Source organism: Salvelinus sp. IW2-2015, linkage group LG30, assembly GCF_002910315.2.
Source record: "Salvelinus sp. IW2-2015 linkage group LG30, ASM291031v2, whole genome shotgun sequence".
Taxonomy (NCBI): Eukaryota; Metazoa; Chordata; class Actinopteri; order Salmoniformes; family Salmonidae; genus Salvelinus; species Salvelinus sp. IW2-2015.
The window spans coordinates 14,253,652-14,324,130 of record NC_036869.1 but is presented as its reverse complement, the minus strand read 5'-3'; the positions used below and the strand labels follow the sequence as shown (position 1 = coordinate 14,324,130).

At 41.4% G+C, this 70,479-nt stretch overlaps 5 protein-coding genes across 11 annotated transcripts; 4 read left to right on the top strand and 1 right to left on the bottom strand.

Moving 5' to 3' along the window:
• The first annotated feature begins 601 nt into the window (after positions 1 to 601).
• On the top strand, positions 602 to 7,390 carry si:dkey-266f7.9 (phosphatidylinositol-specific phospholipase C). Of its 2 annotated transcripts, none has more exons than XM_023975339.1 (4): positions 602 to 725; positions 5,122 to 5,215; positions 5,516 to 6,086; positions 6,165 to 7,390. In XM_023975339.1, exons 1-4 carry the CDS (start codon positions 620 to 622, stop codon positions 6,429 to 6,431), a joined length of 1,038 nt encoding a protein of 345 aa, XP_023831107.1. In that variant the 5' UTR covers positions 602 to 619; the 3' UTR covers positions 6,432 to 7,390. The 2 variants fall into 2 exon arrangements, with proteins under 2 accessions (XP_023831107.1, XP_023831108.1); XM_023975340.2 differs by lacking the exon at positions 602 to 725 and adding an exon at positions 3,644 to 3,740.
• A 3,441-nt stretch (positions 7,391 to 10,831) lies between these two features.
• On the top strand, positions 10,832 to 17,410 carry mrpl9 (mitochondrial ribosomal protein L9). 2 transcript variants are annotated; one of them, XM_070436232.1, is made up of 8 exons: positions 10,832 to 11,122; positions 13,133 to 13,292; positions 13,399 to 13,523; positions 13,678 to 13,731; positions 13,951 to 14,052; positions 14,668 to 14,751; positions 17,148 to 17,289; positions 17,338 to 17,410. In XM_070436232.1, exons 1-7 carry the CDS (start codon positions 11,024 to 11,026, stop codon positions 17,286 to 17,288), a joined length of 765 nt encoding a protein of 254 aa, XP_070292333.1. In that variant the 5' UTR covers positions 10,832 to 11,023; the 3' UTR covers position 17,289; positions 17,338 to 17,410. The 2 variants fall into 2 exon arrangements, with proteins under 2 accessions (XP_070292333.1, XP_023831317.1); XM_023975549.2 differs by having other exon boundaries at positions 17,148 to 17,382.
• A 1,357-nt stretch (positions 17,411 to 18,767) lies between these two features.
• Positions 18,768 to 26,866, bottom strand: LOC111955127 (proline-rich protein PRCC). Of its 3 annotated transcripts, none has more exons than XM_070436231.1 (8): positions 26,778 to 26,866; positions 25,370 to 25,616; positions 25,199 to 25,246; positions 22,130 to 22,609; positions 20,408 to 20,506; positions 20,000 to 20,146; positions 19,681 to 19,746; positions 18,768 to 19,397 (listed from the first exon to the last, which is right to left on the bottom strand). In XM_070436231.1, the coding sequence occupies exons 1-8, from the start codon at positions 26,849 to 26,851 to the stop codon at positions 19,311 to 19,313; spliced, it is 1,248 nt and encodes a 415-aa protein (XP_070292332.1). In that variant the 5' UTR covers positions 26,852 to 26,866; the 3' UTR covers positions 18,768 to 19,310. The 3 variants fall into 3 exon arrangements, with proteins under 3 accessions (XP_070292332.1, XP_023830991.1, XP_023830992.1); XM_023975223.2 differs by lacking the exon at positions 26,778 to 26,866 and adding an exon at positions 26,133 to 26,334; XM_023975224.2 differs by lacking the exon at positions 26,778 to 26,866 and having other exon boundaries at positions 25,370 to 25,949.
• A 7,628-nt stretch (positions 26,867 to 34,494) lies between these two features.
• On the top strand, positions 34,495 to 45,731 carry LOC111954932 (hepatoma-derived growth factor). Its single transcript, XM_023974870.3, has 6 exons — positions 34,495 to 34,981; positions 38,419 to 38,495; positions 38,844 to 38,988; positions 39,282 to 39,440; positions 44,492 to 44,683; positions 45,101 to 45,731. The coding sequence occupies exons 1-6, from the start codon at positions 34,895 to 34,897 to the stop codon at positions 45,119 to 45,121; spliced, it is 681 nt and encodes a 226-aa protein (XP_023830638.1). The 5' UTR covers positions 34,495 to 34,894; the 3' UTR covers positions 45,122 to 45,731.
• A 10,107-nt stretch (positions 45,732 to 55,838) lies between these two features.
• On the top strand, positions 55,839 to 65,323 carry LOC111955363 (membrane-spanning 4-domains subfamily A member 4A). Of its 3 annotated transcripts, none has more exons than XM_023975580.2 (9): positions 55,839 to 56,014; positions 56,847 to 56,978; positions 58,515 to 58,628; positions 59,064 to 59,120; positions 59,392 to 59,529; positions 62,669 to 62,716; positions 63,181 to 63,297; positions 64,343 to 64,426; positions 64,647 to 65,323. In XM_023975580.2, the coding sequence occupies exons 2-9, from the start codon at positions 56,883 to 56,885 to the stop codon at positions 64,746 to 64,748; spliced, it is 756 nt and encodes a 251-aa protein (XP_023831348.1). In that variant the 5' UTR covers positions 55,839 to 56,014; positions 56,847 to 56,882; the 3' UTR covers positions 64,749 to 65,323. The 3 variants fall into 3 exon arrangements, with proteins under 3 accessions (XP_023831348.1, XP_023831350.1, XP_023831349.1); XM_023975582.2 differs by having other exon boundaries at positions 64,616 to 64,699; XM_023975581.2 differs by lacking the exon at positions 62,669 to 62,716.
• Positions 65,324 to 70,479: the final 5,156 nt, after the last annotated feature.

Below are 70,479 nucleotides of genomic sequence, written 5' to 3'. Positions count from 1 at the left end.
GTCATGACAGTGTTATGACCATATTGTGACAGGTTATGACAAGTTACGACAGCTGCTATGACATATTATGACATGGTTATGACCGTGTCATAACGTGTTATGACGCTGTGCATCAAGTAAAGTGTTACCAAAAAGTTAATATTCACTTTATATATTTCTATTTGGCACTAAGGCACAATTAAAATCACACAACCACAGCAAACATACGAAGATGTGACGAGACAGTGAATGATAAACATGAGTTTGCTAAACTTACTCCCAAAAGTTAGCTGGAATGACAGGTTATTGTGTATTGAATTTTAAACCATTGTTTATGGTTACGCAGTTCCTGGGTTGGTTATGAATTGTGATGTGTTGTGTTTGTGTGTGTGTGTGTTGTGTGTGTGATGTGTGTGTGTGTTGTGTGTGTGTGTGTGTGTGTGTGATGTGTGTGTGTGTGCTGTGTGTGTGTGTGTGTTGTGGCTGTGGTGAATGTGTGTGTGTGTGTGAGCACGCCGAACAGTTAGTCTGAAACAACAGTGGCGTGATCGGTCAAGCGAGCGAGCGCCCCCCTCTCACACACTGATGTTGAACCCACATAGCTTTCCTAGGATCTGCTACATCAACATCCCCCATCAACATGCCCCCTCACTCGTTCACTCAGTCCGTCTCTGTCTCTCTCTTGCTCGCTGTCCTCCTTTGGCTGCAGGGTTGTCAGGCCGAAGACCCCCGCCTTTTGGGTTCAGGTAACAAGGGCATTGATACTGTGGTCGCTAGAATAGAGGAACTCATGTTTGGATCTGGGCTTAGAAAGGTTTAGCCTGCCATAGAAATTCCTTGTGGGGTGAACTGGGTTCACATCGAATTCATTCATTGCCTGTACTTTGCCCGTATCGCTGCCAACTTTTTCATGGGCTTGCTTGCTTTTATTACGCCTACTGTACATCTGTGCTGTTTTTTAGCCACATGCAATTGCATCCTAGGTTTATATTATCTTTAAGTCTGGTTTAGAGGTTAACCATATTTTTGAAAAGGAGGATATATTAATTTAGGGATCATCTAGGAAATTGCTCTGCGGTCAACTCTGACAAAGCAAGTAATAACTGAAAATAAACTACTGTAGGTTAAAACAAATCTATAAGCACTTGTATTGAAATAGGTAACAAGTTACAAATAATTTAAACTAGCACAGTCAGCATAACAAATAAAGTTGTTATGCTTCTATTTATGTAACTTACGTTTGACAAGAGTTAGATAATCAAAAGTGTGATCTTTATCTTTTACAGAACCTTTACCTTTTGTAGTGGGAAAACTACTCTAGGTTTCACCTGTGTCCACAAGTGCATACAGTATGCACTTCAGAAAGTATTCACACCTCTTTAATTTTTCCACATTTTGTTGTGGTACAGCCTGAATTTAAAATGGATTACATTTAGGTGTTGTGTTACTGATCTAAACCCAATACCATATAATGTCAAAGTGAAATTTTGTTTGTAGAACATATGTAAAATTATTATAATAATTTTTTTAAGCGAAATGTCTTGAGTCAGTACGTATTCAACCCGTTTGTTATGGCAAGCTTAAATAAGTTCAGGAGTAAAAATGTGCTTAACAAATCGCATAATAAGTTGCATGGACTCATTCTGTGTTCAATAATCGTGGTTAACATGATTTTTGAATGACTACCCCATCTCTGTACTCCACACATGTAATTATATGCAAGGTCCCTCAATTGAGTAGTGAATTTCATGTTCTGATCCAACCACAAAGACCAGGAAGGCTTTTCAATGCCTTGCAAAGAAGGGCACCAATTGGTAGATGGGTAAACAAAATATAAAATAAGCACATATTGAATATCCGTTTGAGCATGGTGAAGCAATTAATTCGGCTTTGGATGGTGTACCAATACACCCAGTCACTGCAAAGATTCAGGCATGCTTCTTAACCCAGTTTCCGGAGAGATTTCATGGGATTTCATCATGAGGCCAATTGTCATTTTAAAACAGCTAGAGTTTGAGAAAACTGGGGATGGATCAACAACATATTTACTCCACAATACTAACCTAAATGGCAGAGTGAAAAGAAGGAAGCCTGTAAAGAATTTAAAAAATTGCAAAACATGCATCCTGTTTAGTAATACTGGAAAGATATTTGCTAAGAAATTTGCTTTTTGTCCTGAATACAAAACGCTACATTTGGGGCAAATACAACACATCACCGAGTACCACTTTCATATTTTAAAGTGTTGTGGTGGATGCATCATGTTATGGGTATGCTTGTCATCAGCATGGACTAGTTGTTTGGGGGGATAAAACAAAACGGAATACATGTAGGTAGGCTCGAGTCACTGAGCAGCTCTCGGCTGTGCTTCCCTTTGTAGTCTGTAGTAGCACAAGCAAAATCCTAGAGGAAAACCTAGTACAGTCTACTTTCCAACCTTTCAGAAGGACAATAACCTAAAACACAAGGCCAAATCTACACTGATGTACCAAATTGTTAGATACTACTGCACTGTTGGAGCTAGGAACACAAGCATTTAGCTACACCCACAATAACACCTGCTAAATATGTGTATGTGACCAATAAAATTTGATTTGATGTTGCTTACCAAGACGACATTGAATGTTTCTGAGTGGCCGAGTTACAGTTTTGACTTAAATTGGCTTGAAAATCTATGGAAAGACTTGAAAATGGCTGTCTAGCAATGATCAACAATCAACTTGAAGAATTTAAAAAAAGAATAATGTGCAAATATTGTACAATCAAAGTGTGCAAAGCTCTTAGAGACTTACCCAAAAAGACTCACAACTGTAATCGCCAAAGGTACTTCTACAAAGTATTGACACAGGGATGTGAATATGTAAATTAGATATTTCTGTATTCCATTTACAATAGATTTGCAAAAATGTCTAAAAACATGTTTTCACTTTGTCATTATGGGGTATAGTGTGTAGATGGGTGAGAGAAAAAACGATTTAATCAATGTTGAATTCAGGCTGTAACACAACAAAATGTGGAATAAGTCAAGGGGTATGAATACTTTCTGAAGGCACTGTAGATCCAATTGAGATAACCACCTGATCTCCTCCCATTTGCGCCTCTTAAGAAAAACAAAAGAGCAACAGGCTGACAATAAGTTGCTTGTGTTGATTTCAAATAATACGTTTTGTTAACATTTTATAATAACTTTCATGAATAAGCATTCATAAACCCCTTAATAGTTGACATGCTATTGATACAATTTCTTTAATAAATAATGGCATTGTTTTAACTTTAACAGAATGCTTAAATCAATTCAATCCCTTCCTCAGTAGATGGAATAACTTCCCAGTTGCTTTAACCAGGAGAATATCTATTGTCAAATGAGTCTACTGCCACGGCTGAATTTCTGTAGTTCAATGGTTCCCATTGCTCCCCCTTCTGGCTATTGGGACAATCTACATAGTGTGGTATCTAAATGTATATGGAAAGATAAGCAATCCCGGCTACAATTAACAAACTGACAAGGGAAAGACGTACCAAACTTTAAATTGTACTTATAACTTTAAATTGTATTTCCAGGCACTAGCATTTCGTCCCATCCTAAATTGGTTTAGACATGATTCTACGCCCCCTGGCTGAGTATAGAGAGACATATGGTGTCTCCTATCTCCTATCATTACGCACACCTGGTCCCTATTCCCATTTGATTAGTAATTGTATAAGTGTGCCCTTTGTTCACCATTGTCCTGTCGATTATTGTTCCAATGTCCGTTGGTCGTGTGAGTACCTGTGTTGTGTTGTTTTGTCTTTCGTGCCACGTGTAATGTGCAGATGATTACGGTCTCGTCCCGTGTGATAATCATTGTGCGATTGTTTATTTATTCGAGGTACTCCTCGCTCTTTTGTTTGGGTTTCAACCCTATGTTTTGTAAACGTGTTTGTTTGGTCTTCGTCCCCGTGCCATAATTTGGGTCAATAAAAACCCCTATTACCCATTCCTGTGCATGTCTCCCGATCCTTTATACCGCCGTGACATTAAACTACGCTTTGGTCCTATTATTGCTCACACAATCTCTATCTGGTGCAAAATTGAAAACAAAGGAACTGGGAATCAAAATGGCATGCCCATACTCCAATATTACACAATAATGACTTGTGCATCCCCCCGAATGGTCCAAATGTGGAATCTGTTCCCTTGCCAGTATCATGGACAGTAATGGTTTGACAAGATTCACAGATTTGAAGGATCTATACACATTACCAAGTAACTCATTTTCTCAATATTTATAACTTAGGGCAGCTATGCTGGCCTATGGAGTCTTTTGGGAAACCCAACTACCGAACCATCCAATGATGGTATTTATAAATGAATGATCTGGGCTCCCGAAAGGACTGATCTCTATAAACAACTTTGGGAAAGCTCATATTCTGAACTAGCCATTAAAAAAGTATTGTCCAGAGATATAATTGAATCTGAACAACCCTAATATGGAAAAATATGACCTTGGTATCTGTATTTAACACCAAGGAAAGGTTTTACGATGAAATTGGCCCCAACTGTTCACTCTGTCCCCTGAATCAGGTAGGCACATTCCTTCATATGATGTGGGAGTGCCCTGCAGTTAATTGCTTCTGGGGCAAAGTGAAAGTTACAAAATAAATGTTTTAATGCATCATTGTAAATATTCAATACTTTGCATCTATTATGTTACTTAATGAGAGCGCAAAAAAATATGTTGGCTCTTAGATGGCAATGACCTCACTCTCTCCCAGTTCACCAGTGGATACCGTTACTATTAGAACTGATAACATTAGAATTATCGACAGCGAGAATGAATGGTGCTGCTAGTCAAGGAATAATTGAGGCCTGGACAAATATACCTAATTCTGTAAATAATGATGTCAATGATCTTTTCCTGTTTATACTGAATTTATTATTACTTAAAACTCTATGTATTTCTTGCTTGCGTTTTTCTTTTGTGTGGCAGCCCACGGGTACAATTTATATAAACTGATTATAATGGAAATGGATATTGTACCTGTAACCCCCCAAACCAAAAATGACAAAAAAAATCCTGTATTGCTGCTATTCTAAAACTAAAGCACCAAACAATTTCCCTGAGATTCATCTGTGCTTCCTTTTCTTGCCCCCAAACTCAGTCCCCATTAATATAACTGAAGAATCAGACATGGCAAGCACCAAAGGAGTCCCCAGGATGGGGAAGATGCTTATCGAGCTGATGACCCTACTGGGGTGAGTATCTTATGTCAAAGGTAGTCAGGGGTTGTGTCTCAATAGTCTTCAATAGTTTAAGGAGACTCAGTCTTCTTTCCTTCATTAGCACTAATCTGAATGACTGGAGAGGACAGAACAATATAGAAGAGGCCAATCTAAGACTTATGAAGCAAAGGAGATAAGGAGAGGACGTCATTCAGGAGAATTTAGACACAACTCTAGAGAAGTAGTGTAAGAGTGGTGTGAGAGTCAGTTATGAGTAATATAATTAGCTAACTTTGGGATTAGGTATTGACCTTTGATGTAATTACCCACCAGGGCTGTTGGCTTGAGCAACAGCGCCATCCAGAGGCCTGACTATGATGACACTCCGGCCCCCGAGTTCCTCAACCCCTCCTGGATGGCGGACCTCCCGGACAGCCGCCCGCTGTCCGAGGTCACCATGCCTGGCACCCACAACACCATGGCCATCTACGGCGGCGCCTTGGCTGAGTGCCAGTCCTGGAGCCTGGCGTCGCAGTTGCGTGCCGGTGTGCGCTTCCTGGACGTTCGTGTGCGCCATGTGCGTGGCAACCTCACCATCCACCACGGCGTGTCCTACCAGCGGGCGCACTTCGGTGACGTGCTGGAGGGCGTGGCTGACTTCCTACGTGAGTACCCCAGCGAGACGGTGCTGATGCGGCTCAAGGAGGAGTTCAGTGAGACCTATGACATCTACGGGGCGGTGGTCAGCTACATCCACCTTTACGCTGACTGGGACCTGCTGTGGCACAGTCGGCTCATGCCAACTGTGGGACAGGCCAGAGGGAAGCTCATTGTCCTCCAGGACTTTGGCGGGCCTGACCTCGGCATGCGCTACGGCTCCCTGGACATTGCAGACGACTGGAAGGTAAGGAGAAGGTCATTTTGAAAATTAAATTGTGGCTAAACATTTGTATTGAGTCTCATATGCTTGTTGTCTCCCTAGGTCCCCACCCTCCTGCATGTGGCTGAGAAATGGCAAAGTGTGCACGAACACCTGGAGGCTGCCCCTGTGGGCAACAAGGCCTATATCTTCCTCACCTATGGCAGCGGAGCGGGCATCTTTGCCTACCCCAACGCCATTGCCCAGCGAATCAATGCCCGCCTGTACGACTACCTGATGGCACTGATAGGGCAGAACAGGCGCTTCGGAATCATCACCATGGACTTCCCCGCCGCTCCCCTCCTTCAAATGATCATCAACTTCAACTGAGAGAGAGGTCCCTCATCTACTAAGCCTGCTACCATACAATCAACATAGATACCCTCAAATTAAAATTGTTGGGACACTACATGAGGATTGGGAGTCCATTTTGCTCATTGTATGCTTATTTTCACCATGCCTTGCCACTTAATTAAGCAGTTGTTTATTGGTGAGGTTCGTCATCTCTCTTGACTTTCCAACAAGCGGGCAAAACTGTTTGCAATGATGTCAGACTGATATATTTTCTGACGTCATGGTCAGGTTGTGTACTAACTGTAAAAGGAAGTAAGACATCATAAACTGGTTTCCACAACCAGAAAACCAGATACAACCAGAAAATGACGTTAAGATGTCCAATACCAAAGTTTGACCGCTGGCCAGGTGATCATGGACGAGTCGCAATTCTAATTTGTGTAGCACCTCATCAAGAAAAGAACTATAGGAGTTGACTATCACTATTTAAAAGAGCTAGTTCACTCCAAAATCAAAGTTTGCCAGATATGTTTGGATGTCAAAAGTTGTCTAATGTCGAGATTAATCTATGTCCCACACCATCCGTTGTGTAAATCCAGCTACAGCCCTAGTATGCCTATGGTGCCCATCATTCTCATTCATATTGGGATTGATGCATATAGCTGGACCTTCACAACAGTAGATCTGAAAATGTCTGAAAAACTTTAATTCTGGAGTGAACATTTACTTTAAGTGTTAATGCTCAAAGAAAACTGACACATTTGGGAAAAATGCCACACCACAAAACATGAACACAAAATGGAAAACAGTTAGGACATCTTTGAGTTATTGATTTCAATCCTTACATGTGGTATTGTTTAATATCTGTTGGACAGTGATGTCATTAAGATATTAACCCCTTTCAAACCCAGCAGTGTTTCAGTCACAACACTGACACAATGGCTGTATGATTGGACAGGCTATTCAAAATTGTCAATAGAAATAAATTGCTTTAATCCACATAAAATGTATGTTTTGTTTGTGAATGGACTTGAATTTACTGAATGTGAAGATTTTGAAAGAAAACAGCTGTAGAAATAATTGAACTGTGTTCAAGCAGGTGTGATGACAGCAACTTTCACACAATGAAACCATGGCTTTTATCGTTAAGAATAAGTAAATAAATATCATCCCTAGTTTGACCAAAAACTTTACTATGTAGAGGTACCATGACCTGTGTCCCAAGCAGGTGCGATGCTAGTATTTTTCCCACAATGAAACCTTTGATTTTATCGTTATGAATCAGTAAATAAATAACAAACCTAGTTTGACCTACAACATTACTATGCACAATATACACTGCTCAAAAAAATAAAAGGGAACACTTAAACAACACAATGTAACTCCAAGTCAATCACACTTCTGTGAAATCAAACTGTCCACTTAGGAAGCAACACTGATTGACAATACATTTCACATGCTGTTGTGCAAATGGAATAGACAAAAGGTGGAAATTATAGGCAATTAGCAAGACACCCCCAATAAAGGAGTGATTCTGCAGGTGGTGACCACAGACCGAGTTCTCAGTTCCTACTGTCCTGGCTGATTTTGGTCACTTTTGAATGCGGCGGTGCCTCTCTAGGTAGCATGAGACGGATCTAACCCACAACAAGTGGCTCAGGTAGTGCGGCTAATCCAGGATGGCACATCAATGCGAGCTGTGGCAAGAAGGTTGCTTGGCTGTCAGCGTAGTGTCCAGAGCATGGAGCCTACCAGGAGACAGGCCAGTACATCAGGAGACGTGGAGGAGGCCGTAGGAGGGCAACAACCCAGCAGCAGGACCGCTACCTGCCGCCTTGTGCAAGAGTAGCACTGCCAGAGCCCTGCAAAATGACCTCCAGCAGGCCACAAATGTGCATGTGTCTGCTCAAACGGAGAAACAGACTCCATGAGGGTGGTATAGGGCCCGATGTCCACAGGTGGGGTTATGCTTACAGCCCAAACCGTGCAGGACGTTTGGCATTTGCCAGAGCAAATTCGCCACTGGCGCCTGTGCTCTTCACAGTGAAAGCAGGTTCACACTGAGCACATGAGCCACATGTGACAGACGTACAGAGTCTGGAGACGTGGAGAACATTCTGCTGCCTGCAACATCCTCCAGCATGACCGTTTGGCGTGGGTCAGTCATGGTGTGGGGGCATTCTTTTGTGGGGCCGCACAACCCTCCATGTGCTCGCCAGAGGTAGCCTGACTGCCATTAGTTACCGAGATGAATCCTCAGAGCCCTTGTGAGACCATATGCTGACACATGCACATTGGGCTGCTGGGGTCATTTTGCAGGGTCTGGCAGTGCTATTCTGCACAAGGCGGAGGTAGCGTCCTGCTGCTGGTTGTCCCCTAGCGGCTCCTCCACTCTCTGAGTAGCTGGTGTCTCCTGGTAGCGCTCCATGCTCTGACGACTACGCTGACAGACACAGCAAACCTCTTGCCACAGCGCGATGTGCCATCCGGAGGAGCTGCACTACCTGAGCCACTTGTGTGGGTGTAGACTCCGTCTCATGCTACCACTAGAGTGAGAGCACGCCAGCATTCAAAAGTGACCAAAACATCAGCCAGGAAGCATAGGAACTGAGAAGTGGTCTGTGTCACCACTGCAAATCACTCCTTTATTGGGGTTGTCTTGCTAATTGCCTATAATGTCCACCTTTGCTACATTCCATTTGCACAAACAGCATGTGAAATTATTGTCAATCAGTGTTGCTTCTAAGTGGACAGTCTTGATTTCACAGAAGTATGATTGACTTGGAGTTACATTGTGTTGTTTAAGTGTTCCCTTTATTTTTTTGAGCAGTGTATATACAGTGCCTTTGGAAAGTATTCAGGTCCCTTGACATTTCCACAATTTGTTACGTTACAGCCTTATTCTAAAATGGATTACATTTTTAAAAAAATGCAATCTACACACAATACCCCATAATGACAGAGCTAAAACAGGTTTCTAGAAATTTGTGCTCATTTATTAAATATAAAAACCAGAAATACCTTATTTACAAGCCATGAGGTTGAATGAATTGTCCGTAGAGCTCTGAGACAGGATTGTGTCGAGGTACAGATCTGGGGAAGGTTACCAAAAAATGTCTGCAGCATTGAAGGTCTCCACGAATACAGTGGCTTCCATCATTCTTAAATGGAATACGTTTGGAACCACCAAGACTCTTCCTTGAGCTGGCCCCCGGCCAAACTAAGCAATCTGGGGAGGAGGTCCTTGGTCAGGGAGGTGACCAAGAACCCGATGGTCACTTTGACAGAGCTCTAGAGTTCCTCTGTGGAGATGGGAGAACCTTCCAGAAGGACAAGCATCTCAGCAGCACTCCACCAATCAGGCCTTTATGGTAGAGTGGCCAGACGGAAGCCACTCCTCAGTAAAAGGCAATAGAAAATGCAGTTATAGCATTAAGGGCATGGTCGACCTGGTCTTTGTCTCTTAAGAAACGAGTAGTATCATCAGCCAGTTGAGAAATGTTGATTTCTTTGTTAAAAATGGTTAAGCCATACAAATTTGCATTATTCAGAATATCTAGAGGTAGAAGTTCCACAACCAAAATGAATAAAAATGGCGAAATTGGGCATCCCTGTCGTACACTTCTGTTGATACTGAATCTTTTGGAAGTATTAAGGTATAGTAGCACAGAACTATTTATATCTTTGTAAAACATGCGAATTACTTCAATAAAATGTTCACCAAATCCCAAAAGTTTAAGAGACCTAAAGAGAAATTCATGTTCAATTGTGTCAAAGGCTTTACAGAAGTCCAAAAATAGGACAACCGCATCTGAGTCAATTGCATCTGAATGATCTATAAGGTCCAAGACTAAACGAATGTTAGAGCTTATGTAACGGCCCTTCATAAATCCTGTTTGAGTCTCATTTATAATGGTATCTATTCCTTTCTTTAATCTTTTGGCATAAACCAGAGCAATCAATTTGTAATCAACATTTAATAAAGTAATTGGTCTCCAATTGTCAATGAGAGAAGGGTCTTTATCGGGCTTCGGAATCAATGAAAGAAGGCCCTGTTTCATAGTGGAGACCATTTCCCCATTTTTAATGCAATCTTGAAACATATTGAAAATCGATATAAAAACATGTAAAGAATGTCCTCCCTCATCTTAAATGCGATATAAAAATATGTAAAGAATGTCCTCCCACATCTTAAACGTCACTGGTGAATTCATAGCCTACACCAAAACACATACGCACAACCTATCTTTCTCTCTCACACACACACACGTTTGTTTCTTTATGAAATTGCATAAAATAATTCCAACGTTTTCATTCAAATCATTCCTAATATAAATGACGCTTAAACATTTTGACGGAAGATAGAAGTTATTGCAGGCTTCATTTAAGAAGCCTATCTGGGGTCCTTTCCTTCGTAGTCGCTCATGTGACGCACATCAACAGCGCCTAGTCAATGGTAACCAGCGAGCCGATTAGCATTAATTTCAAGATCTTGTTTGATTCATAACATCAAACTTCTGGTTTACATTAGGTGCACTAACGCCACCTTGCTTTAGCACAATTTGAAAATAGCAGTTGTGCAGTTTTGAATACAAACTTGACCTTTATAGGCAGCTAATCTGACAACCATGTGGAGCACCAGCCGTCATGTCCTTCAGGATCTAGTCCGGGAGTTTACGAAAGTGACACATTCCTCGGTTCAGTGTTTTTCACAAACATCATGCAAGGTAAAGGTAGTTTTGATTTTGAGTGAATGATTTAAAAAAATCTTTTTTTAAAACGTAGGCAGGAATAATATATAAGGTTGCAAGCTAAATGGGTGCTGCTAACTATAGCCAACACAGGAGGTTGGTGGCACCTCAATTGTGGAGGATGGGTACTTGGTAATGGCTGGAGCAGAATGTGTGGAAAGGTATCAAACACATGAGCTGTGTTCGAATACCAATAATGTATATTACATAATGAGTATATACTACTAGTTAATTATAGTATACTGTAAATTAACATTATCCTTTCAATTGAGTGTACTAACGCTTCGCCTGTCTACTGGAAGTTGATGCTGTTTCTATGTATCTTGTTAGAATAAAAAAATACTAGTTAGAGATCTGACGACTTCATTAAACATGTCCATTGAGAACACACAACGACTATACCACTTAGCTAAGCTAAGAATGACGTGAATAATCAAGTCAGTAAACTTTGGGTAGTGTAGATAGCATATAGTTAATATACCAGCAAGTTTGATGTATTAGTAGCCAACTATTGTTAAGTAGCTAACTAACAACGGTACATACAAGCAACTGCAGTAATGATATGCTATGTGGTTTGTAAGGCTAGCGTAGCTAACAAATTGTCAGCCAACCTAATGTGTAACTTATTTGAAAAGTCATTACTTTGACATTGCTTAAAAAAAATCTTAATATTTGTCATAATTACCTAAAGCAATGTATTTGTATTTTCTGCCATTTACTTCATATCTGAAAATGAAACCATGCCCATTTCATGAAGAATTGCATTATGGGCGCTAAATGCACAGAAATAGTGTCCACTGCTTGTATACTTCGTATTTTGGTTAATGTAGTACGACATCCGGGACCTTTTGGCATACAGTACTATGTCCAATAAGCATACTACACACTCAATTTACGTCACAAATAGTATGGTTAGTATGAGTATTCAAACACTGCTAGTGTTTTCATGTGTTTTGTGCAATTCCATTTGCTCCGTTCGAGACATTATTATGAGCAGTCTTCCCCCTCAGCAGCCTCAAGTGAATTAGACAGAGATATTAGAGAAAGGACTCAGGAATCCAATTGGACAATGAACAACCTCGTCTCAGAGCATTTCGTATTGTTCTGTACGTAAAGCCAAGTCTCTCCATTTTGTATGGTATGTATTAATTTGTGGATGTCCATTACCCATTTCGTATGATATGGGAATTACAATTTGGATAATGTTACGAATTTGCAAAATGTACAATGGGTTACGAATTTGCTCAATTTGTTATGTTATGAATTCTAGCTAGGTAGCTAACATTTGCTAGGCTAGGGGTTAAGTTTAGGAGTTAGGTTAGGGGAAGAGTTAGCTAAAAAGGATAAGATTAGGGGAAGAGTTAGCTAAAAAGGATAAGATTAAGATTAGGGGAAGGGTTAGCTAACATGCAGAGTAGTTGCAAAGTAACTAAAAAGTTGTAAGTAGTTAAAGTTGCTAATTAGCTAAAATGCTCAAGTTGACCATGATGAGATTTGAACTCGCAACCCCCACCTATCTACCCGACCAACCACCCTCCATTCATTTTTACGTAAGCATCTGTCTGTAACCATACGAAACGTAACATATCATACTAAAATAATTATCTCGGCTTTACATACAGAATAGTGTGAAGTGCCCTGAGACCAGGTTGCAACGAATGGAAGAACGTATAACACCCTGCCAAGCAGACTATTGACCAATCGTGTTCACGTTGTCATGCTGCATCGCATGGTTGCTAAGCTAATTGTCCATCAATCATATTTTAAAGTCAGGGTTTGAGTTGAGAAGCATGCCTATTTTCCTCAAGTACACAATGTCATGATTCCTAAACAAGAGTTTGTTTTGGACAAATTCAGGTATGTCCCTCCGCGTTTTAGTTACGTTTTCTCTGTTTGCTCCCATTTGGTTCTTAAACGGTTTCTGTAATGAATACACCCCTGGGGAACCAAACTCTCCTACTATACCTCATTCTCTCTCTTGCACAGAATACAGTTGTAGTAGAGCGTTGGTGGCAGGTCCCATTGTCCAAAGAGGGCCGCCCACCAAGACTATACCCTCGGCGACATCGGGTCTACAAAGTGGTAGAGGACACAAAGCATGCTCCTAAGGAGAAGATGGAACTCATCCTCGCACAGACTGTGGCTAGTACGTATGCCTGTTTGTTCTTCTTCCAATATCCGGACTAGGATATTACTTAGCATGAAGTATTGGGCATGCATGCATTCTAATGTATTTGTGGCTTTATTATCAGAGCTTGGTGGGCGAGGTGACACTGTGTTTGTGAAAAAGTCTGTTGGACGCAATAACCTCCTGGCCCAAGGCCTGGCAGTCTACCCATCACCAGAAAACAAAGCGATGTTTGCAGAGGAGCTGAGGGTGAGTGTTTTCTTCTGAGTTTTTAGATGTATTGGGGGTATGGTTGTGAGTCTGCCATTTTTATTGTAGGGTTGATATAACATGGCTGGATCCTATGTTATATGCAGTCCTTATATTGCACCTCCTTAAACAGACGTATCATTTCCCTCTACAGCTTTTACATGAAGGGAGGCCCGAGGAGAGAATCCAAACCCGCACAGGACAGCTGGTGAGCAGGGCATTCCTTTTTCCTTTAGTTCATCTCATTTCTAAGGCTAACCCCTGCTTAAGTTGGTGTACTGTGGCTGTGTTGCTCATCACCAACCGTTTGTCTGAAACAACTAGAATACTATTTAATAGATCCTATTTGTACTTCCAAATGAACATCGCTCCTACTACCCATTAGTCTGTCAGTTGTCTACAACCGAGCTGTGTGTCTTGTTTGCAGACGGTGGAGATCCTGAAGGATATGGAGTTGAAGGTTGAGAAAAGAACCTCCATTGAGTATGACATCACCAAAGAGATGGTCTGCAGACAGATTCTCCAGAAGGTAAGACTGGGCTTGTAGATTATTCAGTGAAATGGAGTACATTCATCCTTCCTTGAAGCAGTCACGGATCTGCGAGGGTTGGATTATCACCATTTTCATCAAACAGACAGTAATGTAGCAATTTCACGGTTGAAAATGTTCAACAAACCATACAACTCTATGCACAAGGACTACTTTTAACAATTTTCACTGAACATTTACTTGAAAAAAAAAAACACATTTACTTGAAGAACAGGGCAGATGCAAAGTTGGGTAGCAGAATGATGGCACAAACCGTCATTCTGTTACCAAACTTTGCAAATGTGTTTTTGTAAAATTGTTGAAATTGTTAAAAGTTGTACTTGTGCATAGTTGTATGTTTCAACTTTTCAATGATTGTTTTTTGTTTGACATTTTAAAGTAAAAAAAATCGGGAGTCTCCGCAACACTGTTACTGTGGAATTGCCCACATTCACTCATGTCTAATCATCCTCTACTGATTAAGTGGTGTCGGTTTGGTAGCATTTTCTACCATGTTCTGTAACAAAGGTTGCCAATGATGACTGAGAAGCCGTCATTGCTTTCACTTCAATCTTTTGATTTCGTCTTCTCTTCTCTCATATTTTTCCTATTCAGCGGGGCATATTTGTGCCACCTCATGCACTGAGACTACCGGAAGAGTCAATCAAAGACCTGGGAGATTACTGGTGTGAGGTCACGGTGAGGGCACAACTCCATATTTCACTGTGTTGACAAAATTGTATTTTCATTTTATTTTGTCTGGTCTAAATGCATGGCACTGTGGGTTTTATTGGTAATTTTCTCCAATGAAAGCATTGGCTTTTTACTACCAAAATAAGTATTCTCTTTCATTACTAAAGAAGAGAGCAGCAGCTCAAATGGCTCTGGTCTGGTATCAGACAGGATGAGCATGGTTGCATCCCAGAAACTGGAGACTGAGGAGCCAAAATTGTTGAGATGATTTTAAAGGCATTCCATTAACACTAGAACCGCCACTGACGACTTTTGTGAATAAAGAATTGTAGTATCACTGCCATTTTAAAGTTGTCCCCCTCTGTCCTTTATTTTAACTAAAAAGTATATTTAACACACTGACGTTGTTAGAATTTAGATATCAGTTTGTTCTAAGCAGTTTTAGGAGGACATGTCATTCCCCGCCCGCCCTTCCTTCCTTTACCCGACAGTTGGCTGCCCATCTAGCAATGGCCCATCGAAACTACACCTATATCAAAACTATTTTCACACATATACAGTGGGGAGAACAAGTATTTGATACACTGACGATTTTGCAGGTTTTCCTACTTACAAAGCATGTAGAGGTCTGTAATTTTTATCACAGGTACACTTCAACTGTGAGAGACGGAATCTAAAACAAAAATCCAGAAAATCACATTGTATGATTTTTAAGTAATTAATTTGCATTTTATTGCATGACATAAGTATTTGATACATCAGAAAAGCAGAACTTAATATTGGTAAGAACCTTTGTTTGCAATTACAGAGATCATACGTTTCCTGTAGTTCTTGACCAGGTTTGTGCATTTTGGCCCACTCCATACAGACCTACTCCAGATCCTTCAGGGTTCGGGGCTGTCGCTGGGCAATACGGACTTTCAGCTCCTCCAAAGATTTTCTATTGGGTTCAGGTCTGGAGACTGGCTAGGCAACTCCAGGACCTTGAAATGCTTCTTACGGAGCCACTCCTTAGTTGCCCTGGCTGTGTGTTTCGGGTCGTCATGCTGGAAGACCCAGCCACGACCCATCTTCAATGCTCTTACTGAGGGAAGGAGGTTGTTGGCCAAGATCTCGTGATACATGGACCCATCCATCCTCCCCTCAATACGGTGCAGTCGTCCTGTCCCCTTTGCAGAAAAGCATCCCCAAAGAATGATGTTTCCACCTCCATGCTTCACGGTTGGGCAATGGGTTCCCTTGGGGTTGTACTCATCCTTCTTCTTCCTCCAAACACGGCGAGTGGAGTTTAGACCAAAAAGCTCTATTATTGTCTCATCAGACCACATGACCTTCTCCCATTCCTTCTCTTGATCATCCAGATGGTCATATATATATATATATATATATATATATATATATATATATTAGTCAGATGGTTGACAATATGATCAAGGTTCATGCAGGTCAGATGACTTCAAAGGTTCCTAAAACACCTACATTTGCCCCAATTTTTTTTTTTGCAGATGGGCTCTTTCAAAATAACTTTTTTTTGTAGAATTACTGCAATTCCATGCGTTCCACACGGCAGCACTCGTGGCAACATAATATATTATGCTATTCTGTTCTTTGTTGCATGTTTCTTAAGACCTGCCTAAATGAAATAATAATGGATTTCTTTGCAATGGTGTATATTAATACTTCAATTGTTTTTGTTGTGGTTTTTCATTTTACATATAGTCTACAGCAGTTTCCCAAACTCTGTCCTGGGGACCCCAAAGGTGGCATGTTTTGGTTTTTGCTCTAGCACTACACAGCTGATTCCAGTAATGAACTCATCAAGCTTTGATTATTTGAATAGCTGTGTAGTGCTAGGGGGAAGAAAACACAAAACATGTACGCCTTGGGGTCCCCAGGAAGGAGTTTGGGAAATGCTGGCCTGGAGTAACAAACTAATGAAAATGCTATTGTGTTTTTTGAAATAGATTTTTCTTTTGTATTCTGTTACATAAGACCTTCATAAACACAACCAAATGATTATTTTTGCGAGAAATACATTTCATATATGCTATTAGGCAATTGAATGTTGATTCCCCAAAAGGTGCGGCATTGGCCATAATTGGTATGCATGAGCCCCCCCCCCAAATCTGGAATGTTTTATTTTGTATTATTTGGGGAAACTAATTTGCTGCAATTATACAGTTTTGCCGTGGTGTAGAGAAATTTGCAGTTTTACAGCTACACATTGCGGTGAGGCTGAGAGATTTGCTTTCTTATAGCTAATTTCCTACAATTCTACACATTTTGCCATGGCTTATGATGTTCATATGCTATCTGGGGGGTTAAGGTTAGTGTCCTGCGTACCTGTTTGGTAATCTGGCCCTGTAGTTCCAGTGTTAATTTGCCTTTTCTCATCTCCCCAGGTTAATGGGATAGATACTGTGCGGATCCCCATGTCGGTGGTGCCCTTTGAAGACCCTACAGCGACTGGGCGCAAACTGTTGAAAAAGCAAAAGCAGGAGGAGACCATTGCAGCTGCAGTACAAGAGGCCCCTACAGTTTGAGGCCCCTACAGTTTGAGGCCCCTACAGTTTGAGGCCCCTACAGTTTGAGGCAGCTACTGTTCCAGAGGCTACCATTCCAGAAGCTGCCCCAGCACCAGAGGCAAAAAAAGTTCCACCCACAGAGAAACAGGGAAAAGACAAAGAACCCCACGATTGAGGACTAAACTTTAAATGTAGCTTTGGAGTACTTCATGTCATTACTAGATGCTCACGGAACAGTTTACTCTGTTTGACTCCTGACAATAAGTGTAAATAAATGATTATAGCATCTTTGGATCTGTTTTGAAAGTGCAAGATTGAGTTATTTCATGACAAACTCATGGTTGTATATTGTATTCCATTTTCATATGCATGCCACCACTTTCACTGCAAAGTCAAGTTTATATGAAGAGTAGTTAGTGCAACTGCCTGGGATGGAGCTGTTAACTTGGTCTGGTTTTCCAGGTGTCAGCACCATCGACTGATTTTTATTTCGGTTTGTCCTTAATGTTAAGAGCTGAGATATTGGACAATACATATCAAATCTGGCAAGTCAGGAAATTAAATTCATTTTATTGTAACAGCACAAAACATGTAACAGTATAGGGTAAAACAAAAAGGTATTTCCCCTGCCTCTTACATAGATATACAGTATTGAAATGCCTCCTAATGAGCTTGGCAAAGCACAGACCTTTGTAAGATCTGAGTGCCTAAAATAGTTATCCGTAACACCTTTAGAAATCTAGCAGTCTGTCTGCTATACCATTGTCCTCAATGGGGTTCTTTTGGCAGTGCCAGTCTTTGCCAATGCCAAGTTGTGAACATGGTAACATTTCTGCTTTTACTTAATGGGAGTGTCAATATACAAAACACTTGAGCTAGTTTATCACGAAAGGTAGAACCGAGATCCTTGACTGCTGGTTTTCTGCATTTTCTTTGGGGCGGGGGGTTAATCCAGGTGTAATGGGATTAGTAAACTGCCCTTCCACGTTTCATTTCTCTTAATTCACACCCTTGAAGATCTGCGAGGATTGGGTAAGTGTAAGCAAGGAATGCACCATAGCATATTTCTTAAACATACAGTATCTGATGCCTTTAGGTCCAGAATTGCTATCACCATATAAAGCTACAACAAAACCAGCAGAATGTACCCTTCAGAAACATGGATTCCAAAATCCTCACTAAATGTTGGTGTCTGGCAAAAGAGCCATTTAAAAACCTGGTTAGCTAGCCAGGATGGTAAAATACAAAACTGATCCAATTTCACATCCATGCTCCCTCTGAAGAGAAAGCAACATCCTACAAGATTCTCCACAGGCTGAGCAACAGGCAGTATTATTTTATTCAAATTGCACAGTTCATTATAATTCCAATAAGTCTCATCACTGTATATGATTGTGTTTATTGGCAGACAGGAGATTCTGCCCTCCTTTAAAAGACTAACTCTCCCCCAAAATCCAGTAGAGATGTATTACAAACAGGTCAGGTTGAAGCATCTCCACAACAGGGAAATTCCACCAAGGGAATAAAATGTGTTTCCTAACATTGAAAAAAACTAGGGGAAGCTTGTGGTTGGATTGACAGAATTTAAGAGCAGGTCACTGTCCCACCATTGGAAACATACAATATGGATTCCGCAAGGAAAACATTCCTCTTATTCTCAGACTGGAACGACCAATTATCAGTAATGTGAAATACCACCACAAAAAATTGCATTTAAATACAATTTCCCAGGAAAGCATGTGTGCAGCAGTCTGATTAGTTTGATTTCCTATGCAGCCAATAAACAAATACAAAATAGACCACCAAAACTACTGTTTATATCAGCAATGTTTTAAGTATCAAATCCAGGGACGCCCACAAACAGGGTGGACAAAAAGGAAAGTCAGTGCTAACATCTCCAAGGATGGGTCTATGAGGTGTGTAACCCCTCCCACACAGCAAGGGTATAGTATGCCCCATGTTGAGAAAATCTTCTGGACTGTACTACTCTAAATCTCCAGGGGGGGGCTATGCATGTCACCAAGCCTTCTGTTACGGTTCTTAAAAGCCGTATTTGGCCTGTGTTTGCCGGCGAGTCAGCTTGTTGTCAGCCCAGTTGTTCTTCAGCTCTAGCTCTCGCTCCTTTGCCTATAGGTGATCAGAATTACAAGTTGACACATTTTGCTTAAAAAAAAAAAATCACATATCTGGTCAAATCCAGGTCTGTTGATATGAGGCCAATAACCATGCATGTTAAGTGTTTCCAAAATGATTGCCAGTGATAGGTGTGTTCAGTAGGCGCAAAACTGGGAAAAACATTTTTTGTCCAGTGGGAACACATTTTGTTTTACTCCGGTTTGAGTCTACTGAATGGGACCTTGTTGTTAGGTTCCAAGACAGTACTGTAGCAATGTAAACAGTATTTACTCACCTGGTGGATGAGGTATGTGATCTGGTGCTTGCGTCGCTGTTGCCCTGTGGGTTGGTCTCCCTTTTTCTACAGACATAGGGAAGAGGTTAGGGAGTCAGCCCAAGCAAGGTTGAGATCAGATAACAAAATCCTCACTAAGCGACATGAAAACAGTCCTACCCTACCAACTCCTCCACTGTCGCCTTACATTCCCCTACCCCATCATCACTACTACAATCCAGGTTCCAATTTAGCCCCTAACCATTTGATGTTAACAGATCTGAAAAGAATGGACAAGTGTAAGCAATAAGGGGATGGTTCCAGTGCAAATCTCCCTCACCTTGCTGAAGGATTTGCGCTCTTGCTTCTCTTCCGTCATGCTCTTGGTCATCCACTGCTGGTTGCCGCTCAGCTGGTCATCTCCCTTAATCTCCAGGAACTTCACCTCTTCCTTGCTCCTGTTCCTCTTCCCCTGCAGCCTCATGAACTGCAATCAGAAAATATCATACTCTTCTATATCTTGAAGCAGCAACCTCTATTCAGTGTATGAACTATGCTGACAATTATGGATGCAATCAGGACAATATAAAACAAATCAAGAAGAGCAGGATATTGGTTTCGGGGTAGGTCAAATTCAGTGATATACAGAATGTCAGAAAGGAAGGACTTCCTGATTGATCAGGGAAAAATCACATTCCTGATCAATAACAAGCCAACAGACCAATGTCAAGTCGAGAAACATTCTTACCGCTTCATCATCAAACAGGGCGGAGGAACTAGGTTGCTCTGGCTCAGGCAATGCTGGGTCAGACTCTGGATCCTGGTAGTAAGCCTCGTTGTAGTAACCCTATCCAACAGGATAATGTTTTTGTTAGCCTGTATCAATGCAACATGACATAAGAGCATTACACCACCCTGAGTCATCTCAACGGATGAGAACAAGAGATTGTACAGCGAACTGCTATATGCCAAACTCACAGGGGTCAATAAGGATCCATTCTGGGCACAGTACATCTGATGTTTGAAACTGAATATCAGCTTGGTACGACTGATATCCATAATATTCTCTCATCTAAAATAAGTTGTAGTTGGACATTTGAGTAGGTAATGCACAGCAGATCTATTGTATTTGGTCTATTGTGGAAGTTGAGTATTATTGTAGTTTATTTTGATGTATTGGCAACATAGTTTTACACAATGCATTGCTAAGCTTTAAAGCTTATATCTGTCCATCTAGCTAGCTAGAGGGAAAAAGAGCTATACACTATATATACACAAAAGTATATGGACACCCCTTCAAATGAGTGGATTCAGCTATTTCAGCCACACCCGTTGCTGACAGGTGTATAAAATTGAGCACACCGCCATTCAATCTCCATAGATAAACATTGGCAATAGAACGGCCTTACAGAAGAGCTCCGTGACTTTCAACGTGGCACCGTCATAGGATGCCACCTTTCCAACAAGTCAGTTCGTCAAATTTCTGCCCTGCTAGAGCTGCCCAATCAACTGTAAGTGCTGTTACAACGGCTCAGCCACGAAGTGGTAGGCAACACAAGCTCACAGAACGGGACCGCCGAGTGCCCAAGCATGTAAAGTAGTTTGTCCTCGGTTGCAGCACTCACTACCGAGTTCCAAACTGCCTCTGGAACCAACGTCAGCACAAAAACAGTTTGTTGAGAGCTTCATGGTTTCCATGGCCGAGCAGCTGCACACAATCCTAAAATCACCATCCGCAATGCCAAGCGTCGGCTGGAGTGGAGTAAAGCTCGCCGCCATTGGACTCTGGAGTAGTGAAAACACGTTCTCTGGAGTAATGAATCGCGCTTCATCATCTGGCAGTCCGACGGACTAATCTGGGTTTGGCAGATGCCAGGAGAATGCTACCTGCCGAATGCAGTGAAAACTGTAAAGTTTGGTGGAGGAGGAATAATGGTATGGGGCTGTTTTTCATGGGTCGGGCTAGGCCCCTTAGTTCCAGTCAAGGGAAGTCTTAACGCTACAGCATACAATGACAGTTGAGACGATTCTTACCTTCCAACTTTGTGGCAACAGTTTGGGGAAGGCTCTTTCCTGTTTCAGCATGACAATGCCCCGTGTACAAAGCGACGTCCATACAGAAATTGTTTGTCGAGATCGGTGTGGAAGAACTTGACTGGTCTGCACAGAGCCCTGACCTCAACCCCATCAAACACCTTTGGTATGAATTGATAAACCCAACTGCAAGCCAGGCCTAATCGCCCAACATCAGCGCTCAACCTCACTAATGCTCTTGTGAATGTAAGCAAATCCCTGCAGCAATGTTCCAACATCTAGTGGAAAGCCTTCCCAGAAGAGTAGAGGCTGCTATAGCAGTAAAGGGGGACCAACTCCATATTAATGCCCATTTTGGAATGAGATGTTCCACAAGCATGTGTTCACATACTATTGGTCATGTAGTGTATCCATTGACCCAACATTTTCTCCGTACCTGAGGCTCTGCCGAGGGCTGCTGGTACACCCCTAGCTGTTGACCTCCCCAAGCTCCCTCTTGGTTCGCGCAAAAGTCCAGAGGGGCATCTGACTGGAATGTACCACGCTGCATGCCTGGAGGAGCGGGTAGCAGGCCTGAGGTGGGGACAGGCTCTGGGTTCAAGCTGGGGACCACAGCGGGGAGAGGCTTGGCGCTGTCTTCCAGGGAGAAGTAGTTCTCGGGGGCCAGTTCTTCGTCACTTTCCTCAGCAGCTATTTGTCTCGCTAGCTGCAGGGCAGCCGATTTAGCTGCTGCTTTGATGGCGGAGGGGGATGCACTGGAGCTGAGGTGGCCCTGGGAGGCCACTAAGGAGGGCTTTGTGGGTTTCTTTGGCTCAGGCCGCTTGGTGAGGGTATGCGGCACTAGGGCCCTCTGCATCTCCTTCACAACCATGTTTTTTGGCTGAGGTAGGAGGGAGGAAAGGCCAGTGCCAGGACCCTGAGATAGAGATGGAAAGAGAGAAAGAAAACATGTCCTCAAATCAAAGTTTGTTGGTCGCATACACAGATTTACAGATGTTATCACAGGTACAGCGAAATGTTTATGTTCCTAGATCCAACAGCGCAGTAATAACTAGAAAAACAAACAATACACACAATCTTGAACATTTTTAAATAAGTTATATAGGATGAATCATGACTAAAATACTGTATATACATATAATGTGGGTGAAACCGTATGTAAACATTATTAAAGTGACCAGTGTTCATGACTATATACATCGGGTAGCAGTCTAGGGTGCAGGGTAGAGTACCAAGTGGTAGCCGGCTAGAAAAGTGAATAAGGTTCAGGGCAGGGTACTGGGCGGAGGCCGGCTAGTGGCGACTTAGATGAGGGGTTAGATCATGATAGGTATGGTTGGCAAGGCCTACGTCCACATTTCCAGGCTGTATCACGCTTAACACCCCGGCCATCCTACAATCTAAGCTTGATGCCCTCAATCTCACACAAATTATCAATGAACCTACCAGGTACAACTCCAAATCCATAAACACGGGCACCCTCATAGATATCATCCGAACCAGCCTGCCCTCCAAATACACCTCTGCTGTCTTCAACCAGGATCTCAGCGATCACTGCCTCATTGCCTGCGTTCGTAATGGGTCTGCGGTCAAATGACCTCCCCTCATCACTGTCAAACGCTTCCTAAAACACTTCAGCGAGCATGCCTTTCTAATCGACCTGGCCCGGGTATCCTGGAAGGATATTGATCTCATTCCATCAGTAGAGGATGCCTGGTTATTCTTTGAAAGTGCTCTCCTCACCATCTTAAATAAGCATGCCCCATTCAAAAAAAATTGAACCAGGAACAGATATAGCCCCTGGTTCACTCCAGACCTGACTGCCCTTGACCAGCACAAAAACATCCGGTGGCGTACTGCATTAGCATCGAATAGCCCCCGCGATATGCAACTTTTCAGGGAAGTTAGAAACCAATACACACAGGCAGTTAGGAAAGCAAAGGCTAGCTTTTTCAAACAGATATTTGCATCCTGTAACACAAACTCCCAAAAGTTCTGGGACACTGTAAAGTCCATGGAGAATAAGAGCGCCTCCTCCCAGCTGCCCACTGCACTGAGGCTAGGAAACACTGTCACCACCGATAAATCCACAATAATTGAGAATTTCAATAAGCATTTTTCTATGGCTGGCCATGCTTTCAACCTGGCTACCCCTACCCCAGTCCACAGCCTTGCACCCCCCACAGCAACTTGCCCAAGCCTCCCCCATTTCTCCTTCACCCAAATCCAGATCGGTTGAAGATACATCACCTATCGCTGCCCACACCTGCCCGCCCGTCCAGCATCACTACTCTGGACGGTTCTGACTTAGAATATGTGGACAACTACAAATACCTAGGTGTCTGGTTAGACTGTAAACTCTACTTCCAGACTCAAGACTCATTAAGCATCTCCAATCCAAAATTAAATCTAGAATCTTCTTCCTATTTCACAACAAAGCATCCTTCACTCATGCTGCCAAACATACCCTCGTAAAACTGACTATCCTACCGAACCTTGACTTCGGGGATGTCATTTACAAAATAGCCTCAAACACTCTACTCAGGTGCTTAACACAGTGCCATCTGTTTTGTCATCAAAGCCCCATATACTACCCACTACTGCGACCTGTATGCTCTCGATGGCTGGCCCTCGCTTCATACTCGTTGCCAAACCCACTGACTCCAGGTCATCTATAAGTTTTTGCTAGGTAAAGCCCCGCCTTATCTCAGCTCACTGGTCACCATAGCAGCACCCACCCGTAGCACGCGCTCCAGCAGGTATATTTCACTGGTCACTCCCAAAGCCAATTCCTCCTTCGGCCACCTTTCCTTCCAGTTCTTTGCTGCCAATGACTGGAACAAACTGCAAAAATCACTGAAGCTGGAGACTCATATCTCCCTCACTAGCTTTAAGCACCAGCTGTCAGAGCAGCTCACAGATCACTGCGCCTGTACATAGGCCATCTGTAAATAGCCCATCCAACAACCTCATCCTCATACTGTTATTTATTTTGCTCCTTTGCACCCCAGTATCTCTACTTGCACACTCATCTTCTGCACATATCACTTCAGTGTTTAATTGCTATATTGTAATTATTTCGCCACTATGGCCTATTTATTGCCTTACCTCCCTTATCCTACCTCATTTGCACACACTGTATATAGACTTTTCCCCCCCTATTGTATTATTGACTATGTTTGTTTATTCCATGTGTAACTCTGTGTTGTTTGTGTCGCACTGCTTTGCTTTATTTTGGCCAGGTCGCAGTTGTAAATGAGAACTTGTTCTCAACTAGCCTACCTGGTTAAATAAAGGTGAAATATATATATATATATATATTTTAATCACCTCAGGTCACGATTGGGAGTCCCATAGGGCAGCGCACAATTGGCCCAGCGTCAACCGGGTTTGGCCATCATTGTAAATAAGAATTAGTTCTCAACTGATTTGCCTAGTTAAATAAAGGTTAAATATACTGAGAAATTGTCACTGAAAATTATCTAAAATGCAAGTCATGTTTTACCTGGGGCAGGGATTTCTTTCTCCTTGGTTCATCTTCATCAGAGTCTGACTGTTGACAAGATATAGGATCATGTTGAAATCAACACTTCAAAACAAGCACTTGTTATTTGGTCTAGCTAAATTAAATGTTTAAAATCTAGCATGGTTATGAGGCTGTGGCCCTGTTACTTACATCCCCTCTCTTTATCTCAGGTATAGGGATTTTGACAGGCTCTGTTCGCTTCTTCGGTTTAGGTAAGTCGAAAAGCAACCCTCCCTTGGAATGTTGAGAACGGGTAACTGAGTCCTCGTCCCCATCGTTTGACACAGTGTTCCGTGAAGAGAAGTGTGATGTCCCTTTGCTTGGTCGCACGTTTCCTAGTGCCTCCGAGGCAGATCTTTTGGGGACAGGGAGGCGTGCGAAAAGCCCCCCACGTTTGCTACCCGGGACGATGGAACTGACGTTAGACGTTTCGTCTGAATCACTGTCATCACTGCTAGCATACGCTACCAAAGACATCGTTGATGTTTCTGGAGCAGCTTTGGCATAAGTAGCGGGTAAATACTGATATGCCTAACTAGCTAGCTGCACCCACCGACCCACACCTGCCAAGTTTACGATAGCTAACGTTCGCTAGCTAAAATTGTTTGGCCGTACAAGTATATGAGGCTTACTGCATGAGAACAACCAATAAATTGTGGACAACAATTTAAATTTGACAAACTTTATAGCTAACTTTCAAATTGAAAACAATTGACTCGCCAAAGGCTAGCTAGAGGCTAAATCCTGCGGCTCAAGTCGAGCCACTGCAGAGTAAGTTAATAATGTTCCAAACAGGCCGATTAATGACTAGACTCGAAGCAAACAAGGCCTCAGCAGGTGCTTAACATACCTTTAATGTGAATGTTAAGCTAGTTCTAGTTTAACGTTACACTGAATATTATGCAGTCAATACCCATGGTTTCTTTCCTCCACCAAAATAGCTAGTTCCATCCAATAACAGCAATCGCTAGCATATCCTTTTGGGGTCTCTGATACCATGGATGCGTGCAAAACATAAGTGTTCAAGCTGCTACTAATTGCGCAGCTTCGACGCAAATCCACCTTATTCGTTTGGTTTTCCGGCAGACTAGATGCTTTCTTTGTTGGGTGTTGCTGCCTTTCATAGTTTGGAAAAGGGATTGCACATTTGTTCATGGAAATGGGGGGAAAAAGGACATTGCACCGCCATCTATTTAAGCAATAATGCCCGAGGAGGTGTGGTATATGGCCAATATACCACGGCTAAGGGCTGTTCTTATGCGCAACACAGAGTGCCTGGACACAGTCCTTACATGGAACCCAAACCGGCTGCGCACGTGCGCCATCGTGCATAAATGTATTTTGTCCCCCCACACCAAACACGATCACGACACTCAGGTTAAAATATCAAAACAAACTCTGAACCAATTACATTAATTTGGGGACAGGTCGAAAGCATTAAACATGTATGGCAATTTAGCTAGCTAGCTTGCACTTGCTAGCTAATTTGTCCTGTTTAGCTAGCTTGCTGTTGCTAGCTAATTTGTCCATGGATATAAACATTGAGTTGTTATTTTACCTGAAATGCACAAGGTCCTCTACTCTGACAATTTTTTCACATATAAAACGGTCAACCGAATTGTTTCTAGACATCTCTCCTCCTTCCAGGCTTTTTCTTCTCTGGACTTTATATTGCGATTGGCAACTTTCATAAATTAGGTGTATTACCGCCACCGACCTCGATCGTCTTTCAGTCACCCACGTGGGTATAACAAATGAGGAGATGGCATGTGGGTACCTGCTTCTATAAACCAATGAGGAGATGGGAGAGGCAGGGCTTGCAGCGCGATCTGAGTCACAAATAGAACTGACTTCTATTTTAGCCTTTGGCAACGCATTGGCGCGTGGGTGCAATAATTGAATAATATAGATTTCTACATTTATTTTGCGACGCGAGCGGTGTAGTCAGCCTGTTAGCCGTCGTATATTGGTCACAAACCCCAGAGGTGCCTTTGTCATATGCGTGGTATACAGTCTGAAATACCACGGCTGTCAGCCAATCAGCATCCAGGTCTCGACCACCCAGTTTATGATCCTATTTAATTATGTCGGTAACCAGTTTGCTGCCATGCTCCCTTCTTCTTCTTCTTCTTCTTCTTCTATGGTATTATAACGGGCTGCAAACAAACGTTAAAGGTGCATGCTTCCATCTACTGGCAGCTTCATTAAGTAGTACCGGCATGCTGGCCTTCTAAGCAGAGTTGCAAAGAAAAAGACAAATTTCAGACTGGCCAATAAAAAGAGTCTGAGATTTGGCTTTTTCTTTACAACTCTGCCTAGAAGGCCAGCATCCCAGAGTTGCCTCTTCACTGTTGACGTTGAGACTGGTGTTTTGCGGGTACTATTTAATGAAGCTGCCAGTTGAGGACTTGTGAGGCGTCTGTTTCTCAAACTAGACACTCTAATGTACTTGTCCTCTTGTTCAATTGTGCACCGGGGCCTCCCACTCCTCTTTCTATTTTGTTTAGAGCCAGTTTGCTCTGTTCTGTGAAGGGAGTAGTACACAGTGTTGTACGAGATCTTTAGTTTCTTGGCAATTTCTCGCAAGGAATAGCCTTCATTTCTCAGAACAAGAATAGACTGACGAGTTTCAGAAGAAAGTTCTTTGTTTCTGGCCATTTTGAGCCTGTAATCAAACCCACAAATGCTGATGCTCCAGATACTCAAATAGTCTAAAGAAGGCCAAGTGTATTGCTTTAATCAAAACAACAGTTTTCAGCTGTGCTAACATAATTGCAAAAAGGTTTTCTTTTGATCAATTAGCCTTTTAAAATTATAAACTTGGATTGGCTAACACAACGTGCCATTGGAACACAGGAGTGATGGTTGCTGATAATGGGTCTCTGTACGCCCATGCAGATATTCCATTAAAATCAGCCGTTTCCAGCTACAATAGTCATTTACAACATTAACAATGTCTACACTGTATTTCTGATCAATTTGCTGTTATTTTAATGGACAAAAAAATTGCTTTTCTTTCAAAAACAAGGACATTTCTAAGTGACCCCAAACTTTTGAACGGGAGTGTATATTTTAAACCAAATACTTTTAGACTTTTACTCAAGTAGTATTTCACTGGGTGACTTTTACTTTTACTTGAGTCATTTTCTATTAAGGTATCTTTACCTTTACTTAAGTATGAGAATTGAGTACTTTTCCCACCACTGCTGGAGATCCAAAAACCTTTTAGCCACATTCACAATTATATCCAGTTTCTTTGATTTCTTGTTTGTTTGGCATGTGTAATTTATCACCTGCGCAATAAATGCAACAAATCCACCTTCTTTACTATCAGAATTTCAGGATCCTTCAACTAATAAACATTCTCTCCAGGCTTCAAGATGTCTATTGACATTTCTTCCTAATTTCCACTCGCTCCTTCTGCAATTTCCAATGCCTCTGCATAGGAGACCGGCTGGACAGATTGCTACTTCAACCTCCTTCACTCTTACACAATTGCAGCACTGTGTATCCACTGAGTCTAGCTCAGCGTTCAAAACCATAGTGCCCTCCAAGCTCATCACTAAGATATGGACCCTGGGACTGAACACCTCCCTTTGAAACATGATCCTGGTATTCCTGATGGGCCACCCCCAGGTGGTGATGTTAGGCAAGTACGCATCTGCCACGCTGACCCTCAACACGGGGCCCCTCAAGGGTGCATGCTTAGTCCCCTCCTGTACTACCTGTTCACCTACGACTGCGTGGCTACGCACGACTCCAACGCCATCATTAAGTTTGCCAACAACATGACGGTGGTAGGTCTGATCACTGACGATGATGAGTCAATCTTTAGGGAGGAGTCATAGACCTGGCAGTGTGGTGCTTGGACAACAACCTCTTCCTCAACGCCAGCAAGACAAAGGAGTCGATCGTGGACTACTGGAAATTACCGCTTGGTATGGCAACTTCTTGGCATCCGACCGCATAGCGCTACAGAGGGTAGTGTGTACGGCCCAGTACATCACTGAGGCTGAGCTCCCTGCCATCCAGGACCTGTATACCAGGAGGTGTCAGAGGAAGGCCCTAAAAATTGTCAGACTCCACCCACCAAAGTCATAGACTGTTCTTTCTGCCACCGCACGGCAAGCGGTACCAATGCATCAAATCTGGAACCAACAGGACCCTGAACAGCTTCTACCCCCAAGCCATAAGACTGCTAAATAGTTAGTCTGGGTAGCTATTTGGTTAACTATTTAACTATCTGCATTGACCCTATTTGACTACTCACATACGCTGCTGCTAATGTTTACTATCTGTCACTTACTCCTAGTTATATGTACATACATTACATTACCAAAAGTATATGGACACCTGCTTGTCGACCATCTCATCCCAAAATCATGGGCATTAATATGGAGTTGGTCCTCCCTTTGCTGCTATAACTGCCACTCTTCTGGGAAGGCTTTCCACTAGATGTTGGAACACTGCTGCGGGGACTTGCTTCCATTCAGTCACAAGAACATTATTGAGGTTGGGCACTGATGTTGGGCGATTAAGCCTGGCTCGCAGTCAGCGTTACAATTCATCCCAAAGGTGTTCGATGGGGTTGAGGTCAGGGTTCTGTGCAGGCCAGTCAAGTTCTTCCACACCGATCTCGACAAACCATTTCTGAATGGACCTCGCTTTGTGCACAAGGGCATTGTCATGCTGAAACAGGAAAGGGCCTTCCCCAAACTGTTGCCACAAAGTTGAAAGCACATAATCGTCTATAATGTAAGTAGCGTTAAGATTTCCCTTCACTGGAACTAAGGGGCCTAGCCCGACCCATGAAAAACAGCCCCAGACCATTATTCCTCCTCCACCAAACTTTACAGTTTTCACTATGCATTCGGCAGGTAGCGTTCTCCTGGCATCCGCCAAACCCAGATTTTTCCGTCGAACTGTCACATGGTGATGCGTGATTCATCACTCCAGAAAACACGTTTCCACTGCTCCAGAGTCCAATGGCAGCGAGCTTTACACAACTCCAGCTGACGCTTGGCATTGTGCAAGGTGATCTTAGGCTTGTGTACGGCTGCTCGGCCATGGAAACCCATTTCAGGAAGTTCCTAAATAACAGTTATTGTGCTGACGTTGGTTCCATAGGCAGTTTGGAACTCGGTAGTGATTGCTGCAACCAAGGACAGATGATTTTTACACGCTACGCACTTCAGCACTCGGATGTCCCATTCTGTGAGCTTGTGTGGCCTACCACTTCGCGGAATGAGCCGTTGTTGCACCTAGATGTTTCCACTTCACAATAACGGCACTTAGAGTTGACTGGGGCAGGGCATACATTTGACGAACTGACTTGTTGGAAAGGTGGCATCCTATGATTGTGCTGAGTCACTGAGCTTTTCAGTAAGGCCATTCAACTGCCAATGTTTGTCTATGGAGATTGCATGGCTGTGTACTCGATTTTATACACCTGTCAGCAACGGGTGTGGCTGAAATAGCCGAATCCACTAATTTGAATGGGTGTCCACATACTTTTGTATAAATAGAGTATCTACCTCAATTACCTCGTACCCTTGCACATCAACTCGGTACTGGCACCCCGTGTATATAGCTGCGTTTGTGTATTTATTTTATTATTACGTGTTTTACTTTTCTATTCTTTTTCTATTTTCTTTCTCTCTGCATTGTTGGGAAGGGCCGTAAGTTAGCGTTTCACTGTTAGTCTACACCTGTTGTTTACAAAGCATGTGACAAATCAAATTTGATTTGACTGAGTCTTCAGTAACATATTTATTCCGTCTACACACATTTGACAAATGCCCAAACTTTTTACAATTACGACATTGCAACGGCTTGTTCACAAAAGCTCTCACTGCGTATCTCATATACCCCAGCTATACATGTGTCGGGAGAAACTCTTCATCAAATATCAATAACATATAGACTTTCCTTCTTCTGTCCATTCACCATACGGTTCCTACGTTCCTCCACTACTCCTGGTATGTGGTGTTTATGACATGGAGCCTCAATTTCCACCGAGATGCCAGAGATGACACCTTTTACCGGTTCCTTTTGTTCTTCTGATACACAATAAATCAACCACATACCACTCCTGGTAACTCTGGTTAACTCCACCTTTGCCAATGCATCCTCCACCATTTGCGCGACAGCAATTGGGTCTCCCTAAATACATCTCCCATTTGCTCCATTTTCCAATGTCACATTCTTCCACTCACATCCATCAACTTTACTGAACACACCATCAGACTCCGCAAATCCACCTTTTCTGTGCACCTTGACTTTGACATGGAAAATGTTATTCCCCCCATAGATCAATATCCTATTGTTCAATATCCTATCAAATATTTATAAAAGTCATATCAAACCAAAAAAAGGGTTATTTTAAATAATTGTCAGTTTTGTCAAAGGATACAAAACAATTAGATTGGACTCTGACATGTAGATAGATTTCAACCCTATGCTGAACACGGACCTGATGGGCCTAATCCCCCCAAAATACAAAAAAATTCCAGGCACTAACCCTAAAAACAAATCTTCCTATTGAATGAGAACAGTAGGTACCTATTGTGTATTAGGTCCAGCAGGTACAAATCTACCATTGTTATGGTGAAAAAATAACCTATTGGTACATGGTATCTTTCAAGTACATGGACATCCTTTAAACCTTTCAGGGAAACTAACCCTTTAAATATACAAAAACCAAGACCAAGAGACTGATACAGAGGACACTGGAGGACACTGCAGGAGTTGCTGCTTCATATCCCAGCTGTTGAGCTTCAACTCCACTAGACACATCATGCTGTGGCAGTTGTGGAGTGTCACAGGAGGGAGGCGGTGAGATCGGGTGTTGTAGAGACTGAGGCACTGGCATCCTTAGGTTTCACAATGGTAGAAACATTGTTCATCATTTGGAATTGTGGGAGGTATGTACTGTATCCAATGAGCTTTCAATTGACCTTAGAGCACCTGTTCATCAGCAGCTGATCATTCTAGCTTTTCTGCACTATTCTGCATAATCTGACTAACTGTAGTAGTGATATTCTGCATAGAATATATAATTGAACTGATAATCCATCTACTGCTTTTGGCTTGCTCATCTCCTTATGTCTGGACCCAACAGATATTGCTAAATGAAGTGTGAATGCTATGCTATGTTTCTCTTAGACAGGACAGTTCATGCACAGACTGCCACATGGGACTGCTCATGTTATTATTATTTTTTTACAAATGTAATGTTGCTATCATGTTGATCCAAAGTGAGTGTATTTGAGCAACTTTTACTGGCTTTACTAAACACACCGTGTTTGGGTTGAAGTACTGATCCATGAATACCCAACAACAACATTTTTGGTTGTCATTTCCTGTACTTTATTTGGAGCAGAAATTCGATCTTACAGGATCTTCACAAATGAGTCATACAAGGACTTCTGACTGGCACCTTAGGTAATAATGGGGTCTATGATGGGGTCTTAACTATGACCAGTAGGCTACATAATATATCACATATTATAGTGGTCAGAATTATGACCAGCTGGTCAGATAGTCACAATTATGACCAACTGGTCATATGGTGGTCAGAAAAATACGTTATTTTCTGGTTAGTTTAAAAAACATAATTTTTCAACCAGTTTGCGACCACAATAAGATGTCATAAAACGACGTCCTTTCAACCAAGTTTTGCCCACTGGGCATGTACTCAATACTAGTAGTTGGATTCCACCAGCCTCCTCAGATGTCAGCAGAACCTCTCTATGTCCTCGGGTATACAGCAAGAAACAACAATATGGATTTGACAGGTGGGAGTAATTTGTTTTAGGCAAATGGGACTCAAATTGTAGCTGCAGATGCCTTGTTTGGAATACCCAGGAAGCTATCCTTAGGCATAAGTGTGGAGGGACCCAAACCTGCTGACAGGTTTTTCTGCAAACAGGATGCTGACACTTTTGTCTGTGCTGCTCAGAACCTGTCAAATGAGGTACTTGAGATGCTATACAATGAAGTGTCAAAAGTGTATAGGCGAGACTAAGGCACTATGGTTAGTCTGGCATCACATCCAACGGGTTTGGTTTGGTTGGACATATTTTGGTTGGTCTTGGATTTTTACTAATATCTAACAGGAAGACTGGACTCTTTCAGCCGACGGATTGTCACACTGCTTTCTGTTCTGGTGAATGTAAAGAGTGATGAGTCTCACTGCTCCAAGGTATTCCAAACAGAGTCTATCTTTATTCGATGCATAATGTCTTAAAAGAGCCATAGTTACAAAGATTCTGTTAAGTTCCAAGATGTACTACCCCAGCTGCAATGGGGTAGGACTCCTTGTCAAGTGCTCTCATATGAGTGTTCTGATGTAAGGGTGTTTGTCCGTGTTTATGGTGTGTCTTTCCTAAGGGCATAAAAATATGTTGTTACAAGATCAAATTTCTTCCACCCTTGATGGAAATTCAGCATTTCGCCTGGACAGTGCTCACTAATGAACCCTGTGAAAGTACTGCTAAAACTACATTTTCTTGATATATCCATTAATGTCAATATTTTTTACACAGATTTGTACAGGTTCTTTGGAGTTCTCAATATTCCCACGCTTTGTCTTAAATTGAAAATACCAGGAGCAACCCTGGGACATAAAATTGGGGCGGCAGGTAACCTAGTGGTTAGAGGGTTGGGCCATTAACAGAAAGGTTGCTGGGTCGAATCCCCGAGCTGACAAGGTCAACATCTGTTGTTCTGCCCCTGAACAACAGTTCCCCGGGAGGCTGTCATTGTAAATAAGAAATTGTTCTTAACTGACTTGCTTAGTTATATAAAGGTTACATTTAAAAATAAAAATAAATTCAGTTGGACATTTCAGAGTTAATTGTCAGTTTGAAACTTGTGTACTACCCAACCCTTTTCACACTACTAGCCAGCAGAGCTGCACCAAGCTGAATTGTGGGGTCACACATTCATTCACCATATGGTTGCTGGAACCATGCTACAAAGGACGGTGTGAAAGAAAATAAAGCCAATACAGTACCCCTTTTGGATTCACACAACAGTGGAGAACATTTTATTGGATCTCCCTAGATAGGCTACTCAGATACATCAATAATATTGTATCAGTAGAATATTATAGACAATTTTAATTTTAATCTGAGGATCTGATTTTAATCTGTGCAAATCAAATACAAAATAAGGATTTTGTTGGTGTTTTGGTAGGTTTATTTTGCTTAAAATCCTTGGAGGTTGTCATCTTGCAGAATTCCAATATCTTTGCTACCTCGGTTTCAAGCCTAGCCCATACTAGTCAATTTCAGATAATGAGTCTGCTCGGAAGAGGGAAGCGGTTCCAATTTCAAACAAAAACAAGTCTCTATATACAGAGGATTAGGACGGTTGGAATAACGGGATTTTTATAAAAACCTACGAAAATTACAATTGATAGGTGCAGCTTGTAACCACACTCTGCAAAGCACTAGACCGCGCAAAGTTACCAATTCGATTGCGTCCACTATCCAATTTTCTACGCGTGGTTGAATTTTGACGCGAAAACCTAAAGCAACCGAAAGTTGGAGCTGCTAACCTAACAAGTGCAATCCTCTAGGTTGCTATATTTCGTTGTACTTTCAACAGTAAACCGACGTTGTACATTTTTATATATATTTTTTAAAAATCTTATTCATCCACTGAGAAGCCATGCCGAGGTCGAATAGGCAAAAAGAATATAAGCCTGGGGATCTCGTGTTTGCGAAAATGAAGGGTTATCCACATTGGCCCGCGAGGGTAAGCAACTTCAGACTTTTCTTAACCAAACGCTAATAGTAGGCCTAGGTCTTTTTGTTTATATCCCACATGTATATAGGCCTATCTGCTAGATCAGTTCAATGAGGCCTACCCCTGGTCTTTGCAAAGTTTATTTACGTATGACTACGCGCTGTGAAATAGGCCAGTGACATGTTTTTTGTTGTTGTACATTTGGTGTTTCATTTTGGGATATCTAAATTGTAGTAGTAAACATACTTTTACATTGACCTAGCAAATGCCGTCCTGAATACTATTCATTTCGCAGAGATGCTGTTTAATTTATTCATTGATACGAGGCCTAGTATAGGCTGTCCGATAGATCCTGGCTTCAAGTAAACAAACATATAATATATTCAACTTGTGTAACAAATAGGCTGGAGTATATTTAATGTCAGTTACCCCTGGACTTCTAGGATATTAGGCTATTCCAAGTCCAACCAGTAGTATTTTACAATGTGATTGTGATACAAAGTTGCGACTAGGCGAGTAGCGAAATGGATACTTTGAAACATTGTAACGGAGTTTGCTAGTGTGGGAATTCCGAATGGATAATACACATTACCAAAAGTATGTGGACACCTGCCCGTCGAACATTGGTAAATCATGGGCATTAGTATGAAGTTGGTCCCGCCCTTTGTTGCTATAGCAGCCTACACTCTTCTGGGTAGGCTTTCCACTAGATGTTGGAACATTGCTGTGGGGACTTGCTTCCATTTAGCCACGAGCATTAGTGAGGTCGGGCACTGATGTTGGGTGATTAAGCCTGGCTCGCAGTCGGCGTTCAAATGAATCCCAAAGTTGTTTGATGGGGTTTAGGTCAGGGCTCTGCAAGCTAGTCAAGTTCTTACACACCGATCATTGACAAACTATTTCTGTATGGACCTCTATTTGTGCACAGGGGTATTGTCATGCTGAAACAGGAAAGGGTCTTCCCCAAACTGTTCTGTCCTTGAGCTGTTCTTGTCTATTAATGTTCTGTGTTGCAGCTAATGGGGATCCTAATAAAATACAGAATGCCAAACTGTTGCCACGAAGTTGGAAGCACAGAATCATCTAGAATGTCATTGTATGCTGTAGCATTAAGATTTCCCTTCACTCGAACTAAAGGGCCTAGCCGAATCATGAAAAACAGCCCCAGACCATTATTCCTCCTCTACCAAATTTTACAGTTGGTACTATGCATTGGGGAAGGTAGCTTTCTCCTGGCAACAGCCAAACCCAGATTTGTCTGTCGGACTGCCAGATGGTGAAGCGTGATTCATCACTCCAGAAAAAGTGTTTCCATTGCTCCAGAGTCCAATGGCGGTGAGCTTTACACCACTCCAGCAAACGCTCAGCATTGTGCATGTTGATCTTTGGCTTGTGTGCGTGCGGCTGCTCGGCCATGGAAACCCGTTTTCATGAAGCTCCCGACGAACAGTTCCTGTGCTGTTTGGAACTCTGTAGTGAGTGTTGCAACCGAGGACAGACGAGTTATATGTGCTACGCGCTTCTGCACTCGCCGGTCCCATTCTGTCAGCTTGTGTGGCCTACCACTTCGTGGCTGAGCCATTGTTGCACCTAGACTTTTCCACTAAACAAGAACACCACTTACAGTTGACAGGCAGCTCAAGCAGGGCAGGAATTTGACGAACTGACTTGTTGGAAAAGTGGCATCCTATGATGGTGCCATGTGGACTTACTGAAGAGCTCAGTGACTTTCAAATGTAAGCCCAATGTTTGTCTATGGAGATTGCATGACTGTGTAATCGATTTTATACACCTGTCAGCAACGGGTGTGGCTGAAATAGCTGAATAAACTAATTTGAAGTGGTGTCCACATACTTTTGTGTATATAGTGTATTTGGTGGCAGCGGCGGCATTTGATTGTCTGGCAGCAATGCATGAGCCTATTGTAATGGAAATGGTTTACGGGTGTTTTAGCTTAGACTCCATTGCAAATTAGGGGGAAGTAGGTCATGTATTTTCATTAATGAGAATTGCCATTTGTTTATTTAAAAAATATATATATCACACACACACACACACACAGTACCTCAAGTTTGGACACACCTACTCATTCAAGGGTTTCTCTTTATTTTTACTATTTTCTACATTGTAGAATAACACATGGAATCATGTAGTAACCAAAGTGTTAAACAAATCAAAATATATTTTAGATTCTTCAAAGTAGCCACTCGTTGCCTTGCTGACAGTTTTGCAGACTCTTGCACTGAGATGCATTGCGTTACACCGCTGCGCCACTGTACTTTTCACTCTATACATTTTCCCTAACACCCAAAATTACTCGTTACATTTTGAATGCTTAGCAGTACAGGAAAATGGTCCGATTCACACACTATCAAGAGAACATCCCTGGTCGTCCCTAATGCCTCTGATCTGGCGGACTCACTAAACACAAAATCTTAGTTTGTAAATTATATTGAAGTGTGTCCCTGGCTATCTGTGAAAATAAATAAAAATAAAAATAGTGCGCTCTGGTTTGCTTAATAGACATATTTGCCACTACATGTTTGACATAATGGCATCATCTCTTTTCCCCCTTAGATTTCAACAGGGCTATTGTATCATGTGCTCATCAGAAATGTATCTTGAGTGTGCCTGTGGATACATCACATATAAACAATTTTAATCCTTTGATGTTACATAGTTTTGAAAAGAAACAGATGCGTGAGCATAGAAATGTAATTAGAGATAAAAGTAGTACTAATTTAGGCCTACTTCTGAAATGTTAATTCTTAGAATTTGGAATTCTATTTCTGTGTGTCTGTGTGTTCAACTACACCAAAGAATGTGTCAAATGAGCCCTCAGAAAAGTATACACTCACTACACAGATAAGTGCTGGGTTATCAATACATTTGTGCGTGATCACATTCATAATACATTCACAGGACACAAAATAACAATTCTCTACTATTCCCTAAACTATGCCATACATATACACACAGGTCTATCTGTTTTGTTGTTCAGCTCAAATTGGGTGAAGGGGGTCGGTGAAGTGACTCATTGATTTGCCTCTGTGTTCAGTGTCCAATATTTGCCTTGGGGGGAGAGACACCATTTTGACAGAACTCTGAATGTCAGTCATTTACGCTATGTGTGTATTTGACTGAGAAAACGAAAGTGTGTGTGTGTCAGTCATTAAAGCACTTGAAACCTGGCCTCTCAAGTGAGTGTGTGAAGTACATTTTTAATTACCTAATTCTTAAAGCAGCTCTGGCCTTTTAGTTTACGCTGGCCTTTTTCTTTGTTTCAGTAGCCAAACAAAATATTTTATATGAACTTGTATTTTTTGCGGTAGCTCCTGAAATTCAAAAATCACCGTCTTTGCACTTTTTTGTTGCACTTTTTGCCCCAGGTTATTTAGTTTGAAGCACTCACTAACAATTACACTCATTGTTTGCTTCTTCCGCAGATTAACGAGTTACCCGAAGGAGTGGTCAAGTCCCCCTCCAACAAGTACCAAGTGTTCTTCTTTGGGACACATGAGACGTAAGTAAATCGTTTTTGATGCGATGAATCCTATCACATAGTCTTGCCTAATTCCAAATGAACCCCTAGCCCCTACCTTCTATACACTTGTCGCGATATGAGAGGCTTTAATAGGCTAGTCTGTATTTTCACCGTATTACTTATACCTATCGGAGAACAAGTTGGAGCTACCACCATATCGTTCCTTACACCTATCAAATTCTCTCCAGATCTCCATGAGTGCACTGGGTGGTTCATTTGGAATTACACATTAGTCGTTTACCTGGTAGTTCCATAGAACAGTATTTTGAAGCTCTGTAGGTGGTTGCATGCGTCAACCTTTGAACTTTATAACCTTTACCCTCTCAGGGCATTCCTGGGTCCCAAGGACCTGTTCCCTTATGAGGAGGGCAAGGAGAAGTTTGGCAAGCCCACCAAGAGGAAAGGCTTCAGCGAGGGTCTCTGGGAAATTGAGAACAACCCTACAGTGATACACGAACCCGCAGGCTATGAGGTGTGTGCTTAGAGACGGAAAGGGACGTGTCTGTTTGTGTGCCTGCTGACATGCTTGAGCCTTTGTTCCTGTGTGACACATGATGGTATATGATTTTAGCAGATATTAAGACGCACATCACCCAATGTTTTTCTTTGCTATTCTGGGAACACAAAAACCCTACTACTTCATCATCAATGACGAAAAGTACTCCCAAATACACATTTACCTATACTCAACCTCAGCAAATACAGGTGTGCATTGGGAGTAGTTCACCACGTTTCCCATCCTTAATTCTGTTCTTTCTCCCCCAGCCAGCAAAGAAGGAGACTCCAGCAGAAGGGGCGGTGGAAGCAGGAGGGGCACAAAAGGGGGATGCAGAAGGAAGCAGTGACGAGGACGAAGGGACCCTCGTCATCGATGAGAAGAATGACAAGGGAGTGGCCAAGAGGAAAGCTGGGGGTTCCAGCGAGGTAAGTGTCAAACATTCACATGTCTAACAAGTATAAACATACCCTATATCGCTACTGTATTTGTTTATATTTTGCCGATTTCAATTGATTGGGCATTCAAACGGCTGAGCATTTACTAAGAAGTCCATTGGCTATATAGCCACTATTGTAGGTAGTAATTTATGACAATGTTCCCTCTAAGCTGCGCAGCTCCTTCAGGTCTGCAGTGGAGAAGAAATGCCACCCTGCGCAGGGATGCTGATGCATGAAATTGAACTTTACTGACCTTTAGTTGCCCCGTTAGTTTACATTATCTTTCCTGAAACAGATCAAAGTTTCCTTCTACAGTAGTGTGGGAATTATGATCAAATGAACACATCAGTCTTTTTCAATGCATCAAACCTAACTTGGCAAGATTGTCAGTGATTTTGTCGTAGGCAGAGCGCATCAGAATAGCATTCTATTGCATTGGCCGGCACAAGCAGTTTCAAAATCAAATTGTATTTGTCACATGCGCCCAATACATCAGGTGTAGACCTTACCGTAAAATGCTTACTTACGAGTCCTTAACCAACAGTGCAGGTCAAGAAATAGAATAAAGAAAACATTTACCTTATAAGCTAAAGTAATTTAAAAAAGAAAAAGTAACACAATAAAATAACAATAATGAGGCTATATACATGGAGTACCGGTACTGAGTCAATGTGCAAGGGTACAGGTTAGTCGGTGTAATTTGTACATGTAAGTAGGGTTAAAGTGACTGCATAGATAATAAACAATGAGTAGCAGCAGTGTAAAAACAAAGGGGCAAGGGGTGTCAATGTAAACAGTCCAGGTGGCCATTTTGATTAATTGTTCAGCAGTCTTATGGTTTGGGGGTAGAAGCAGTTAAGTAGCCTTTCGGACCTAGACTTGGCGGTCCGGTACCACTTGCCGTGCGGTAGCGGAGAGAACAGTCTATGACTTGGGTGACTGGAGTCTTTGACAATTTTTTGGGCTTTCCTCTGACACTGCCTAGTATATAGGTCCAGGATGGCAGGAAGCTTGGCCCCAGTGATGTACAGAGGGCCGTACGCACTACCCTCTGTAGCGTCTTACGGTCAGATGCCTAGCAGTTGCCATACCAGGCAGTGATGCAACCGGTCAGCATGCTCTCGAAGGTGCAGCTGTAGACATTTTTGAGGATCTCTGGACCCATGACAAATCTTTTCAGTCTCCTGAAGGTGAAAGGGTGTTGTCGTGCCCTCTTCACGACTGTCTTGGTGTGTTTGGACCATAATAGTTTGTTGGTGATGTGGACGCCAAGGAACTTGAAACTCTTGACCCGCTCCACTACAGTCCTGTCGATGTGAATGGGGACGTGTTCGGCCCTCCTTTTCCTGTAGTCCACGATCAGCTCCTTTGTCTCTATTACGTTGAGGGAGAGGTTGTTGTCCTGGCACCACACTGCCGGTCTCTGACCTCCTCCTTATAGGCCGACTCATCGTTGTTGGTGATCGGGCAGGCCTACCACTGTTGTCGTCAGCAAACTTAATGATCGTGTTGGAGTCGTGCTTGGCCACGCAGTCGTAGGTGAATAGGGAGTACAGGACGGGACTAATCACGCACCCCCGATGGGCCCCCGTGTTGAGGATCAGCGTGGAGATGTGTTGTTGCATACCCTTACCATCTGGGGCCGGCCCGTCAGGAATCACCCGCTGTTGGAATAGAAGCGCTTTTGAGATCAAAGAGCAGAGCCGTGTGAAATGTTTCATATTCTTTGCTAGTTAGCGAGATATTAGGCAGGTTATAGCTAATACAAACGCTGTTCATTTATGAACCTTTATTTAACTAGGCAAGTCAGTTAGAACAAATTCTTATTTACTATGACGGCCAACCCCAGACGACGCTAGGCCAATTGTGCGCTGCCCTATGGTACTCCCAATCACAGCCGGATGTGATACAGCCTGGAATTGAACCAGGGACTGTAGTGACGCCTGTTGCACTGAGATGTAGTGCCTTAGACCGCTGTGATGCATTTCTTGCCATCTTTGAAAAGCACGTCAGGTTAATACCTTTGTTTTTATCTCAAAGGGGCAGTAGTGTATTTTGAGACGGGCTTGAATATACAAAGAAGACAACAGGCAGACATTATTTTTTACAATTCTCTGTAGGTACCAATAATGATACTTTTATTTTGTAAAGTAGTTTCTTCCTTCATTCATCACAATACAACACAATTTCCAGTCACATATTTGGCCCATGGTGTTCACTGTTTTTCTGTTTTCTGATAAGTGACTTGAGCTTTCAGACAAATAAAAAACCTAAGGTTAATGTTAAGCCCTGCATAATGTTTTTAAAAAGGCTCATGGAATACAGGCCTCAATCAATAGCTATTTTCATCTGAAAATGTTATGCAATGCATTTGATCCATTGTTTTTGTTGGTAGGCAACTGTGAATGTCCTAATGTGCTCCAAATAGCTTCAGTTGTCTACTTGGACATTTTCTAAAACTGTAACAAAGTGGGCACAGCCTCAGTGTTCACAGTAAAAGCGTGCTGTAAGTTGCACAGAGTGTTCAAGATTCCGCTCATAAGACCTGAAATTTGCTCAGTGCCCAGAAAATGTTTGGGAACATTGATGGCCGGTAATCGCAGAAGAACTGCCTCACAGGCAATGACGTTACCATTTTCTGCTTTAATCTGAATTACATGTTCCACAGGAATATTCTGCAGCACTACATATTCTGCTGTTCTATCCTAGAACGGCTTTGAACGTATCATTGGTTAAGCAATCACACACTACAGAGGATGTTTAAGGGAATCTATTTGTCATTTCATTCCTACCGTCACACTGTTGTAATAGTGTGATGTGTAACTTCAGACGCACTCTAGGCTGGTAAAGTAAAATTTCGTCCGAAAACGGAATTATTACCTTTTTCTTGCCAGTGATATACCAAAACCAAAGTGTGAAAATACTTTGCATTTAAAGGTTATACATGTAACATTTCCACCTGCAAATCATACATGTAACATTTCTACTTCAATCACATATCAGCTGTAATGAAGGAATGAAAATCCACTAGAGGAAAACGGGCCGATCCGGCCAGCTGTTATGTGTAGGTTACATCTCCCTGATTTATGATTAGTTTGTTTTGCAAGGTTGACATTAGCAAAACAGTTGCATTACGACACTTCTTCATTTACAAACAATCTGCTTTACATTTCCTTCAACATCCTTTGTTGTGTGCTTATTATTTTACCGTTGATATGTTCTAGGCTATTTTGAGACCTTCAGTAGAATCGGATACGGCTGGTATGTCTACCAATGAAGTTATTTTTGTGATAAATTACACTGGTCACTCAAAGCATGTATAAATGATTAGTAAATGGTTTATGGACCTAATATTAAACATCTTATAAATTATCTTATGGATCATTATTACTTTAAAAGTTGTTTATACATGTGTGAATAACTAGCGTGCAAACATTAACACGTGGGAGTAATGATGAATAAACTATTAACTAATCCCTTGTAAAATGTATTTCAAGGTGTTATAACAAAGTGCTACTGGCTATTCAATAGAAGAGTGGCAGGTGTGGTTCACTTTGCTTGTCATAATGAAACTGTCATTGCATGGCATTTTTAATGTAAATTTTTTGGGGGGTTTATTTAAAACAGTAAAAAAAAATGTGAACAAATAAGCAATCATGTACAGTGAGTGGCAAGACAAAGTATGTGAACCCTTTGGAATTACCTGGATTTCGGCATAAATTGGTCATAAAATTTGATCTGATCTTCATCGAAGTCACAACAATAGACAAACAGTGTGCTTAAACTAATAACACACAAATTATTGTATTTTTCTTGTCTACATTGAATACATCATTTAAACATACTTTTTTCAACCTACAAAATGAATGTGAACCCCTAGGCTAATGACTTCTCCAAAAGGTAATTGGAGTCAGCTAACCTGGAGTCCAATCAATGAGGTGAGATTGGAGATGTTGGTTAGAGCTGCCTTGCCATATAAAAAACACTCAACAAAAATGTGCTTTTGCTATTCACAAGAAGCATTGCCTGATGTGAACCATGCCTCGAACTAAAGAGATCTCGGAAGACCTAAGAATAGTTGACTTGCATAAAGCTGCAAAGGGTTACAAAAGTATATCTAAAAGCCTTGTTGTTCATCGGTCCACGGTAAGACAAATTGTCTATAAATGGAAAAAGTTCAGCACTGTTGCAACTCTACCTAGGAATGTCTGCCCTGCAAAGATTACTGCAAGAGCACAGCGCAGAATGCTGATTGAGGTTAAGAAGAATCCTAGAGTGTCAGCTAAAGACTTTCAGAAATCTCTGGAACATGCTAACATCTCTGTTGACGAGTCTACGATACTTAAAACACTGAACAAGAATGGTGTTCATGGGAGGACACCACGGAAGAAGCCACTTCTGTCCAAAAAAAACAGTGCTGCACGTCTGACGTTTGCAAAAGTGCACCTGGATGTTCCACAGTGCTACTGGCAAAATATTCTGTGGACAGATGAAACTACAGTTGAGTTGTTTGGAAGGAACATACAACACTGTGTGTGGAGAAAAAGGCACAGCACACCAACATCAAAACTTCCTCCCAACTGTAAAGTATGGTGGAGGGAGCATCATGATTTGGAGCTGCTTTGCTGCCTCAGGGCCTGGACAGCTTGCTATCATCGACGGGAAAATGAATTATCAATTTATCAAGACATTTTGCAGGAGAATGTAAGGCTATCTGTGCGCCAATTGAAGCTCAACAGAAGTTGGGTGATGCAACAGGACAACGACCCAAAACACAGAAGTAAATCAACAACAGATTTGAAGACATATCAATATATCAACTTGAAAACATATCAATGTTTGTGTGTTATTAGTTTAAGCAGACTGTTTGTCTATTGTTGTGACCTAGATGAAGATCCGATCAAATTTTATGACCATTTTATGCAGAAATCCAGATATTTCCAAAGGGTTCACATACTTTTTCTTGCCACTGTATCTTTGCCCACTTGGGGAAACATGTCACTTGAATAAGGGTGATGAGTCTTTCTCTCTCCCTGAAGAGCTCTCCTAAACGACCTAAGGACACAGAGGGCAAAGGTGACACGAAGGTGGATAGTAAGAAGTCTGACACTGAGCTGAAGCTTAATGACAAGGCAGGGCATAAGCCCACTGAGCTGTCTTCCGCGCCGGGTGAATCAAAGCCAGAGGGCCAGGCAAAACCACCGACCGAGGGCCAACTAACATCAGAGAAGGTGAGGGAAGCTGTCTTTTGGCTGTTGAGTTAGATATGAATCTACCTTTTTTCACTATGTTTTACATCAATCTCCTGTTCAGAGAAGATCTATTAATTTGGTCATACATCAGGGCCTGATCCAGGGTGAGTTTCCCAAAAGTCTTCTAGCTAATGTGGCCTGTTATTTCTGTTGACAATCTTCTGAGCTTGAACTAACGAAAGTGAACAAATGAAGCACTTTGCTGTTCTACGCGGAATGGTTCATCAACTGATACTGTATATACTACTGCACTGGCAACGAGGCTTTCGAGAAACTCACACCTAATTCACGTAACTTTGAATAGTTGGTGGTTGGTTCATATCCAACTTTATTTAAAAAAAAAAAAATATGAAATTACTGATGCAATGTAACATTTTCTCCATGCTTTCTTTTCAGCCTGTGATGGACAGTGCTTAACATCAAGCCTCCGAGGATGACCAAGAACCCTTGGTTCTTCTCTGTGGAATTTGGGGCGTCAACATACAGTAATTAGCTAATCTTTAAATGCTAGGTTTCTGCTGTTTAAGTAACTGGAAAGTGTTAAGACCTATATAGAATTTGTACTTGCTATATATCTATAGATATATATTGAAAGGCAAAAAACCTTACTTGCCAGTTGGGGATATTGTATATCCCAGGATTGAAATTGTCAAGTCAAACCAATAGTGATGAGAAATTCAAGGCTCAAGAGGAAATGTGTTTCGGATGTATAATTTCTATTTTTTTTGTCCAATTATGATGTCTGGCTGCTAATTGTCAAATGCATTACAGTTTAGAGAGTACACATACGCGGCGGTTTCTTTAACAAGAATCTGAACATAAGCAAATGAATACAAAAACAAAACAATTTTGGGGAAATCTAGTAAACATTACATTCATAATTCATTTCCATTTGACATAGAAATCCGGTTTTTGAATACGTTTTTAGTTTTGAGGGTTGTTGGTGTTAGAAGACTTGATAGCTTTTTGCTATGTCGTTGTGCTTTATAAAAATATGTGTTCTTGGCTTTAAGGTGTATACATAATAGTAATTGTACTTGCTTTTCTTTCCCTTTCCTCGGCCTGACTTTGAAACAGGCGATGTATTTTCTTACTCATGGTGTGTTGCACTTTTAAGATATTTAACTTTGCCTAGATCACTAGCAAGTTTTTCTAGCGACAACTATCGCTTTAATGCTATATAACATGTTGCATGTTACCTGTACATGGTAGGTGACCAAATAATGCGCCTTCAATGACACTTAGATCCCACCGAATTCCCTATTTTGATTGAATGTCACATCTATTTACATAAGCACAAATACAAGAAAACGAAAACCACTTTGCAAACCCCTGTCTTAACCATTTACACTCAGACCCGTATATGGGTTGAAAATGGCAGATTTGGGCACTGATGAGTCTAAATTGGAACATGGTGGCTCTACAGTAACATGCTATAAATGAGGTCAGAGTTCTGGCTCTGCGTGTCACAGCGCTGTATGGGTTTTGACTGAAAGCCGTTCTTGTCGTGTGCGGTGCTCAAGTTCAGAAGTTGCCCCCATCTCTCCCTTACTGGTTGTATCCAGAGTATTTTCAGATTTTGTTATCAACAAATGCGAAGAAAAGTACACTAAATGTAAAATGCACATAAAATCAACAGTGTAATGTTTGGATGTCAGGTGAACTGTTGTCCTCAACGTTGGTCTAAAAATTATTCCATAATCTCCAAACTGTTCCCTTTCAATTTCTACCATGCTTATGCATATGCATTTTCCTATTTCTTCTATCAGAAACATTACAATTTATCCCTGTCCATATAGGTCAATTCCCACGTGTAAATAGTTAAGGGAAATCTATATTTCAAAAACTACCCCAAAATGAAATGTGCGTTGTTAAAAGCAAGAAAAAAGTTCCTGAATGTTTCTGTGACAGTGTTGGTAGTAACCAGTGACGTGTTTGATGAAGCGCAATACTTTCAGGTCTGGAAGATGACTAGGAAGGGGACTATGTTCTATGGAAGGGGCATTCACTCCTACCCTGGAGGTCTGGAGTTCTGATGGTTTTCAGTTCTATTAATTGCACCTAATTAATTTCACCTACCTGATATCCCAGGTTAGACCGGATTAGAAAGGGAATGATGAAAAGTGGAAAAAAGCAGTGGAAGTGGCTTCAAGGTTCAGATTTTAATATGAGGGTTCTTGGAAAAAATATTTACATTTCTTGATAGAAACTGCACTGTTCATTGGTCCAGACATTTTACAATCTCATGTCATCCATCTCTTATGGTGCTTTAATAATGACAATGTCGTGAAACGGACATCAGCCTTGTGGCCAACAAGATGGTGTCCAGGTTATTTTGATATTGGGGCACCTGTGAAAACCGAACACTTCAACACTGTGCAGAATAGCGCTGTCTTTGGGTACATGATTGTCACAATTCTGATTTGAAGTTGCTCTGCTTTTTTCCTTATACTATTCACTGTGGGACATACTTAGAGTATGTGTAGCTTAATATTTTGGTGTGAGTGACTTGCCCTTCAAACCTTTTGAACTGAAACAGAGTGAGACTTGTCCTATGATTTTGGCTGCTAAACCAAATGTTTTGTTATTTTGTGTTGTCGTAAGAATATATAACCCTTGTGTTGATATTTGAAATGCAATATGTGATTTTTTTTTTTTCTTCGGGTCCTTCCCTTATGTATGTGGTCCTTCCCTTTATGTATGTTTTGTGATTTGTTGGGGGGCCCTGTGTCTTCAGTTTTTTTATGATTGGATGTTTTTTGGATATGTCATTAATTCGTTGTTGCAATTTTGTGGCCCTTGTTTGGTGAAATCCATATGCATTCAATCATCAGGTCTTTTTAGAATTCCATAAGTCATGAATTAACTAAACCACGACACACAGGGGCGCCTCAGGAACAGGCCTTAGAACTGCTCTAAGTCTGTACTGAATGTGGCCCAGACCTTTACACCAGGCTTCCCTTTCAACTGCTAGACCGTCACTCATTCATAGTCAACTTTGTATGCTGACTGACCTGCTCCATGATTCTGGACCTTTCATTATTGTTCCCTTTTACATTTCAACTTCCAAAACCTAATGCTGTCAAAAGGATTCTATTTTTGGGGGGTCATAGCCAGATCCTCACCACCTCTGCAATTCACAATGGACTTAAAATCCCCCAAAAATGTATGGGGAGTTAAATTCTAGTTACTTTCTTTGGATCTTTTTCATTGGTTGTCAATCCGCCACGCTTCTTGCTTAGTTCTACCATTGTAGCTAGCCGCCAGTTCCTTTTGGTTCAAACCAATAAACATGTTGATTACAAAATGAGTCCACCCGCCTGTCATGTTTAACTATCTATGTGCCTGTGATTATGTGGACTTATGTCAACCCCACCAGGAGTGCCTTTCCTTATAGAATGTGCACCTTCCCCTCTTATTGTTCCACCTGGACATCCCACAGCTGCCACCAAATGTAAGATGGGGGGGGTACGAGAAGACCTGGTTCTTTTACTGACGAGTCCACTATCCGACAGTGTCATTGTTGACTTATGGAAAATATGTTTGTAGATTCCTGTCAAAGCATTTTCTTATTTATCCTGGGAATGGGTAAATCATAAGTGATTTCAATGGGTTAATAAATTAACTCTTCAGTGTATTTATGACAGCCATTTTATTTCACAATGATGTATGGTTAACTGTTGTGTCCTGTTCTGGCCACAAGATGTTAGCCATAATACATTGTAATTCCTTCCTGATATGACCTTTGGATTGAGGCATGGAACTGTGTGTGTAATGTAATGATATATATATATTAGTTTTACAACCGGTGGTTGGATCTTCACAGAGATGTTGAGGCAGCTGAGGTCAATGAGACGGGAACGAGCTCTGAGGTAAAACAAGCTATAAACATGAAGATTCTTTAAATCATTGACCGTGGGCAGGTATTGTCCGAGGCCACTAAACTCCAAAAACCTTTTGACCTATTTGCTTGCAGCCAATCAGGGCAACCCCATCTGATGCAACTGAGCAAGGTGTTCACAGTCAACCTCTCGACCTGCGACGAAGACAATTTTAAAAGGCTCCATGTAGCAGAGAGAACTTTCCCAATCTTTCGTGGAAAGGTCGACTTAGCCCTGACACATTGTAAGTCGGAAGGGGTCACCGTAGACCTCTGGAACTTCAGCAACAGCAATCGGAGAGAACACAAAAAGTTGTCGGACTGCCACGCTGAGGAATACAAGTTGATTGCCACCCATCTGACAGGGGCTGTCATCATGCAAATGGTGGATTGCATTATGGAGTATGGAAATCCACGGTTTTGCGAGACAGTAATTCCAACATTTTCAGGACAATGAGGCTCAACAAGGACGTGCAAACTTCTCATGATATGGGCACAGAGTGCTGTGAACATGGCCAGCGTCAGCCTCTCGAGCATAGACTGCCTGGCCAGTAGTTCCAGACAACCCCCCCCCCCCCCCCCGTTCAAACAATGAAACGTTGACACATTCTATTGTTTTTAGACAAATAAAAACATATATGGGAACAAGGACTCTTAAAGTTGCAATATGTAACTTTTTGGGTGAACTGACCAAAGTAACATAGACATGTGTGTTATAGATCTGTCATTCGTGTTGAAAGCAACTCTAAAAAGCGGTATATGTTCTATGTGCTCTATTTCTATGCTTCCCATTCTTAATTTTCATTGTTGTTTCTTAAAGTAATCATCATTACTGTAGGACCAACACAGGTGAGCAGTGACCCATTTCAGCATTATTGGGATGACATTAGTTGTCTTTCATTACAGAATGTTCCCTATGACATTATGCTTTTTAGAGCCTACCTGCTCTATGCATGAAATAGTCCAAAGACCCACACTTATTTCATCTGAGATGACCTGATGGGGAGTAAGAAAATGAAAATGGTATGATAAAGATTTAAGAAGTGTAAATACATGTTAACATGGGCGTTAGAGTATTATTAGAGGCCTTATAATACTATAGAAAAAAATAATACATGTAGATGTCATTCTAAGGCCTGTGATCATCAATCCAACTTCAAAATAATGTTTTAACATTGAAAATGTAAGTGAATGCTTATAGTGGGTATGTTAGTAGGGGTATGCCTGCCATGTGTGTGTGTGATCCAAACCTTTTTGCGTACAGTTAAAGTGTTGGAATGACAGTCCAGGTTGGAGGTTGGAGTAGAGGCTACCCCCTGAATTCGCTACAAAATACAGTGCCTTCAAAAAGTATTCAGACCCCTTGACTTTTTCCACATTTTGTTAGGTTACAGCCTTATTCTAAAATGTATTAAATCGTTTTCCCCCCCATATCAATCTACACACAATACCCCATAATGAAAAAGCAAAACGTTTTTTATTTTTTTAAAGTTTTTTTAAATGTTTGCTAATTTATATACATAAAACGGAAATATCACATTTACATAAGTATTCAGACCCTTTACTCAGTACTTTGTTGAAGAACCTTTGGCAGCGTTTACAGCCTCGAGTCTTCGGTATGACTCTACAAGCTTGGCACACCTGTATTTGGGGAGTTTCTCCCATTCTTCTCTGCAGATCCTCTCAAACTCTGTCCGGTTGGATGGGGAGTGTTGCTGCACAGCTATTTTCAGGTCTCTCCAGAGATGTTCGATTGGGTTCAAGTCTGGGCTCTGGCTGGGCCACTCAAGGACATTCAGAGACTTGTCCCATAGCCACTCCTGTGTTGTCTTGGCTGTGTGCTTAGGGTCGTTGTCCTGTTGGAAGTTGAACCTTCGCCCCAGTCTGAGGTCCTGATCGCTCTGGAGCAGGTTTTCATCAAGGATCTCTCTGTACTTTGCTCTGTTCATCTTTCCCTCGATCCTGACTAGTCTCCCAGTCCCTGCCACTGAAAAACATCCCCACAGCATGATGCTGCCACCACCATGCTTTACCGTAGGGATGGTGCCAGGTTCCCTCCAGACATGACACTTGGCATTCAGGCCAAAGAGTTCCATCTTGGTTTCATCAGAACAGAGAATCTTGTTTCTCATGGTCTGAGAGTCTTTAAGTGTCTTATGACAATCTCCAAGCGGGATGTCATGTGCCTTTTACTGAGGAGTGTCTTCCGTATGGCCACTCTACCATAAAGACCTAATTAGTGGAGTGCTGCAGAGATGCGTGTCCATCTGGAAGGTTCTCCCATCTCCACAGAGGAACTCTAGAGCTCTGTCAGAGTGACCATCAGGTTCTTGGTCACCTCCCTGACCAAGCCCCTTTTCCCCAGATTGCTCAGTTCTAGGAAGAGTCTTGGTGCTTCCAAACTTCTTCCATTTTAGAATGATGGAGGCCACTGTGTTCTTGGGGACCTTCAATGCTGCAGAAATGTTTTGGTACCCTTCCCCAGATCTGTGCCTCGACACAGTCCTGTATTAGAGCTCTACAGACAATTCCTTTGACCTCATGGTTTAGTTTTTACTCTTACATGCACTGTCAACTGTGGGATGTTATATAGATAGGTGTGTTCCTTTCCAAACCATGCCCAATCAACTGAATTTACCACAGGTGGACTCCAATCAAGTTGAGGAAACATCTCAAGGATGATCAATGGAAACAGGATGATCTTGAGCTCAATTTCGAGTCTCATAGCAAAGGGTCTGAATACTTATGTAAATTAGTATTCATTGTAGGGGATTGTATATAGATTGATTACATTTTTTTTTAAATCTATCCATTTTAGAATAAGGCTGTAACATAACAAAATGTGGAAAAGGTCAAGGGGTCTGAATACTTTCCGAATGCACTGTATGCTGGCCCAAAGGTTCCACAATAAAACTAAATTAGGATGAGAGTGTCATAATTTTAGTGCCGAGTTGGAGAATAGTTTGCCTCACTATGGCTTTGGCACTACTTACACCTACTCAGTCTAATATTTCTCGGCTTAATCTGTGTCATGGAAACCTGCCCTTATTGTACCACCCTTTACTTACATCTAGTTTTTTTTCTCCTGGTGCAATGTATCGAGTGTTGCATATTGTTGTTTCTGTTTTTAAAATTTTACGGTTATATTGTTCGCTTCTTGAGAGTATAGGTTCCTTGTACTAACACTACATTTAGCATATGTTTTTTGGTAGAGATACATCTATAATTTGATTTATACTATCTACTTTAGTTTTATCTCTGTCAGTGTGACATCTACTGGACTTTTTGTGTACTTCAATTATCCATTGCTGTCTGATTATTTTTGCTCTTTGTGTGGCCTTGTCTGCCAACTATTTTTGGGGAGATATGGGCAGGAGTGAATGCATTGAGTTTCACATTCTACAAGTTATCTTGGCTACTAGGCAGTATGTCTACAATAGGAGTATAAGCCTTAAAACAGAAAAACTACCACTGCAGTGCTATAATGAAATGTGTGTTTTCAAGCAACTATATTAATTTTCTAGTTCATTTAGTTAATATAATTCATACATTACATCGGTCCAGAAATGATGAGAAGACACAGACGCACCGGGGTCTGGATTTTCCCGCCTCATCATAAGCTCTCACCACTGACCACACACCCTTCTTTTATGATCTACAAAAATAATTTTGGGGCAGATAGAATATCAGTTTTGCTTTTAATAGATTGTATTGACAAGGGAGACCTGGTCAGTGATCCTCAATCTGCCATCCTCAGGCTTTGAGAATGCACGCCTACATTGTCCATACCTTTTATGTGTAAGTGCACCCGCTCATCTGTTTGTTGGTTGTGCCCCCAGCTGACGCGACCCACGTGACTACACAGCGAAAAAGAGCAGTGACTCACTGGTCTAGACAGGAGTAACTCAGTAAAATCATTGAAATCGTTGCATGTTGGATAAGGCAAACCAGCTCTAAAGAACAAAGGTTGGGCCTCTAATGCCCAATTAATTTGAACTTTACAAGGCCAATTCTGTTACTGAAGGTGGTAGCACTTTACTGTACATACACTACAAGCAGTGAATATAAGGCGGTACGGACCGGTATAGCATCCCGGCAAAATAAATAGTGAGGGTACTCAGGCTCATGTTTTACAGGTACAATCACAATAATAAAAACAAAATGTAAAAAAAATTATTGTTCTGCCTAAAACATCGAAACTTCTCTCACCCAGTGGCATGAGGGCTATTTAGGTGAGTGCTGATGTCGCCCGGTGATGACCAGTGCCCACTTTACCAAATGCAGGGGCGCAAAATATTTAGATTGTCCATGCCCAGCACGCCTCTCCAGGATGCTGTTGGAGACGTATTAATGAGGAGAGAGAGAGTGCAGGAGAATTAAACTAAAAAGGCAAGCGGGCAGACATCAGTTTTGGTGGGGGGGATTTTTTTTTTTTTAAAGTGGGATGCATGCCAGCAAAGCCACTACACAACACTAAAATTGCACTATAACGGTGCCCACAATTGTTAGGGCCTACATTTTTATTTAAACTAGGCAAGTCAGTTAAGAACAAATTCTTATTTACAATGACGGCCTACCCCAGACAACGCTGGGCCAATTGTGCGCCACCCAAGCACGGCCAGATGTGATACAGCCTGGATTTGAACCAGGGACTGTAGTGACACCTCTTGCACTGAGATGTAGTGCCTTAGACCGCTGCGCGACCCTGGAGCCCTACATAAAGCTCTCCCAACAGCAGAGCCCCAACACCTTACCACTGCTACACCTGGCTATCAGCGGAGCCTTATCTGGCAGCGAAACAGTTCATTCAGCCTCATTTACTGCCTTTAAAAAAAACATAGCTGATATTGCTGACTTGCTTAAACAAATGCGGTTTCTACTGACAATTGAGAAGTACAAACTATGGCCTAAAGGGACGACAAGCGGATAAGAGGCAATCCATAATCCGTAACACTTCGATCACAACGACAGCGTCATTGTATTTTAGTACACCAGAATTACATTCATTTCCAATGAAACGCTGTTTGCCTTGCAGCATTGCGTTGTAGAGGCAGTTGCAAAGCGTTCGGTGTGGTGCGAACATATGCTCAAACTGTATGAGTCAAACTGTATGTCTAGATGGCTTGACCGAAATGGTAGCGGAAGGTGAATGTTGAACTATTGCTGCATACATATCCAGATGAATACATACTATTTTGTGCCATGACGCTGTTGGTTTGTTCCAAGTGTAAGATATTAATGAGTGAGCTAGGATGGACGTAGTCAATATAATTATTTGTTCAGCACATTTCACAGATTTCAGAACATGGGCCGTTCTTACAGTGTTCTCCCTGTACACCAAAGCAGAACCGTAGGATAAATAAAGGGGGAATATAAGCAAACAAAGCTCTTACAATATTCAATGATTATATTTCTCAAAAACAGGTTATAGGCTACACGTGCACCAACAAGTCAGAACAGTAGGTGGAATTAAGTGGTGAAAATAGACCAAATTCTTAGGGTGAGGCACAAGGCTTACTAACAGCTTACTACACAACATATACCTTGTATTACTTTCTTACCTACAGTATACATATCTCCTTAGCATATTACATAATTTATGCAGCAGCATACAAGACATTTTTGGACTCTCCTTGTTTTGCTGTGCTCACTTGAACAGGAAGGTGGAGCGACATGCCTTCGTGGGCAAATTTTGTCATCAAACTTTGTCATCAAAGTCTGCCATTCTCTGGATTTATGGTGCTTTCAAGACAACTGGGAACTCGAAGAAGAAAAAAGGGTTGAATCATGATGATGTCAGTGATCTTCAGGTCGTAGCTCTAGAAAGTTACAAATATATTTTCCCAGTCGTAGCTCGTTTTTTCCCAAGTTCCCAGTTGTCTTGAACTCACTAAAATCAGATTTTGCAGTTCCGAGTTAACAGTTCTTTTGAGCACGGCACAAATCATGCTTCATTGACAACATGGTCAATGTTGAATGTTTATAATTTTAAACTAGGAAAAGAGACCCTTAATCTTAGACTTGGGATCACACAGCCAATCCACTGAATAGCAGGCTAATGATCGCTTTGCAATGCTTGCAGTTAGCCACGGATTCCTTCCAAACCACTCATTGTTGAATTTGTTGTGTAATGTTTATGTCCAATGGCCAATGAGCACCGATACATTTTATCTATAATTTCTCTTCATTATTTCTCTTCATATGACAAGGATTAAAAAGGATTTGCCAGTAGATTGTCGACTTGATTCATGATGATGACTGCTAGCTAAGATTTTGAAAGTATGATGTTGACATGATCAGTCCAATCAAAGCTACTGTACATATAATGTGATTTGATGTCATTTTATCTGTGGCCAATGACCTTGAGCCTTCTTGGATGGGCACTTCTAATGTAACTCTACGGCAGCACCCAAGGGGCTAGAATTTTTTAGGTCTACCCTTAGACTTGGCGCTGACGTAGTGTCTCCATGAGTGACAGAACACTGAGCCAATCACGGTGCAATGCTCCGTATTTTCTGCTGGCTTGCCTCACCTCCACAGAAAGCACTGAGCTAGGCTGAAACACCTGCCTTTTGGAGCTGCCTTACTCAAGAAAACAAAAAAGAGACCATGTTTGTATTATTAACTCAATGATCTTTTTTTTTTACATTGTTTGCAAACTGATATGGGACACATATTAAAGCCAAAATAACATGCAAAACAGGAAGGCCCCCCCACGTGCCCTGAATGACGGGTTGCCACTGCATCAGGGCAACAGATTGCTATAACATATGATGTGGTTAACAGATACATAAAATATATATCCAGGTGGTGTAAAATCTGGCATGCCTCTGAGCAGAGGAACCCCACCTTAGGTAAAGCTTCACATGTCCTTGAGTTTAGATTGCATTGGGCACGCTGCTATACAGGATAGCTGCATTGAGTATGGGACCGCCCTGATGCATGTCGTCTTGCATCAGATAAAAATGTAGGATAAATGTCCGATAAAAATGTAGGACATTGCCCCTGTGCTGCGTTTTTGGGATACTTTTGATCACTATTAACCACGGGCGTTTTTATCTCTCTGATTTAAAATCCTTTGGTCTAGCAGCAAATAATGAATATATGTTATTTTACACTGTTCTCATCTCAACTACTCCATTGCTATGCAAGTTTTTAAAAAAGCATGAGTCATGCATGTCTTTCTTCCAGAGTGCCGCAGCACACACGCGCACACATGCACACGCACTTCGGTGCAGCAGCGCATCCCGCGCCTCACTGCAGTGAAACACGTCCATCCACCTACAGCACACACGCATTGCGTCTCCGCTAGTTGTTGTTTTTTTAGCTCCCATCAACACCAACGCGTTAGGAGTAGCTGTACGCGCCTTATCGACATTATAAATCAGAAAATAAATAAAGGAATAACTTTCTTGTTCGAACCAGAGGAGGTAAGACAGAATACACACTTTAATGCGGCTTGCTTTGTGAGATGGTCTAACTGGGACATGACGTACCACATTCCTGTCTTATGTAGCTCAAATTAGCAGGTGTATGGTTAAACTTACAATATCCTACCCGTATTTATCTAATTTGACGACCACAGAACATTGCAGATATTTATCTGTTTTCTGACTAAAGCTTTATGTTCAATATTTGTGAAGAAGATAATCTATAGTATGGTGATGAGCTCGTCCTCACATGGGTTAAAGTTGTGTGATGATGGCGCAGTACAGGGTTGGGAGAATTGCCCAAATCGACTGCGGTCCTGATGTTGCTCTTTTGTCACCAGCGGCAGACGTCTCAATTTACCTCCCTCTGAAATATTTTGAAGTTAATTGGAATGCAAACATGATATTGTATGTTCACGAAGAGTTCTTGATCGTTTACGTCATATATTTATGTAATTGAGAGCCTGCATGTTCAAGATCACAATGACCTGTAATTGCCTGTTGTTCCCAGAGTTCATAATAACCTTTGTCAAGACAAATTGCAGGTTTTGCCCACTAATGCCTATGCATATTTGTTCAAACCAAAGATGGCGTGTTTACAACCAATGTCAATGAAGTATCCCAAATTCCTCATATTATCCTGCAAAAAGATTTCCTGCAGTTTCATTTTAGCTCTCTTTATTATTGCTGGGTTCCTCAAAAAACATACATTTTCCCCTCATAACTCTTTTCATCTTTGTATACTCCTCCAGTAATTTACTGCAGCTTTCATTCATTGCCTTGTCCATCATTTTCTCAGTTCATTACTGTTTATCTATGCCATTTTGTGTAGCTTTTCTGCATCTAAAGCCTTGTCAGCCTCGACAACATGGGCCTCAAAAGCCAGGACCCCCTGCCTCCCACTGGCAATCTCACCTCAGGACAAGTGGGCTCCTTCCAGAAGGTGGAGCCTAAAACCTTGGGGGTGAGTGACGTCTTCACATAGGCATTTTTTAAAAACCTTTATTTAACTAGGCGAGTCATTTAAGAACAAATTATTATTTACAATAACGACAATAAAGCCCTCCTGTGGGGATGGGGGCTGGGAATAAAAATATAGGACAAAACACACATCACGACAAGAGAGACAACACAACACTACATAAAGACTACACTAAGACGACAACATAGCATGGCAGCAACACATGAAAACACAGCATGGTAGCAACATAACAACGACATGGTAGCAACACAACATGGTAACAGCACAAAACATGGTACAAACATTGTTGAGACAGACAACAGCACAAAGGGCAAGAAGGGAGAGACAACAATACATCACTCAAAGCAGCCACAACTGTCAGTAAGAGTGTCCATGATTGAGTCTTTGAATGAAGAGATTAAGATAAAACTGTCTAGTTTGAGTGTTTGTTGCAGCTCGTTCCAATCGCTAGCTGCAGCGAACTGAAAAGACGAGCGACCCAGGGATGTGTATGCTTTAGGGACCTTTAACAGAATGTGACTGGCAGAACGGGTGTTGTATGTGGAGGATGAGGGCTGCAGTAGGTTTCTCAGATCGGGGGGAGTGAGACCTAAGAGGTTTTTATAAATAAGCAACAACCAGTGGGTCTTGCGATGGGTATACAGAGATGGCCAGTTTACAGAAGAGTATAGAGTGCAGTGATGTGTCATATAAGGAGCATAGGTGGCTGAATGGTAAAGAACATCTAGCTGCTCGAGAGCACCCTTACCTGCCGATCTATAAATTATGTCTTCGTAATCTATCATGGGTAGGATGATCATCTGAATCAGGGTTAGCTTGTCAGCTGGGGTGAAAGAGGAGCAAATACGATAGAGGAAACCAAGTCTAGATTTAACCTAGGCCAGTTGAGTGTAAGACTGTATCATCTGCATATAAATGGGTGAGAGAGCTTCCTACTGCCTGAGCTATGTTGTTGATGTAAATTGAGAATACCGTGGAGCCTAGGATTGAGCCTTGGGGTACACCCTTGGTGACAGGCAGTGGCTGGGACAGCAGATGTTCTGACTTTAAACGCTGCACTCTTTGAGAGAGGTAGTTAGCAAACCAGGCCAAAGACCCCTCAGAGACACCAATACTTCAGTCATCAATACAGATGGTTGTGATACACTATAAGGATATGATATGAATCAATAACAGCTTAAATTCTGTACTGTAGAATAAAGCATCATTACGTTACCTTATAATATAATGATAATATATTCATTTAGGAGACTCTTATATTCCCATGCCTGAATCAAACCCATAACTGGGTCTTGTTCAGTAGGCACCAAATGAAACAGGAAAAAAAATAATCAGGGAGTGATTCCTGGACTTAATAACGAAGGCCCAATTCCGTTTTCGAATTTCAAAATGTTTTGTTATGGTGTGTCCTTCTGAACACAACTATGGGGTTACCAAACACTTTGCTGTAGATGAGCCGTCGAACCACATAATGTCCTTTTAATGGTACTGATGAGAGTTCTTAATGTATTGTCACAGGCCGTCCAGATCATCATCGGGTGTCTTGTCCTCTGCCTGAGCGCCTCTGTGTTGCAGCTCCACGAGATCCACTTCACTGGTGATGTCGCTGTCCTTTTGATCGTTGTTTTACAGGTGAGTGAGCCATTGCTGACCCCAACCAAAGATCTACAATTAGATGTCCCTACCCCCAATCCTAATCTTAACCATTAGGGCAATAAAATCAATCCCAGCCCTATATCAGTTAGTAAGGGCAACTTCTACCTAGTCCAGATGACACGTACCAGTCAGAATTTACTGGCCAAGTATCAACTATTACAACAGCGCCCTCTACATTGGCAGTGTGTCTTTAGGCCAGATCGGGCCAACCTTCCTCCTGGAGAGCTACCGTCCTGCAGGCTTTCGCTCCAACCCTGATCCAGCACACATGAATAGGCTTACAGCCCTACAATGGCAATTTTCTAGAATAGATCATTTATTTTGTTGAATCAGTTATTTTAATCTCTGTATAGGTGTGTAATCTGACCTGTGAGTCATGTGTCTTATTCTGTTATGGGTATACTCCCACAGCTCATCCTGTCTGGGTCGGTCCTTGTCCACGCGGGCAGGAAGCCTTCTCTCTTTTGGGTGGGTATAATGCAATTGGCGTGCATTCAGCTGGTTACATTTTTTGCTGCATTTTTCAACAGTATGTACCGAACAACACATTATCCCGAAATGCTGCACACCATTCTTGGAGGTATGTTTACTCCTGTTATGGCAGAGTGTGACCACTGATATTTGTGAGTGATGTAGGCGATTATAAGAAATCACACAAACCCCAAAAAACGAACTTTCAATGTATAATATTTTCTGTCAATCTGGGTGTATTCAGTGTAGTGGTGTACTCTCTCCCCAGGTGAAATGTACCCTGGTGCTGCACTTGATTAGTGCTGCCTTCTCCACGGCTGCTCTGGGCCTGATGTCCAAACACCTGCCTTACCGCCAGGACTCCTACCACTGTGAACACTGCCGGAGACTGGAGCTGCATGCTGTGGTAACCAGTCATTCTAACAGTATACCTTGAATTATTACATCAATTTGCATAGAAACAATTTTTACATACACTACCGTTCAAAGGTTTGGGGTCACTTAGAAATGTCCTTGTTTTTGAAAGAAAAACAGCCAGCATCCAGAGTCTTGCCTCTTCACTGTTGATGTTGAGACTGGTGTTTTGCGGGTACTATTTAATGAAGCTGCCAGTTGAGGACTTGTGAGGCGTCTGTTTCTCAAATTAGACACTCTAATGTACTTGTCCTCTTGCTCAGTTGTGCACCGGGGCCTCCCACTGCTCTTTCTATTCTGGTTAAAGCCAGTTTGCGCTGTTCTGTGAAGGAAGTAGTACACAGCGTTGTACGAGATCTTCAGTTTCTTGGCAATTTCTTGCATGGAATAGCCTTAATTTCTCAGAACAAGAATAGACTGATGAGTTTCAGAAGAAAGTTCTTTGTTTCTGGCCATTTTGAGCCTGTAAATGAACCCACAAATGCTGATGCTCCAGATACTCAACTAGTCGAAAGAAGGCCAGTTTTATTGCTTCTTTAATCAGACAACAGTTTTCAGCTGTGCTAACATAATTACAAAATGGTTTTCTAATGATCAATTAGCCTTTTTAAAATGATTAACTTGGATTAGCTAACACAACGTGCCATTGGAACACAGGAGTGATGGTTGCTGATAATGGGCCTCTATAAGCCTATGTAGATATTCCATTAAAAATCAGCCGTTTTCAGCTATAATAGTCATTTACAACATTAACAATGTCTACACTGTATTTCAGATCAATTTTATGTTATTTTAATGGACAAAAAATGTGCTTTTCTTTCAATCACAAGAACATTTCTAATTGACCCCAAACTTTTGAACGATAGTGTACATTTGCATATAAAAAATTGTACATACATTTGTAAATTGAATAACATTATAAAAAAAGCGTCTAGAAGAATGACATAATTTTAGGAAGAGACAATGAAGTGCAGGCTGAATTTTGATGTAGTCATCATTGTTTAGTCAACCTTCTCGGTCATCTTTATTGAGTAGCTGACCATGTCACACATTCTCCCCCTTGAGAGTTCATGTGGTCAAAAGACATACAATGAGTCACAATGTAAAATTCCCCAACTCATTTGCTGAATTTCATATAATTTTAAGCTAATTCTTTGTGAAAAATGTGTTCACAATTAATTTATTCTGAGAGATGTTTTGAAAGATCGTTACCGTTGTTGTTTGAATACATTTGTATCAGTTGTTGATATGCATTTTCTGAAACAATGTTTGCTCAGGACTAGGGTTGCAGAATTCCTGGAACTTGAATAAATTCCCTGGTTTTTCAGACACCTGGTTGGAGGATTCCGGATATCCTGCCTGTTCCCTCCTGATTCTGGGATCCTCCAACCGGGATTTCAGAAAAAACTCTGAATTTGTTGGAAGTACATTTCAATTTTTATAGAGAGCAAAAGGGTTGTTGCATCCAACAATAGCCTATACAAAAAAATCTATTGTGTCTTTCGTGGAAGTATTAGTGTAATGTCTTGACTCAAGGCGGTATTCTGACATGAGATCAGCACGCTTAACTTAAATGAGCAAAGATTAATGTGTAAATCTGTGTTGCGCACACTTATCTGCTCAAGATATTATACACTGAGTGTACAAAACATTAAGAACATTAAGGTTTTTCCATGACAAACTGACCAGGTGAATCCAGGTGAAAGCTATAATCCCTTATTGATGTCACCTTTTAAATCTACAAGGTGTCAAAAGCGTTCCACAGGGATGCTGGCCCATGTTGACTTCAATTCTTCCCACAGTTGTGTCAAGTTGGCTGGGTGTCCTTTTCGGTGTTTGACCCTTCTTGATACACGTGGGAAACTGTTGAGCATTAAATACCCAGCAGCTTTGCAGTTCTTGACACAACCCGGTGCACCTGGCACCTACTACCATACCCCGTTCAAAGGCACTTAAATCTTTGTTGTTCTGAGGGCAAAGGGGGGTGCAAGTCAATATTAGGAAGGTGTTCCTAATGTTTGGTATAGTCAGTGTATATTTTCCTTTGCCATGTGCTGCTAGTTAAAAGCAATGTGTGGCCTATATACAGTACATCTGATTAAAGCAAAGTTTTCCATAAAATAAGCATTAAAAACATTAGTTGATTAATTGGTTCAGCACAGCACCCAGCTTCAATGGTTTTCATGAGTATTTCATCTACACAAATATTTTTTTGTTTTGAGTTAGGCACTCCAATCTCCACCAAGGAATACTGGCAGACATGCATACCTTTATTTCGGCCGCCAAGTGGATTTTTTTTAATGGCCTATATTTCAACATTGCTCCCATTACACATGATTTATGACCACTTTATCAAAACATATGAATATACAAAAAAAACTTCCCACAACAACTTTAAATTTGTCAATTAAGTATGCAGGCTTTTCTTTTTCTGTCACATCTTATATTAGTAGTAGACATCACTACCACAACAAAAATACTTTAAATGTCATTATTGTTTAATAAAAACAGCAAATTAAAGCAATCATTGATGAAACATGTAATAAGTGTTTTAGGGTTTGGTATTACCCAGAATTATTAAAAAACAACCTTTTTTTTTTTTTTATTCAGCAAAGGAGTTTTGGATTTTGATTATTGTGGCAAGGCTTTGACCAATTTTAACAACATTGTTCTAAACTGTAAAAAGGCTGCAATGGAACAATTTGGCCTAAACTATTTATGGTGGGAGCTATGTCAAAATGGGGTCATGCATCAAAGTCTTTGACCCACTTTATTCTGTGTCTGCATAGGAGGTAGCATACACACATATTCTACTATGCTAACACGACTGCTCAAACTTAGTCCTCATATAGAACAGTACGAAACCTGTGTGAGATCTAGAATTGAATGTAAATGACATTTCTATTTTTGATGACACTATTATGGTTTTAATTGATGATACAGTCAATCATCCATTGTATTTTTGCCGTATTTTTAAATAAAAAATATGTAAGAACATATGAAGAGTTGCTGTTTATAGAATAGAAACACACCATATGAGTATCTTATCTAGGTTAATGTAGTTTCAAGGGAAAGTGTAATTGTTCTTCAAAATGGAACATGTCTTTCTTTGTGTTTACTGTTTACTGCAGCAACATTGTTTCAGGAAATGCACTGGGCTGATCGAAATGAAATGTAAAGTAAGTAGTTGACCACTATTGTAGAACTATTGTTGTTCTGGTCAATGCTAACACTTGGTAGGTAGCAGTATTTCTGCCTTGTTCGTATAGTTACTATAACAAAACATTACCCGAAAAGGTATTGCGGCAAAAATGTTAAATAACATCTTACCCAATCGTATGTTTAGATAGGTATTAATTGTTATACATTTTATTCACTTTCATGTGATTGATTTATATGGCTATTCAAAATGCCTAGTTTGACATCTGTTTGTATTATCTTGCTTAATTAATTAATAAGATCTGACATTATAGTTTGCTTTTTGGACAATGTTTTTTGTCCCGTAATTGCATTAATTTGATGCTGTATGGAATTTATTGATGCTACTGTAATATCAAGCATTTTTCTCTGGACCACAATACCACTGTCCATCCCGCATGTCTTTCTTCACCTGTCTCTCTCCTGCATGGGTGGTTTCTTATAGCTCCTGATTGACGGCATCATAGGTACTCTGGTTATCTTCCTTATTCTGGAGCTGCTCATCTGCATCACAGCCATGCTGTTTGGCCTCAGTGTGCTGGCCTCAAGTGGTGGAATGCAGGTGAACCCACATATAACAGAACACATGGGAAAGGGCATTCTAAAATGCTCCAAGCACCATTTTACATGTGCAGCGCTGCCCGGGCATTGCGATTTAAAAGCTGTAACAATTTAGAACACTGCAGATGGTGTTTGCTGCATGTGAAAATGTATTTCAATCTGTTTATTTTATATGGGCTCGATTCAGACTTAGGAAATGTTTGCCTTTCCTGCGCTTCTCAGTATTTGGTATTCAGACTTACTTTACGCAGGTGCGCAACAAGCTCTTTGAGAGTGGCTCCCTTATGCGCACTGAATACATTTATTTAAACTGCTGAAAACCCTCCCACTTGCTGGCCAACTGACTTCCTCATGGACTTTTCATTCAATGGGGTTTTCAGTTATCTAAAGCATCCCTTTAAATACGGTGCACCTTTAATTCAAATTTTCTCGACAGTCACTATAATATATTGAGAGAACGGGTTCAGAATATTAGGGATCAGTGAAAGAAAGCCATACAATTATAGGCCTATGCATATCTCAGTTTTAGCACCAATTGGTAAATTGAAAAAGTATCTGATCTGAACATTATTAAGGGTTAAGAACATATTTAGGGATCTACCTACTTCTTAAAAAAACAGGTTTGGAGAGCCTTTGCTGACAAAATATATTGATGAATAAAAAATACAGTGGTTTGATTATCCTGAATGTTGCCATTCAGTTGTTCAATCCATTAAATATTGGAAGAGGTGAAAACTATAACAATAAGGGTTCCTTGCGGGCGTCAGAATATACGTGGAGAGAAGTCGGATCTGAATTCCCCCATATGTGCATAAATAATTGCCACCTTAAGGACTTTGTTGTATGGGAAGTTTTAAGACATTTTACTTCAAGGTTTGTGAGTTCTTTCAGTGCAAATTGTGCCTGTTTTAAGAAAACAAAAATGATACCCTTCATGTATAAAAAAAAAAATGGCAGGGTGAACCCTCTATTGCATATAGGTACTGAACATCACAAGTTCATGTCTTGTTCTCCCTTTAATTTCCTCTTTCTTGCTCTCTCTCTAGTCATCCAGTGGAACTCAGCGCCCAGCCTACCCCCAGACTCGCCCCCCGGCAGGTCCCCCTGCTGTGCAGGCTGCAGCATCTCAGGTAGGTCCTAGCTAGCCCGAAGGGGTTAGCCTACCATATAGTGCCAGCCTAAAATGGCTTATCCATTTAGAACTTTTGGTTACCATTTACTGTGCATCTCTTGAGGTTTGATTACCTTGATGTGTTCGAGTAATAGATTCTTCTAATGTCAAACATTACATGTCAATATAATAACTGTCTCTTTCTCAGTCTTTATCTCTCCGCCTCTCTCCTTGAGCAGGTGGCCGTTGTTGTCACTGAACCCGATTCCGACCAGGTAGAGGAGGTCTCCACTCCCCCCACTGACCCACAGGTGGAGCCCATCGAGGCGGCTGAGCCCTAAACTGAACCTCCTTCATCCTCCACTCCAGCCACTTGGGCCGGATTATATGCGCAACAGTGTAGGTCTTAATCTGAATTCCAAATCGAGCCCTAGACACTTCTATAGATCTGAAACGATTAGATAGGTGGTGGAAATTCCACCCAGCCTACCTGAAGGCAAGGTGAAGAATTTGGCCTACATACTGTTCAAACCTTTCATATCCTTTCAGATCTACAGGAACGCCAAGGGGTATAGGGGCTAGGGGTTAATTGCGAATTCAGCTTTTTAAGGAGATGGTGTTGTGACTAGCAGGTCAAATTCCCACAAAAGACATATAACTGTTTTGCCGTAAATGAAGGCACTCAAACCTGTATTGCCTCAGTAATTATTAAGCTATATAAAATGGGAAGAAAATGTCAATTGTTACCAATGTTATTCATTTTGAGGATGTTTGCAAAGCTACGAGACTATGATTATAAGTATTATCGTGGATGCAGAAAGTGAAGGATGAACATATAGAACAGGGGTTCTACATCTCTGATCCTGAAGAGGGTATGCAGGCTTTTGTTCTAGCCCAACACTAACACAGCAGTTTCAACTAATCAAGGTCTTAGTTTCTAACGGTCACTGCATGGATTGGAGGATTCTAGGGACTAACTGAAGCTAATGTAAAATTGTATGTAGGTATACTTTCATTGCTTCTTTTGTTGTTTTTTGGTGGCATCACACTTTTTGAGACCAAATAATACAAGCCTTTATCACTACCGTGTCATAATACTGTATAGTGATGTATTCAGGATGCTTTTTGCTTTACATAATATGATTCTGTTCATTGTTTTTAGTCTAGTTTTGCACATTCATGTATTTTAAAGTGAATGATATCACAGCTCTAATCACTTACCAAGCTAACCAACCAATGCTGGCAATGTACTGTAGTGCTCATTGAGAGGATTGTATCATGTTAGAATAGTTGTAGATGAACACTGATGAACACATTAGCAAAAAGCAAGCAAATACTGTTACATGCCACATCAACACACAGAATATGTAATTGATCCCTACCATAGCCTAACCTTTTCCGTGTGTGTTATGATTCCATCATAAGAAACCTGACTTGTATGGCATTTGTTTGAATATCTACTTTCTTTATTTGTTTATATATTGAACAAATTGTTCTAATAAAGCAAAAGAGTCTCTTGTGTATGCTCTAATATTCCAGACATACTAAAATACTCAAACAGTAAGAATATTCTGGACTGCCCTTAACCTTAAAATAATAAAATGTATGTCCATTTGACATTTTAACCAAAAGCTAACTGACATTGTAGTACTCGTTTTTGTGTCATTCCAGCCCTTGTTAACCACTGAACTAACTTTTGCAGTTCTTCATTGCGACATTACAGAACTTGTCGACCACCCTCCACCTCTTTTCATTGTGAAGAAAAAGTCACTGCTGTTATATTTGTGCATGGTCCACTGATGCCTTGTCCTCACAAGAGGGCAGCATTGGTGAATGTGTTGATGTTCTAAAGGTCTGGTTTGCTGTTTATTTACAATGTGTTTGACTATGCTATTGATATGGGTGTTTCTGTTAACATGCAATAAAGTAAGTCTTTCAGAGCCAACTTTTTATTTAGTTATATCATCTTTTTTCAGAGGGGGGGGGGGTTACAGGTACAAAAACAATCAAAGAAATACATACAAAAATAACCCAAACCCATTCCGCCCACACCTTCCCTCCCCACCAAGAAACCATGTAAGAAACTTTAAAATGGTTAATTATCCAGCAAACCAGTTTCATTGGATCATATGCAATAGACACTGGTACTGTTTACTACAGTGCTTTCAGAAACTATTCCTACCCCTTGACTTAATCCAAATTTTGCTGTGTTACAGCCTGAATTCAAAATGAATTACAAAAAAAAGAACCCATCTACACATATTACCCCATTTTTTTTAACGCATTAAATAAAATACAGAAATATATAATTTACATATGTATTCACACCCCTAAGTCAATACTTTATAGAACCACCTTTGGCAGTGATTACAGCTGTGAGTCGAAGAGCTTAACACCTGGATTGTGCAACATTTGCCTTTTATTCTTTTCAAAATTCTTCAAGCTCTCTAATTGGTTATTGATCTTTGCTAGACAAGCATTTTTAGGTCTTGCCATACATTTTTAAGTAGATTTAAGTCAAAACTAACTTGGCCACTCAAACATTCACTTGTCTTCTTGGTAAGCAACTCCAGTGTAGATTTGGCCTTGTGTTTCAGGTTATTGTCCTGCTGAAAGGTGAATTAATTTCCCAGTGTCTGGTGGTAGAATTTTGCCTGTGCTTAGCTCCATTCCGTTTATTTTTTATCCTGAAAAACTCCCCAGTCCTTAATGATTACAAACATACCCATAACATGATGCAGCCACCACTATGCTTGAAAACACCACTATGCTTGAAAATATGGAGTGGTCCTCAGTAATGTGTTGTATTGATTTTACCCCAAACATAATAATTTGATTCTGTACAGGCTTCCTTCTTTTCACTCTGTCAATTAGGTTAGTATTGTGGAGTAACTACAATGTTGTTGATCCATCCCTCAGTTTTCTCTTGTCACAGCCGTTAAACTCTTAACTGTTTTATAGTCACCATTGGCCTCAATGTGAAATCCCTGTGTAGTTTACCTCCTCTCCGGCAACTGAGTTAAGTACACCTGTATCTTTGTAGTGACTGAGTGTATTGATACACCATCCAAAGTGTAATTAATAACTTCACCATACTCAAAGGGATATTTAATGTCTGCATTTTTTAAATAATTGTATTTATTTAGAATCTGTGTTTGAAATGTACTGCTTGACTGAGGGTCTTTACAAATAATTGCATGTGTGGGGTACAGATATGAGTTAGTCATTCAAAAATCCGGTTAAACACTATTATTACACACAGAGTGAGTCCATGCAACAAAGGTGTTGAATACTTATTGACTGAAGGCATTTCAGCTTTTCATTTTTAATTAATTTGTACAAATGTTGAAAAACACAATTCCACTTTGACATTATGGGATATCGTGGGTAGGCCAATGACCAAAAAATCTAAATTTTTAACCCATTTTAAATTCCGGCTGTAACATAACATTGTGGAAAAGGTCAAGGGGTGTGAATACTTTCCAAAGGCACTGTATGTTAATAGGGTCCTCCTCAACAATCCTTACATTTATTTTGTAAATCCAGTGAGACTGTCATTCTGATTGTGTTGATTGTCAGTGTTTACTAATCCATACGGCATTGCACTACGTGGTCTTATGAAAAACCACGTTCAATGCCAAAGGGTACAGGGAAATTAATTTAATTGGACATTACTTACAGATTTTAATAGGTTTTTTGAGACTTTCTATTAATTTTGTTAATTAACTTCAAGATGGCAGCTTCGCTTCTAGTCCTTAGGAAACTGTGCAGTATTTTGTTTTTTTATGTATTATTTTTTACATTGTTAGCCCAGAAAACCTTAAGTGTTATTACATACAGCTGGGAAGAACTATTGGATATCAGAGAGACGTCAACTTACCAGCACACCCAGCACTACAACAAGGAATACGACTTTCCCAAAGCGGATCCTTTGTCTGCACCTCCCAGGGCATTCAAACTGATTCCAGAGGCCGACCCAAAACAACGGCGCCGGAGGAGAGGGTGCCGGAGCGGTCTTGTAGCAAGGCTTCGGATGCGCGCACACCACCCACCGCTTCCGAGTATATTACTCGCTAATGACCAGTCCCTAGTTAACAAAGTTGATGAACTTAGGGCAAGAGTTGCTTTCCAAAGAGATATCCGGGATTTTAACATACTCTGTTTCACGGAAACATGGCTAGCTTGGGACATGTTGTCAGAGTCAGTACAGCCAGTACTGCAGTGCATCGCGCCAACAGGAATAAACATCTCTCCGGTAAGAAGGGCGGGGGTGTATGTTTCATGATTAACGACTCATGGTGTAATTGTAACAACATACAGGAACTCAAGTCCTTTTGTTCACCTGACTAGAATTCCTCACAATCAAATGCCAAACGTATTATCTCCCAAGAGAACTCTCCTCCGTTATTGTCACAGCCATGTATATCCATGTATAGTGGATACAAAGACGGCTATCAAGGATCTACACTGGGCTTTATGCAAACTGGAAACCATATATCCCGAGGCTGCATTTATTGTAGCTGGGGATTTTAACAAAGCTCATTTGAGAACAAGGCTACCTAAATTCTATCAGCATATCGATTGCAGTACACGAGCGAGTAACACACTCGACCATTGCTACTCTAACTTTTGTGATGCATACAAGGCCCTCCCCCGACCTCCTTTTGGCAAATCTGACCATGACTCCATCTTGTTGCTCCCCTCCTATAGGCAGAAACTAAAACAGGAAGCGCCAGTGGTTAGGTCTATCCAGCACTGGTCTGACCAATCGGATTCCATGCTTCAAGATTGCTTCGATCACGTGGACTGGGATATGTTCCGGGTAGCCTCAGATGACAACATTGACGTATACGCTGACTCGGTGAGCGAGTTTATAAGGAAGCGTATAGGAGATGTTGTACCCACTGTGACTATTAAAACCTTCCCGAACAAGAAACCGTGGATTGATGGCAGCATTCGTGCAAAACTGATTTCCTATCCCAGTCTGCTGTCCCGACATGCTTCAAGATGGCCACCATTGTTCCTGTCCCAAGAAAGCCAAGGTAACTGAACTAAATTACTATCACCCCGTAGAACTCACTTATGTCATCATGAAGTCCTTTGAGAAACTAATCAAGGATCATATCACCTCCACTCTACCTGTCACAGATGATGCAATCACCATCACACTGCCCTATCCTGCTCATTGACTACAGCTCAGCATCCAACACCATAGTACCCTCCAAACTCATCATTAAGCTTGAGTCCCTGGATCTTGACCCCACCCTGTGCAACTGGGCGGGCTGCCCCCAGGTGGTGAAGGTAGGAAACAACATCTCCATTCCACTGATCCTCAACACCTGGGCCCCACAAGGTTGCATTCTCAGCCCCCTCCTGTACTCCCTGTTCACCCATGACTGCGTGGCAATGCACGCCTCCAACTCAATCATCAAGTTTGCAGACGACACTACAGTGGTAGGCTTGATTACCAACAACGACGAGACGGCCTACAGGGAGGAGGTGAGGGCCCTCGGAGTGTGGTGTCAGGAAAATAACCTCACACTCAACGTCAACAAAACAAAGGAGATGATGGACTTCAGGAAACAGCAGAGGGAGCACTCCCCTATCCACATCGACGGGACAGTAGTGGAGAGGGTAGAAAATGTTAAGTTCCTCGGCGTACACATCATGGACAAACTGAATTGGTCCACCCACACAGACAGCGTGGTGAAGAAGGCGCAGCAGTGCCTCTTCAACCTCAGGAGGCTGAAGAAATCTGGCTTGTCACCAAAAGCACTCACAAACTTTTACAGATGCACAATCGAGAGCATCCTGTCGGGCTGTATCATCGCCTGGTACGGCAACTGCTCCGCCCACAACCGTAAGGCTCTCACAACCGTAAGGGTAGTGAGGTCTGCACAACCATCACCGGGGGCAAACTACCTGCCCTCCAGGACACCTACACCACCCGATGTCACAGGAAGGCCATAAAGATCATCAAGGACAACAACCACCCGAGCCACTGCCTGTTCACCCCGCTATCATCCAGAAGGCGAGGTCAGTACAGGTGCATCAAAGCAGGAACCGAGAGAC

Excerpts from the sequence above, each read along its gene's own strand:
- si:dkey-266f7.9 (XM_023975339.1), top strand. The coding sequence starts at position 620 with ATGCCCCCTCACTCGTTCACTCAGTCCGTCTCTGTCTCTCTCTTGCTC. Across the intron at positions 5,216-5,515 it reads GAGCTGATGACCCTACTGGG|GGCTGTTGGCTTGAGCAACA; the intron begins GTGAGTATCTTA and ends ATTACCCACCAG. Across the intron at positions 6,087-6,164 it reads ACATTGCAGACGACTGGAAG|GTCCCCACCCTCCTGCATGT; the intron begins GTAAGGAGAAGG and ends TTGTCTCCCTAG.
- mrpl9 (XM_070436232.1), top strand. The coding sequence starts at position 11,024 with ATGTGGAGCACCAGCCGTCATGTCCTTCAGGATCTAGTCCGGGAGTTT. Across the intron at positions 13,293-13,398 it reads CCTCGCACAGACTGTGGCTA|AGCTTGGTGGGCGAGGTGAC; the intron begins GTACGTATGCCT and ends CTTTATTATCAG. Across the intron at positions 13,732-13,950 it reads AAACCCGCACAGGACAGCTG|ACGGTGGAGATCCTGAAGGA; the intron begins GTGAGCAGGGCA and ends TCTTGTTTGCAG.
- LOC111955127 (XM_023975223.2), bottom strand. The coding sequence starts at position 26,218 with ATGGTATCAGAGACCCCAAAAGGATATGCTAGCGATTGCTGTTATTGG. Across the intron at positions 25,617-26,132 it reads GTGGAGGAAAGAAACCATGG|CAAACGTGGGGGGCTTTTCG; the intron begins GTATTGACTGCA and ends CGTCCCGGGTAG. Across the intron at positions 19,398-19,680 it reads TCACATACCTCATCCACCAG|GCAAAGGAGCGAGAGCTAGA; the intron begins GTGAGTAAATAC and ends GATCACCTATAG.
- LOC111954932 (XM_023974870.3), top strand. The coding sequence starts at position 34,895 with ATGCCGAGGTCGAATAGGCAAAAAGAATATAAGCCTGGGGATCTCGTG. Across the intron at positions 38,496-38,843 it reads TTCTTTGGGACACATGAGAC|GGCATTCCTGGGTCCCAAGG; the intron begins GTAAGTAAATCG and ends TTACCCTCTCAG. Across the intron at positions 38,989-39,281 it reads ACGAACCCGCAGGCTATGAG|CCAGCAAAGAAGGAGACTCC; the intron begins GTGTGTGCTTAG and ends TTTCTCCCCCAG.
- LOC111955363 (XM_023975580.2), top strand. The coding sequence starts at position 56,883 with ATGGGCCTCAAAAGCCAGGACCCCCTGCCTCCCACTGGCAATCTCACC. Across the intron at positions 56,979-58,514 it reads TGGAGCCTAAAACCTTGGGG|GCCGTCCAGATCATCATCGG; the intron begins GTGAGTGACGTC and ends GTATTGTCACAG. Across the intron at positions 59,530-62,668 it reads GACTGGAGCTGCATGCTGTG|CAACATTGTTTCAGGAAATG; the intron begins GTAACCAGTCAT and ends TGTTTACTGCAG.